At 47.5% G+C, this 71,367-nt stretch overlaps 2 protein-coding genes across 2 annotated transcripts in view; both read left to right on the forward strand.

Annotated features, from left to right (window-relative positions):
• Window positions 1–6,272: 6,272 nt before the first annotated feature.
• Window positions 6,273–37,568, forward strand: PDILT (protein disulfide isomerase like, testis expressed; the record flags this gene model as incomplete). The annotated part of the gene is made up of 11 exons (XM_081131702.1): window positions 6,273–6,480; window positions 10,939–11,145; window positions 16,924–17,057; window positions 17,938–18,075; window positions 20,711–20,821; window positions 20,902–21,027; window positions 27,544–27,741; window positions 32,263–32,383; window positions 34,462–34,640; window positions 35,993–36,082; window positions 37,317–37,568. Exons 1-11 carry the CDS (start codon window positions 6,276–6,278, stop codon window positions 37,566–37,568), a joined length of 1,761 nt encoding a protein of 586 aa, XP_080987828.1. The 5' UTR covers window positions 6,273–6,275.
• Window positions 37,569–61,356: 23,788 nt separating this feature from the next.
• LOC308554349 (pancreatic secretory granule membrane major glycoprotein GP2-like) overlaps window positions 61,357–71,367 on the forward strand; it is a 13,960-nt gene continuing 3,949 nt past the window's right edge. The window contains exons 1-7 of the mRNA XM_081131554.1: window positions 61,357–61,435; window positions 62,498–62,627; window positions 64,762–65,178; window positions 66,533–66,643; window positions 68,794–69,005; window positions 69,615–69,763; window positions 70,931–71,176. Of these exons, the coding sequence (XP_080987680.1) occupies window positions 62,534–62,627; window positions 64,762–65,178; window positions 66,533–66,643; window positions 68,794–69,005; window positions 69,615–69,763; window positions 70,931–71,176 (1,229 nt within the window). The 5' untranslated portion in view covers window positions 61,357–61,435; window positions 62,498–62,533. The remainder of the gene's footprint in view (window positions 61,436–62,497; window positions 62,628–64,761; window positions 65,179–66,532; window positions 66,644–68,793; window positions 69,006–69,614; window positions 69,764–70,930; window positions 71,177–71,367) is intronic.

A 71,367-nucleotide genomic window follows, 5' to 3' on the forward strand; every position in this document is an offset into this window, starting at 1 on the left:
AAACCCCTGCCCTAATCCCAGCAACTTGAATAGTTCACTTATTTGCTCCTTTCAGTCAAATGACAACTTCTGAATAAAGCTTTCCATTTGGTCACCCTACTTAAAATGTCCACATTCCTCCCTCACCTTATCACTTTCAAATCTTTCCTGACTTAGTTGTTTTTTTTTCTTAGCACTTATCAGTATCTGACATACTATACATTTTATCTCTTTATCACTGTGTTTCCCTGTTCTAGGCTATAGGCTCCATGAACACAAGCAATAGTGTCTATTTAGTTCACTTCTGAATTCCTAATACCTATAATGGTACTTAACATATATTAAGACCTTAAAAAATATTTGATGAACAAGCGAATGAATGAATGAGTAAATGGGCAAGAGTCATGACTAGAGATGGCAGATGTCTGCCTGAGGAGGGCTTTCCACACCAGCGGGGGCTTCATATCTGTCCTGTAAGACTCGGGCATTAGAAGCATCCCAAGCCTGAGTTCCCACTTGCCCAGGTGCACAGGAAACCTACACCCCCCTCTTGGGCCTCCCACAGCTCCTTCCCCACGAATTGTTCAGGAACCCCTGGGGAATACTCTGTGGAGGGAGATGGTGAGAGAGACCATCTTGTGGTTCTCAACCTGTCCACAGATGATGGCACCAGATGCTAGACCTTGGTATTTGAATCTGGCTAAGAAAGAATTCAGAGCCAAGACTCAAATACAAGGGAAGGTTTATTTAGAAAGTCACAGAGGTAGCCCTGGTTAGTGTGGCTCAGTTGCTTAGGCGTTGGCCCATGCACCAAAAGGTCACAGGTTCAGATCCCGGTCAGGGCATGTGCCTGGGTTTCAGGCTCAATCCCCAGTAGGGGGTGTGCAGGAGGCAGCCAATTGATATTTCTCTCTCACATCAATGTTTCTCTCTCTCTTTCGCTCCCTTCCTCTCTCTCTAAAAATCAATAAAAACATATATATATATATATTTTTTAGAAAGTCTCAGGGGTAGAAGAAGTGAGCCATTAAAGAAGTGAACTAGCTGGGCTGTGTGGACACAGGAAATGTTACAAAGGCAAAAGAAGGGCCCTTGAAGCTTAGGAGAAAGAGAAAGAAGAGAGCACTGGGTTCTTCATCTTGAGGGTTTTTATGTGCTTCTCTAAAGGCAGGGATTTTAGGGGAGGTCTCTGGGGAGAATCTCAATGAAATATTCATCAGCTTTTCCAGGTGTGTCCATTCAGGGTCGTGGTCTCCACTAATAGGTCGGTGCCAAGGCAGGGGGTCATTAGGCATTGCAGCTGGTCCTGACGCAGTCATGGCGTCACTTCGGCTGGCTTTGCTGCTTTCCTGGTCCTGGAGATGAGACACAACTGAGGCCTAAATGTCATCTCTAGTTTGATCAAAACTGTCTCTGTGGTCAACAGATCTGAGGCTTTGTTCCTAAGATTATTTGATTTGGGTCAGAACCTCACTGCCCTGAGGGCCCAATGGTTAAGGGAGTGGTCGTGCAAGGGCTTGTATGGGAGTCTATGGGGCTATTCTCTGGCCCCCTGTTCCTCATGTAAGGGGGTCTATCACAGACTAGTGACATGTCAGGGGAGAAAAGGTCAGGGGAGGGTGTGAGCCACATAACAGGTGATATAAAAGGTCAGGGAGTCTAAAGGAAAATATTAGAGGAGGAAAGGTCACCCTGAGGGCGAAGTCCCACCCTACAATACCTATGTTCCCAGTTTTTCTCATTGCTAGCCACCCAGGGCTTTCCACCCTAGTGACCTTCTGTCCCTGGCCTATTGTATCTACTCTGCTCATGTCTGTTTAACTGCCAACTATATCAAACCTACAGACTTTGCAATTGAATTACCTGGAAGGCTTAAGAGACACAACAACCAATGATAATACACAAATATTGTTTGGACCCCAATTCAAACAAACTTAAAGTTTATGAGTTAATCGGGGTAATTCACATACTGTCTGGATAGTTGCTGATATGAAGGAGTTATTGCTAATTTGTAAGTAAGATGATGGTATTGTGATTATGTTTTATCAAAAATTCTTATCTTTTAGAGATACATGATGAAATATTTATGGACACAGTGATATGCTTAGGACTGGCTTCAAAATGATCCAGGGCTGTGAGCATATGAGAATATAAATGAAATAAAATAAAGCACAAATTCTTTATCATATCCTCACAGCTACCCAGGGAGGCAGGGGCTATTCACCCAATCTGCAGCAGGGGATGTTAAGTCCTGATCATGTACTTTGTAAATTTGAAAATCTGTGAACACTTCGATGTCCAAGACCTAAGGTGTGAGTGTAAGATGTGGGCATGACGTCAGTGTGGAATGGTGACTTAGACCCTAGGTTAGCAAACTTTTCTTATAGAAGGCCAGATAAATATTTTTTCTTTGCTGGTCACAGAGGGTCTTTACTGCAGTTGCATACTCAACTTGTTACAGTAGAAGCAGCCATAGACAACAGTAAAGATTTGGGCAAGGCTGTGATTCAGTAACACTGTGTTTGCAAGAACAGGCAATGTGGACCAGATGGCTGACCCCAGGTTTAGCCAGAAGCATTGGGCTTAGAAATACCTGAGCCCAGGTGTTGCTTCTTCATCTACCAGCTGGGTGAGCTTTGATAGGTCTGCACCTTTGTAAAGTGGGCATCATAATTGTACCTACCACAAACAGGCCGTGAGGATTAGTGAGCTGGCAAGTGTAAAGCCCAACACTAGCTGAATGCATATGATTTACTTGTGACTATGGGCAGGCATGAAATTGGGTATTAGGCCCGCAGGTCAGCAAAAAGACCCAGGGCTGGGTTGCAGAGCAGAGAAGAGACAGAGGATAGGGCCCCTACAATATTGTGATTTATAAGAAATATATATATTTGGTCTTTCAGATGACCAAAATATATTTTTCAGATATATGTGGCCTTCATCCACAGTCCCTGGCTCACAGGTCCCCAAACCCTTGGAATTTCCTGAGCATCTTTTCTTAGGACATTTGGTCTCTCCTTCTCACTTCCTGAAATCCTTTCAGAGCCATAGAGGTGGGATGGGCTCATAACAAGCCCTTTCCACCACTAGGTTTATGTTAAGGAGGTGACTTGGAAAGCACCTAAGAATGAGGCTGGTTACCAGGGGAACTGACCATAAATACAATAGGGGGAATACAACTCCTTGACCTCCAGGGAGGGGAGAGGGGCTGAAGATTGAATCAATGACCAATGACCAATGATTTAATCAATTGTGCCTATGTAATGTAGCCTCCATAAACACCCAGAAAGACATGTTTGGAGAGCTTTCAGGTTGGGAGAACAGGCCACTTCCAAGTGTTGTCATGTAGGACCCCAAACTCCATGGAGGCAGAAGCTCCTTTGTTTGGGACCTTGCCCTGTGTATTTCTTCATATGGCTGTTAATTCATATCCTTTAATATCCTTTGTAATAAACCAGTAATCTAGTGAGTAAACAAGTTTCCTGAGTTCTGTGAGCTGCCCAAGCAAATTCATCAAATCCAAAGAGGGGTTGTAGGAACTGTTAGGGTTTAGCCAGTGACACAGCTGTGAAAGAATTCACAACTAAAAGAAGAGATGCAAAGAGGAAGTTTATTTTACTTTCCAAGAGAAAAAAGGGCCAAATATTGCTAGTCAATACAGGGCAGGGAACAAAGGGTGGCCTGCTCTTTTAAGCAGTGGCTGTTGCTAAGCAACAAGGAAGGGAGGGGATTCTGTTGGGTTGAGCAGATACTAGGGGGGTTGTCTTGAAAAGTTACAGTTTGTTTGCTTTCCATCAGGCAAATGTCCTGGGGAGGTGTCTTACCAGTATTTTCCCCAAACCTATAAAACATACTTAGAGCAGAAGTTATGGAGAGTTCAAAAGAGGCTTGTTTGAAGGGGAAGTGGGGGGTGGGGGGGACTTTCTTCTAACTGGAGACTCCTTGGTGTGAATTATCCCTGAGATGTAAAAACAGCAGGGAGGAGAGGGATGCTTATCTTTTCCCACAGTTTGAACAGAGGAGCTGTTTGAATAAAAAAGGAAAGCCTTTTTCTGTCCTTACAGGAACTTCTGACTTATAGGCAGTCAGTCAGAAGCACAGGTGACACCCTGGAGTTGGGATTGGCACCTGAAGTGGAGGAAGATCTTGTGGGACCTGGCTCTTAACCTGTGAAATCTGATGCTATCTCTGGGCAGACAGTGTAAGAACTGAGTTAAATTCTTGGATATCTTGCTGGGTGTCTGAGAATTGCTTGTTGGTGTGGGAACACACACACACACACACACACACACACACACACACACACACACACACACACGTTGAAATTGAGTTCAGGAAGCCAAAAGAGCCCCTTTTCAGGACCCAGAAGCATCAAAGCTCTAGCCACTCCTCCTGATCCTCCTGTTGGTGGACAGGCAAGCTGTTCCCTCTATCAACACATGTGCTTCCAAACCCAGAGTCTATAGCATATACCCTTAGAGCCATCCCTTTCTTTCTAAAAAGCCCATTCTCTCAGTCTGAGCCCTGGATCGCCTGGTACCTGCTGTGAGTTTCAAAGGCCTGTTTTGGAACCCAAATCAAAAGTCAATTCTACTCTGAGGCTTGCCATAGAGAGGTGATGGCATGGAAAGCACTAGAATGTGGAGCTGCAGGTTCTTATAACATTTAGCACTGAGAATTGGTAACAATTCACTATATATTGGGCCATAAAATTCCATTAGATTTTTTTTTAATTTATTTTTTGATATGTCTTTATTGATTTCAGAGAGAGGAAATGAGAGGGGAGAGAGAGAGACAGAAACATCAATGATGAGAGAGTCATTGATGGGCTGCAGCCCGCAACCCGGGCATGTGCCCTGACCAGGAATCAAACCCCGATAGCCTGGATCCCAGGTCGACATTCAACAGCTGAGCAACGCCCAGCAGGGCCATTAGATTTATTTTTATAAAAAATTCTCAGTTTGCCAAACACATTTCTCAGGTAAATCTCAAATATTCATTCACTCATTCATTCCACTCATTCATTTTCTTACCATAAACGCCAGGTGCTAGAAATACTGCAGTCAACAAAGAAGTTAAGATCCTCATCAATCTAACCTGAAGGGTTGACTGGACTATGTCTGCCCTACATCTTCTTATCTAAGACACTCCCGCGGCCTGTGTGCTGCACAGGAGAGCAGCTCTGCGCTTGAGCAGCTCGTGCAGCCTGACCCCCCTCTCCAAGTTGTTAGGAGATACATGCTATTAGGGAGAGAGGCAGCTTCTCACCAGGTCATCCTCCTCACAGTTAAGAATTGCCTCCACACCCCTGCAATAAAAAAGAGAGAGAGAGAAAGAGGAAAGGAAACCATGTTATAGATCTAATATGTACTTTTATGGGAAGATATCTAGGATATATTTCATACTATTGAATAATAAAATCATAACACCAAACAATATGCATACTGGATTCCATAGGCGTTTTCAACACCTATAACAGTGTCAATTTACTTCAGACTGTTAACCATAGCTTTCTCAAGGATGGGATTATGGGAGAGATTTTTATTTTCTATTTAATGTATTTTTATTGTATTTGTTGGCAGTTTTATAAATGTGTACTCTAGTCATGACTTTTTTTTTTTTTAATATGTCTTTATTGATTTCAGAGAGAGGAAAGGAGAAGGAGAGAGAGAGATAGAAATATCAATGATGAGAGAATCATTGATCGGCTAGCCCGCAACCCGGGCATGTGCCCTGACCGGGAGTCAAACCCCAGTCGCTTGGATCCTAGGTCGATGCTCAACCACTGAGCCATGCCCAGCCGGGTGATGACTTTTAAAAGACATAATTACACTAGAGGAAAAACCTGTTCAAAAATAAAATGGGGTACACTGTGAAGTAGTGAGCTTCCTGTGATAAGGAGCATTCAAGCAGGAGCTGGAGGAGCATGAAGCAGAGGCTGTGATGGGGGACTGGACCAGTTAGCTCTGAGATCCAGAGGTTCACCCTAGGACTCATCTATTAAAGGACTCGCTTAGTGTCTGGTGTGCCAGTGGGCTCAGCCGCTGGCATGTGGTTTGGCTTCTTGCTGCTCTGAGTGGGGCCCTGCATCTCTGAGCCACCCTTGCACAGTTTACTCAAGCCCTGAGGTTACCCTGCCAAGCTGCGGGCATTGCTAAGGAGAGAGTGGGCCATGCTCAGGCCACATTCTCCACGCAGGGGCTGGCGGGCAGGGAAGGACATGCGGAGGGGGTGACGGTGTGGCCCCCCCGTGCTGATAAGGGCTCCTATTTCTCCTCCTGCCCTGCAGGACAGCCATGGAGCTTCTCTGGAGGTCTTTGCTGCTGGTGGGCACTTGTGTCTCTGCAGTCCAGGGTTTTCCAGAGGACAGCACCATGGAGGACATTGACATCAACATGTCCCAGCCCTTGCACATCGCGGAGGAAGGCAACCTGATGGTGCTGACACCCGCTGGCCTCGCCCACATGCTCAGCCAGACCCGCTTCCTCATGGTGATTTTCCGTGAGTGCTCCCCACTCCTGGGGGGTGGGTGATGGATGGGGTGAGACCTGCCTCCTTGCTCCTGGAGGACAGAGGAGTTTTATACGTTTATATGAGAACACATATTATTAATATTTTAAAAAATAATGCGTATGTCACATCATTCCCAATTTCCAAATGAGAATACAAGTGCAGGGAGATTAAACAATTTGCATTTGAATTAACTTTCCTTCAGCCCATAATATTCTCCATTAATGAGGCAAAGAGAAAAGGGAAGGTCTTCCTGAGAAGGAGACAATTCAGCAAAGACCTGAGGGCAGGAAGGCAGCAACCCACGCAGATATCTGGAAGGAGGGCATTTCGGGCAGCAAAAACAAGTGCAAAGGCCCTGGGGCAGAAATGTGCCACAGTGGCTGAAGCTGAGCTGCTGAAGAGAAGGGTAGGAGGAAGTAAGGTTATAAGGATGAACAGCAGAACCTTCAGGGCCTTGAAAGCCATCGCAGTGGTCAGAGGAATTTGTTGGCTGGCCCCTGAGGAGCTAGAAAGGGTTGATGACCACCCTGAAGTCCTCACCACCTGTGAGCACCTTTGTACACTGTAAATGGCCTTATGGAATGGGGAAGAGGGTTATTTTTAAAATACTTTTCCATGCTTGGTCTGAAGCTTGGTCTAAAATAAGGTTTCCCATCCTTAGCAATATTGACATTTTTGCTGGATAATTCTTCGCTGTGTGTGTTGGGGTGGGGGTAGTGCCCTGTACATTGTGGCCAGTAGCATTCCAGCTGTGATGAGCAGAAATGTCTCCAGACATGGCCACATGTTCCCCGTTGAGAACCAGTCTAAAGAGAGGCAGGCTCCAGCTTCCTGTGTGGAGAGCTGATCTCCAATCCCCGCACTCACACCTCCCGCACCCATCAGCCCCTCCCTTGGCTCACATTGGCTGCTCAGAAAAGGGAACCCAGGGTTATCTACTAAAGACCCAGGCAAATGCGGATTCTAGGTCCATTACCCACGAACACGTCTACACACTATGCAGGCAGACAGAGAACCAGAGCCTATTCCCATTCACTGACCACGTGGTAGGCTGAAGCCTTGGGCTGGGTGACCTGCCTGGTCACCCTTGCCTTCCTTTACTCAGGAACCAGAGCATCTGCTGAATATCTAGACATCTCCATAGGACCCTCCCTTCCCAGAGAGACCCCTGTCAGAGCAAGGCCAAAGGTTGCCCACCTCTGTCCCCTTCATGGCTCATGTTTACTGAGCACTTCTGTGCCAGAGCTTTGCTTCCTATGTAGGATCAGCCTAAGGTGTAGGACCTATTAATTCCCCATTATATAGATAAAGAAACCGAGGCACAGCGATGTTTTAGAAAACATCTGACCTGGGCCTCAAGTACTGTAAATCGCCATAACTGTTTTACGAGCTAACATAAGGAATTCTCATTCAGTGAGTCCCCCATTTGTGCCAGACAATGACCTCAGTAGAACTCAAGGCCTGAGCAAGGCTGTGCCTGTAGGAGCGCTTGGCCTCCCAGCAAAGGGCTCCCTGAGCATCTGGGCACTGCTCTGCCCAAGCAGCAATGTCCATGGTCTCCACGCCCTGACCAGACTGGCATTTCCAGTTGACCAGTCCAGGACATAGCTCTGAGACCTGAGGGGTGTATCTCGCCCTGACGTCGTCGTCGTCATCATCATCATCATCATCATCATCATCATCCTTCTGGTTGCTCAGGTCAAAAACCCCGGAGTCCCCTTGATTCCTCTCTCACTCACATTCCACACCTAACCCATCAGTAAATCCAGTCGGCTCCTCCACAGTGCCTTTAGGCTCTGACCACTTCTCATCCCTCCATTGCTACTACCCCAGCTCAAGCCAAAACCGTCTCTCCCCTGGGTTATTACATTGCTTCCCGCTGGCCTCCCTGGACCCACTCTTTCCCCTTTGATTTAATCTCCACATAACATCCAGAAAAATCCAGTAAAAAAGTAAGTCAGGTCATATCTCACCCTGCCCCAAACCCTCCAGTATCTTCCACAACCCTCAGAGGAAAGGCCAAAGTCTGTTCAGTGGCCTGCAAGGCCCTACCTCAGGACCTTTGCACTTACGGTTCCTCTGCCTGGCACACTTCCCTTCAGATATCCATATAGCTTGCTCTTTCACCTCCTTCAGGCTTTATTAAAATGTCCCTTCTCAATGTGGCCTCCGTTAGCCTCCCTCCTTAAACTCAAACCCTTGACACCCTGCATCTCCAGCTCTGCCTCTTCTTTCTCCATGGCATTTAACAGCTAACAGAGAATATATCTTCCTTCTTTATTTTATTTTCTGCCTTCTCCAACGAGAGCAGAGATTTTTATCAGTTCATTGTTCAATCCCCAGGACCTAGGGCGGTGCCTGGCACAGGGCAGATCCTAAAATAGATTTGCTGGCTGGCTGGCTGGATAGAAGGATAGATGGGTAAATGCCCATTACTATTATTGGCAGGTCCTTTCCTTTAGCTCTCAGACCCCAGCACTCCAGCTGTCACAACCTCTTTCTCTCACTTTCATTTTGGGTGCTTGGGAGCACTGAGCTGTGTGTGGAACCTCGGAAAGCTCCACTGTTTGGACATTTAGTTATTCCATGTGCTTCTCTTGGCCTGAGCTTCTTGCCTTAGAAACTCAGGTTTGCAGGCTCCCAATCAACAGTCCTGAGCCGGGCACCACGGAATCTACGAGGAAGCAGGGGAGAGGCCCACAGGCTGGAGCAGCTGGCAGCGGGCCAGTGCCAGCTGGTAGTGATGGACCGGGGTATTGAAGGCAACCGTGGTCACAAAGCAGACAGCGGACAGGCATCAATCCAGGAGGGAGCGAAAAGTCCCACTTCCCATTCATTGATTGGGAGTTTAATAAAAACGATTGTTCACTTTCAGGTTCCGTTGCAGGAGCAGGTGTCCTGCCTGGCAGTGGGCACGTGCCAGCTGCCCGGGCCCAGCTTTCTGGGTTTTGCTTTACAAAAGACCTCTCTGTTGACCGTGAAACTTGTCTGTGGCAGTGGAGGTGATTTCCTGTTTCTCTAAGTGCTCCAGATGGACAAGAGTGTTTGAAAAAGATAAAGTGTTCTGGCTAAAAAAGGAGCCAGTGACCCCCTGCCCTGGCTCGGCCCGCCTTCCGCAGACCTCAGGTGGTGAGGGACCTGTGGGCTCACAGTGTTCTCAGGAAGAAGAAAGGCACCTGTGACTGCCTTTCAGTCCCCGTGCCTTAGGGCAGGAAGGCCTGCCTACTCCCAGGATGCCACCCGCTGGCTCCCTGGGGCTGTTTGTGGAGAGGGCTCCTGTCCCTCCCCCACCCCCTGCCCAGCAGTGTGGGGGCCTCGCAATGTGAGGGCCCGGAGTTTTTTAATTTAAATTTTTATTAAAGTGTAGTTGGCATACAATGTTATGTTAGTTTCAGGTGGACAACACAGAGATTCTGTATTTATGTCTCTTACCATGTGATCACCAGCCTAGTAACCATCTGTCACTGTACAAATCTTAATCCAGAGTGTGAGGTCTTTTTGACATCCCCTCCAAGGGGGTGGGCTCAGAGGGGGCCGGGGAGCTTCATAACCCCTCCCTATACCCCCCCCCACTCTTGGCCTTCCTTACTTGGGAGTCCCCTGTCATATTTTAAGCTGCTACAGGGCTCAGGGGTCCAGTTTGGCCTGTTAGCTCCAGGACTGTCCACCAGATGGTGCTCACGCTCTCCCATTCTGTCTCCCTGCTGCTCCCCTGTAATTTCGGACCATAGAAATTTTACAATAATAATAACAGTAGCTATTATATATGTATATTATAATGTATAATATATTTATATGTACACATTTATATACATTATATATTATATTTACATGTAATCATATATAATATTAATATGTTAATGTACAATAACAGTAGTGCTAAGGGTTAGGCGGGCCTGGTGGAGGTTAGAGAGCCAGCTGCATGGGTGCGGATCCTGGCTGTCTCTGCCACTTGCCCTTGGGCAAATAGGTCATTTTGTTGTTATCAGTTTCCTCATCTACACAATTGAGATAATAATACCTGCTCCATAGGGGTACTGGAAGGATTAAAAGGCTTACTCCATGTCAAGTGTAAAGTGCTTAGAAATATAAAGCTCTGTATAACTGATTGTTAAGTGACCCTTTGATTGTGACAACTCTAAAAGTAGACACTATGTTCCCTACTTTCCTAGGGGGAAAGTGGAGCTTAGAGAGAATATGTTGCCCAAAGCTGCATTGCTTCTAGCAATGCTGAAAACCTTCCCCCCCCCCCCCCCCCCAAAACTCTGGTATGTGTCTTCCAAACCGACCAATTTCAGGAACTGTGTGTCACATTTCTGAAAATTCACCCAGTATCAGCAGAGCACGAGAAAGGCCCATGAGCTAAGTAGCCAAACTAAGCCTCTTCCTTGGGACACAGGAGGGGGAGAGGCTCTAGCAAATTCTGCTTCCCACTGGCTCTTTCAGACAATCCATCCTCAAAGCAATCCAGGAACCTAGCTGAGGAGCTGGGCAAAGCCATGGAGATCGTGGGCAAAGGCAAGAATGGGGTCAGCTTTGGCAAAGTGGACATCACGGTTGAGAAGGAACTTCGTCAGGAGTTTGACATTCAGAAGGCCCCGGAGTTGAAGCTGTTTTTTGAGGGCAACAGGTTGGAGCCCATCAGCTGCAAAGGTAATGGTGCTTGCGTGTCAGTCAAGGTAACATTAGCTATGAAAACACATAAATGCCAGCATTTCAGTGGTTTAAAAAAATTAAGAATTTAGTTATTGCTCGTGTAAAACCCATTTGGCAACCAGAGAGTAGAGGTGGGGGATCTGTTTCTCACAGTCTTTCAAAGACCCAGGCTCCTTCCAGCTTGTGGCTCTGTCTTCCCTTAGGGTCTGCTGTTTCCTTTGTGTATTCTGCCAGCAACAGGGGCAAGGAGGCAGAGAACCGCCACTGGTTGTGTTCATGGCCCAGGCCTGGGAATGGCAAACATCACTTTTTAGTCTCTTTACATTAACCAAAACTCTGTTACATGACTCCACCAACAGGCTGAGAAGTACGTGTCCATAAGAAAAAGAACACAGATTTCTGTGACATGTAGCTACATCTCTCTACAGCTTGCATCTCAGCTAGTGGATCCTAGAAGCACCATGAGGTGCTTGGTTTATAAACCACCAGAGACCAGAGAGTGAATTCCTAACTTCATGTAACCGCCCGCCACCCCAATCTTCTACTCTAGAATAATTTTGGTCCCAGGCCAAGGAAGCACTGGCTGCCAAAAGGGAGAATGAGAGATGACAGAACAGGACAGGTTTGGGGCAGGGTGACCACCTGACTCTATTGCTTCTAATGATCCATTTCATTCATTAACTCAGTCATTCGCTTATTCAATGCTCTTTTATTGGGAACCTATCATGTGTCGAGCCCTATCTTGATGTTGAAAATGCATGAAGAATTATGTGCCTCAGTGGCACACGATAGGTCCTAATTTTAAAAAGTGTTAACTATATGAATGTGTAAACGCATGCATAATATGTAGATGAACGGAACAATGCTGACGAGTGCAGGGGAGCCCAGCACAGCCTGTTCTATGCCGGTAGAGTGTTCCCATTATACGTGTGTGAAATGATTGAATCTCAGGAAACTGAGATTGTCTGTTGCAGGGCCTGGTGTTCAGCAGGTCTGCAACAAACCTGCTTAAGTGTTGTTGCAAGAACCAGGAGACCCAGGGAGTGCCACCACCTGCAGGGGCTGCAGGATGCCTTGCAGTTCTCAGAACAGACACAAAGGGGCATGAGACACACAGGCCAGACTCGCAGAGGAAGGTGCAGCAGAGGAAGTGCCAGTTTCAGGACAGGTTATATAAAAGACCTGGCAAGTGCTGCGGGCTTGTGGGAGGTGGCCTGTGAATGGGGGGAGAAAAGAGATAGAGGGAGAGAGGGCAGGAGCAGTGAGAGAAGAGAGAGAAGGTTGTTCCTACAGATAGTGACGGAATGACAATCCTCAACAACAGTGACTCATTGATTGCAAGCAAAAACCCCTTATGGCACAAGAAATGAGAAGCCCCACGTTACTTTGTCGAAGTCCTGACTTCACTTAGAGGCAGCAAGGTGACAATATGGCAACTTCCATACTGTCTGAGCCTCTTTGTGGTGGAAGCCAGCTCCTGGTACCTCCTGTGACCAGCAGGAAACTTCATCATCGCCTCCCCCTGGCAGCCTCCCTTGACTGAGCAGGTTGGGCCAGGGTGCCTGCCCCTGTTGTGCGTCCCCCTCAAGCCCCCACTCCACAGAATTGTATCTGTTCCTCACTGTCTTCTCTACTGAGCTCACGAGGTCAGGGGCCAATTCAGGGAACTCTGGCTTTGAATTCTCACTATGTGCTTGAGACACAATCAGTTCGTGTCTAATTTTGATTCCCTTGTCTGTAAGATGAGGATGGTGAGAGGATGGACCTCCTGAGGTTACTGGGAAGATGACATAGATTTGCAAAGCACAAGCCATGACATGTATCTGGAGCACTCACTGTGCCCCAGACACTGTTCTTGTCCCTTCCCCCGTCACAAAAACCCAATGTAGGAGGTGCTTTTAAGCATGGAGAAACTGAGGCACAGAGAGGTAGAATGATTTTTTCAAGGTTCCATGGGACCCACAAACATTTTCTGTAAAGGGCCAGATGATAAATATATATTTAAAAATATATTTTTATTGGTTTTTAGAGAGAGATGGAGTGGGAGAGAGAGACAGAGAGACAGAGAGAGAAACATCCATCGGTTGCCTCCCACACACACCCTGACCAGGGATCAAATCTGCAACCTGGGTATGTGCCCTGACTCGGAATCGAACCCTTGATCTTTTGGTGCAGGAGACAACGCCCAACCAACTGAGCCACACTTTCCAGGACCAGATAGTAAATATTTTAAGCCTACTGACCAGACAATCTCTGTCAGAACTGCTTAACTCTGTTGATGCAATGGGCAAGCAGCCATACATAAGCAAATGGGTATGGCTGTGTGCCAATAAAACTTTATTTATAAAACCAGTTGGCAGACCAGATCTAGCCCACAGCTTACATTGTGCTACACTCTAAGCAAGTGGCAGATACGGTTATTATTATCAAACTATTAGCTTCCCGACCCTAGTGCAGGGCCTGGAACACTTAGGTTCTTAAAGTGTAGTTTTCGGTTTGAATGGGATGGCACTGCGAGGGCCTGCTGCAGGAGGCAGGCTTGGGGTGAGGACCCGGCCCCTATTATTGCTGGGTTTCCCATCTCCCTTCTTCCTCAGTGCTTCCCTCCAGCCAGGGAAAGAAGCAGTGGGATGCCAGGATGGAGCAGGGCCTGGATTTTAGCTATGAGAACTTGACCCAGCTTTTCAATTTCTCATTTCCTAAGCACGTTGAATAGTGGGTGCCAGCTCTGCCCACCTGACGGGCTCCTCGGAGCTAAAAAGGGCGAGACGGTTTGACTTCTATAAAAACCTCTGGAGGAGGCAGGTGGGGTTTCGTTCTTGTTGGGTCAAAGCCCCAGACCGCCTGTCTAGCTCCCAAGGATTGAAGGGGGAGACTTGGCCTTGGCTGCCTCCCTGGAGGGAGGGAGACTCAGGTTGCCTCCAGGGCCTCAATAAGGATGCACAGCCGGTGCCTGGGACTGTGCCTCAGAGCCACAGCCCCAGGATGTCATCGACACAGGTTCATACCTCAGTGGTCACTGTCCTCTGGCTCTGACCCAGGGGCCAGGGGAACTCCTGCACAGTGGGCAGGGCCTGATTTGCAGGCACTCAGGAAAGAACTATTTGCCAAGTTCAGAGCTACCTCAGTCCCTGGGGTCTAGAGGGGCAAGAGGAGCTCACGCCTCCCAGAGATCAGCTCCCTGCAAGCCAGCCAGCTAGTGAGTCATTCAGCTCACTCACTCACCCTCCGGTGACTCCCTGGCACCCAGTGTGAGCCGGGCGTGACAGGGGCTACTGAGCAAGTTAGCCAAATGTCAAAATTTTGGGAAGAGAGAGATACAATGAAGAAAATACGTCAGGTCGGAAAATAGAGAACGATGGCAGGGGGAGGGGTGAGAAAAGACCCATCTGAGACCTGAATAAGCCGGAGGAGGTGCCCAGCCAGCTGAGGGAAGGGCAGCCGGGGAGGGACTGGCAGATTCCAAGCCCAGGGTGTGTGTGTGCGTGTGCGTGTGTGCGTGTGTGTGTGTGTGTGTGTGTGTGTGTGTGTAGTGGGGGGGGAGCAGGGGCTGGAGTCCGGACAGTGGGAAGTGGTCAGAGAGACAGATCTGAGCACCCAAAAGTTACACCTGTTCAGAGGGGTTAGTTCTCCTTTCTTGTTGTTTTCATAAGTTTTAAACCCACTCCTTTCAGGACACTTAATTGGCTCAGGTAAAAGCCTATAAGAGAAAGTTTCTTTCCATGATAGGTGTCTGTTTTTTTCCCCCCCTGAAAAATGGCTCTGAACACCGTAAAGTTAGAAACTCAAGCTTGGGCCCGACCCGGGAGGCAGGCTGACTGCAGTGGGGTGGTGTCTGGTCTGAGGGTGTCAGGAAGCCTCGCCCACCCCCCTCTGGCCCCGGAGAGCACCACACCCTTTTCCCCTGAACTCCCACAGGCCCGACTCACTGTGGCCTTTTGAATGGCCTATTCTGTATCCACTGAGCTGAACACAGTGTCCCCTATGGCCAGAAATTCTCCCTCTGGGCATGTATCCGCCAGAGGCGCGGAGCCCAAACTGGAAACAGCCCAAATGCGCCCCAGCGGAGGGTGGATTTGCGAGCTGCGGGGCAGTCACACAGGGGACGCCCCGGCAGCTGTGTGAACGGAGCTGCAAGCACAGGCGACATGGATGAATCTCACACGCACGACGAAGCCAGACCTGAGAGCACAAACCGTGACCTGCACGGCTTTCAGGAGCAGGCCCACTGAAGCGCTGTCAGAAGTTAGGATAGAAGTTGCTCCTCGGTGGCGGCAGGGGCAGGGCAGGGCAGGGGCTGGGAGGGGGCATGCGGGCACTTTTGAGGGACTGGCAATGCTCCATTTCTTGATCTGGGGGGTAGTGACTCAGGTGTGTTCATTTTGTCACAATTAATCAAACTATTTATTATAATTTGTGCACCTTTCTGCATGTAAATATGCTTCATTACAAGCTTTTTAAAGGTCAAATGTTCTTAGGAAATATAAGCAAAGAACTGAAAATAGTCCTTTCCAGTTAATCTACCAACACAATGTGCGTTCACCAGGGCCCTTGAGCAATCTGTCCTGTCGCAGGGCCTTTGCACAGGCTGTTTGCTCTGCCTGAAAGCTTTTCTGTCTCCTTATTGCCTCCTGTGTAACTCCTACACATCCTTCAGTTTTCACCTCTTAAGTAATTTCCTCCAGGAAGCCCTCCTTGATTTCACAGCCTAGGTCATGTATCTTTGCTACTGGCTCACTGAACTTGGTTTTATATACTTATTTGGTTGTGCTTATACACTTGTTTGTATAATTACTATCTTTCCTTAACAGAATGGGAGCTGCAAACGATGGCATTGTGTCTGTTTCTGGCCACCGTTATAGTATATCCCCAAGAACTAACACAGCGTTCGATACCTTAGTAGGCACTCAATGTGTATTTATCAAATGTCTGAAGAGTAAAAGAATTAATGAGTGAGCGAGTGAATAAAGCCCTATACATGTAGCCCAAGGCTACTCATGACAAACATTGCTTTATCTCATAAACCCACTTAAAATGCTCCATTCTGTTCTGTAGCAGGCTTTCATACAACATTTGCGCCACCTGCCATCATGTGAAGCTGGCGATCCCAGCAAGCACACGTCCATCTGTAGCCTGGTGCACATTCGCACGTCATTCCACCTCCCCAGATACCGCACATATCTCACAATTTCAGAAGCCAAGGCTTTTGTGTGCTTGGCCCCTCCACACGACAACTGAGAAATGAAAGTCAGGACTGACAACCTTAGCACAAGTTTGTGTCTCAGCTGAGCAACTGGAGACACAGGGATATGGCGGAATTTTCCCAAGGTCACGGAGCTAGCTGGTCGTTTGATTTTATTTTATTTATTTATATTTAAAAATCTATCTTACTGTCACTTTGGTGGGCGAATGAGAAAAGAAGGCTGGACTTGCTTCCTCCTGAGTCTGATCCTCGGATTCGCTGGCGGGGTGGCCATTGGCAAGTTCAACTTCAATTTCCTGTCTTCGAGAAGGAGGGGAGTAATACTGTCTAGCCCTCAGGGCAGGGTTGTTGTGGATGGAATGCCTGGTCCTTGGTAAGTGCTCAGTCAAGTTTACCTGCTGTGTTAATGTTCTTGCCTTGGGGCTTGGTGGGGAGGAGAACTGACCGTGGCCTTCAAGGGGTGGGACCCCAAGATGAGAAGCTTCCACACGTTAAACTTGGGAAGGACAGGCCTTGCTACACAGTTCAAGAGAAAACTTCTGTGGGATCAATTTCCCTGTCTCTCTCTCCAGGAGTGGTTGAATCTGCTGCCTTGGTCGTCTGGCTGAGAAGACAAATTAGCGACAAAGCATTTTTGTTCACTGACACCCAGCAGGTGGTCGAGTTTGTGAAAGCCAGGCCCTTGGTGATTATAGGCTTCTTCCAGGTACTGAGTTCAAGAGGCAGGAGGTGGCTTTTCAACTGGTGAGGAGTCCCGTGTCAGGGAGGGGACTGAGGGAGGAGAGGTCCTATACTTGGGTTAATTCCATACCTACTCTTCATTTCCCAATGAGCTGTTTTTTTGGGGGAGAACAGGTTTAAAATGAAGGGGGGGAAAAGTAAGCTGAATGCAGTAGGAGAAGCTAATTAGAGAAAAAGACAGGAGTGGAGAGAGGAGACTGAATTGGTTTTGATAGTATAACTGATCATTCTGGGGTCTACTTAAAATAGCACTGAATAATCAATAATTTGCAAATTGATTTTCCTTTTGGAGAACGGGTTTCTTGTACATCTTAACTCATTCCCTACAACTTTGATGACTCCTCCACTTCTGCCAGTGAAGTCAAAATTTTGGTGTTAAATTTATACCTGGAGAGAGAATGTACCTCTTTCTCTCTCATCCCACTTTTTGACAGTGTTTTTGGCCCCAATTTTCTTTTAAGCTAAAGAATGAAGGCTGAAGCCACAGCCATATCTTGATACCAAATTTATATTTGATACTACATGTGGTCAAATCAATTGCCTCTCCTGAAAGCAATTAAGGAATAAATGTAAAAAGCCCCCAACCCACTCTCATACTTGGAAAAGGTCAAGTTTATCAACTCTCTCCATTCATCTCTGTGGATTTGCCTGTTTTGGCTTTAGCCAGAGCCATAAAAGTATTCTGAGTATGAAACAGCCATAAGATGGGATTTTGGGTATTGAAGCAAAACCCCAGAAGTTGGAAAGGTAAGGAGACAAGTTGGTCAGCCCTTGCACCTTGACCTTAAATGAGCCAGGCATTTTGCTTTCTACCCAAACCTTACCAAACATCCTTCCCCAAACAGGACTTAGAGGAAGAAGTGGCCGAGCTGTTCTACACCACGATCAGAGACTTCCCAGAGCTAACGTTTGGAGTGATAGCGATCAGCAATGCCGTGGGGCGTTTTCACGTCACCCTCGACAGTGTTCTGGTGTTCCATAAGGTAGGCCTTCGATCCTATTGCTAGTGAGGGGGTCCCTAGTTCAAAATCAGGGACTGTGCATGTATGGATGGGCTTTGGGTGCAAATTCTGGTTCTGCCACATGTGAGCTAAGTGGCATTGGACAAGTCGGTGTTTGCAAAGTCAGCTTCCTGGTGTTTCTCTGGCCTTTCTAGCCCTTCTCCTACAAGCTCATCCGCTTTTCTTTAACCAGTAAGTGCCATTAAGTCTCAATCTTCTGCCCTGTGTTTGCTTCTGGCCCATGCTCCCCCACCCACCCTCTATCAGCAGTTATTATCCAGACACCCAGTGGCTTATGAGTCTCCATCTCCTGCCAGACTTCTCTCACCTCCAGACCTTTATACCCATCACCAGGTGTCTGAGCCTGGCCAAGTCTTAATCTCCCCTCCAAATCCTCTTTCGGGGTTTTCTCTCCCAAAGACTGGAACCACCATCTCTTCCTTCTCCCATCTGAGCAAAGCCAGAAGAGCCAGGCATCATTCTAACACCTCCCTCTTCTCCGCCCCTCATGGCCAACTTGTCACTCCAACCCTAGTGATTTTAAATCCAAAATATCCCTTGCACCTATCCACTTGTCTATAATGCTTCCCTCCCAGACCAAGCGACCGTCGTAGCCCACAGCCTAACGGAACAGCCTAAGGCAATGTCCACCCAGCTGATCTGCCACATTCCCCTTTCTCCTCTCATGAGCAATCTTTCCAAAATTCAAATCTATTGGTCACTTTCCTCTTTCTCACTGAAAGCCTGTTGGTGAGTTCCTATTGTTAATCCTATTATTATAGAATAAAAATTCAAGTCCTTAACGAGACGGACAAGGCCTTCCGAAGCCTAGCCTCTGTGACACACCTTCCTGCGTGCTCTGGGGTTTAGATCTGAACTATCCAATACGGCAGCTGCTCATCACTTGTGACTATTTAAATTAAAATTTTAGTTCCTCGGTCAAACTGGCTTCATGTGGACGGTCGCTACTTTATTGGGCAGCATAGATTCACAGAGCATTTCCATCGTCACACAAAGTTCTATCGTGGTCTCGTTCCTGGACCATGCCTTACTCCCTCCTCACACAAAGCCAGGTTCTTACAATAACCATGTTACTTACAGGTATGGCTCAGAGAGGTTAGGTTACTTGCCCAAGGCCACAGAGGAGACAGGTAGTGATACCCAGATCTGCTTGACTCTTACAGAAGACTGTGAGCCCACTGCATTTTCACATGTGCCCACGCAAATCAATGAAGGGCTTTTATTTGAAGAATAAAATAATTTCATTAGTGTTTCTGAATGGGACAACACAGAGTCCAGAAATAGATACAAATACATATGGGAATTTACTATATGATATTTTAGATTAATAGGGAAAAATGTACATTATTCAATGACTAGTGTTGAAAGAATTGGATAGCCATTGAAAGCAAAACACTAAAGCTAAATTCATACACCACTCCTTTCACAAGACCTTGGAAGGGCCAGAAGATGCCACGGGGGTCTGCTTTGTAGTGTTGGAGTGGGAAAGCTCTTTATAAAGCATGACAGAAACTCCGAAACAAGGAAAAGAAATATTGATAAATCTGGACCACATAAAAATTTAAAAGTTCTGCAGAATAACCCAAAAGCCAAGTAGCAAACTTGGAAAATGCATTTGGGAGAGATTTGGTCTATTTTAATGGTTAAGGACATGGACACTGGGGTCAGACTGCCTGGGTTGAAATCTAGGCTCCACCTCTTACTAGTTTAGAAAACTTAGGCAGGTCACTTCACTTTTCTGTGCCTCATTTCCCTCAACTGTAGAGTAGGAGAAATAATAGTATGTAGCTCCATGAGATGTTTTGAGGATTAAATGAGTTGGGGCATATAACATGTTTAGAATGGCAGCTGGTACAACATGAGATCTCAATAAGTCTAGTCAGCATTATTGGACTATTTTTATGACCAGAAAAGACTTTGGACTTTATCCAGAAGACAGCAGGGTCTACGAAGTATTTAAGCAAGAGAATGACATGATCAGATTTGCATTCTAACAACAGCGCTCTGGCTGAAGTGTGGGGGATGGCTTGAAGGAAAGCAAGGGGAGGAATTAGAAGACCACTCGGACATTTTTTCAAGAGTCCAGGAAAGAGGTGTGGACTAGGATGTGGGCTTGGTGGAGATGGAGAGAAGGAGATTAAAGATGAAGAAATTAGGAGATAACTAATTCTTTCTCCTTCCCCCACACAGACTTTGATCTTGGGCTACAGAGAATAATAGCACCCCCTCTGTGGACCCAGGTCCTTCTGAGAAGACATCATCAGGCAGGATTAGACATGTAAAAATCAGGGAAAACACACCGAGGAACCTGGGGGGACTCTTAAGACCATGATGTAGGCTTGGCCCTTGGAAGGGAGGAAGGAAGGAAGGAAGGAAGGAAGGAAGGAAGGAAGGAAGGAAGGAAGGAAGGAAGGAAGGAAGGACCCACAGGACAATCCGCCGGGCTGTTCACATTTATGAAGTGCCTAGATTATTGGATTACATTGTACCATGGTGTTTTCTTTTTATCCAAGGGGAAAATTGTGCTGTTTATATTTAGTAAGTGTCTGCATCATGGAAGCCACTGCCCTCCAATGCTTTTCTTCTTTTGTCCAAGGGAAAAATGGTGAACCGCCAGGAGCTTATTAACGACAATACCAACAAACGTATCCTCCATCAACTCATAAAACAGCATCTTACAGGTTTTGTTATTGAATACAACACTGAGGTCAGTGAGCGAAGCTCCCCGAGGAGAAGGGTGGCTGGGGCCCCTGCGCGTGGGATGACCTGTGTTCCTTGTCGTTTCAGAATAAGGATCTGATTTATGAACTGAACATCCTGAATCACATGCTGCTTTTTGCCTCCAAGAGCTCCAAGTCGTTCAGTATGATAATGCAGCATTATAAACTGGCGTTGAAGGAGTTCCAAAACAAGGTCTGTGGAGGCACCCTTCTTCTTCGGGGTTCCCCGATGGAGATCCTAGACTTGTAGACCCATTTGGTTGCCCTACTGATTATAAATTAAGCTAGGCACAATTTGCATGTTCATTTACATATAACTTGACTGATTTGCATTTCAATGCTGTGTATTAGTTACTATTTAATTTTCTATTCTAATTTTTTCCTATTGTTGACATTATTACAATTATTCCCTTTTTCACCCCCCTTCGCCCCTTCTACCCAGACTCTGCCCTCCCCTCCCCCTGGCTGTGAGCACATTGTCGCCTGTGCCCATGGAGAATGCATATCTGTTCTTTGGGTATTCTCTCTACCTTCTTTCATCCCATCTGGGCAGCCCCCTGAGACATGCAGGCGTTCCATGTATCCATGACTCTGATTCTATTTTGTTCATCTGTTTATTATGTTCATGACATTCCACAAATAAGTGAGATCATATGGTATTTGTCTTTCTCTGAGTGGCTTATTTTGAGCATTATAATTTCCAGTCTGTCCATGCTGTCACAAAAGGTAAGAGTTCCATCCTTTTTACAGCTGCGTGGTATTCCACTGCGTAAATGTACCACAGCTTTTTTATCCACTCACCTACTGATGGCCACTTGGACTGTTTCCAGATCTTATCTATTGTAAATAATGCTGCTATGAACATCAGGGTGCATATATTCTTCCTAATTGGTGCTTCAGGTTTCTTAGGATATATTCCTAGAAGTGGGATCACTGGGTCACGAGGCAGCTCCATTTTTAATTTTTGAGGAACCTCCATACTGTTTTCCACAGTGGCTGCACCAGTCTGCATTCCCACCAGCAGTGTACTAGGGGTCCCCTTTCCCCACACCCTTGCCAGCACTTATTTGTTGATTTGCTGATGGCAGCCATTCTGGCAGGTGTGAGGTGATACCTCATTGTGGTTTTAATTTGCATCTCTCTGTTGGTTAGTGATGTTCAGCACATTTTCATATCTCTCTTGGCCATCTGTATGTCTTCTTTGGAGAAGGGTCTATTCAGGTCTTTTGCCCATTTTTTAATTGGATTCTTTGTCTTCCTGGTGTTAAGTTGTATAACTTTTTATATATTTTTGAAATTAACCCTTATCAGATGATCATTGGCAAATATGTTCTCCCATACAGTCGGTTCCATTTTCCTTTTGCTGATGGTTTCTTTTGCTGTGCAAAAACTTTTTACTTTGATGTAGTCCCATTTGTTTATTTTCTCCTTTGTTTCCCTTGCCCCAGGAGACATATCAGCAAAAATATCGCTACAAGAGATGTCTGAGATTTTACTGATAGGATTTTTATGGTTTCATGTCTTACATTTAAGTCTTTTATCCATTTTGAGTTTATTTTTGTGTATAGTGTAAGTTGGTGGTCTAGTTTCATTTTTTTGCACGTACCTTTCCAATTTTCCCAACACCATTTATTGAAGAGACTGTCTTTACTCCATTTTATGCTCTTCCTCCTATGTCTAATATTAATTGACCATAGAGGTGTGGGTTGATTTCTTGGCTCTTTGTTCTGTTCCATTGACCTATATGCCTGTTCCTAAGCGAGTACCAGGCTGTTTTGATGACAGTGGCCTTATAGTATAGTTTGATATCTGTATTGTGATCCCTCCAACTTTGTTTTTTTCTCTCGCAAGATTGCTGTGGCTATTTGGGGTCTTTTTTGGCTCCATATACATTTTTAGAATATTTCTTCTAGATCTGTAAAATATGCCACTAGGATAGATTGCTTTGGGTAGCTTGGACATTTTGATGATGTTAATTCTTCCAATCCATGAACATGGTATATTCTTCCACTTGTTTATATCTTCCTCTATCTATTTTTTCAATGTCCTGTACTTTTCTGAGTACAGGTCTTTGACTTCCTTGGTGAAGTTTATTCCTAAGTATTAACTTTTTTGTTGCAATAGTAAATGGGATTGTTTTCTTAATTTCTCTTTCTGATAGCTCATTATTGGTGTATAAAAATGCCATCAATTTCTGGATACTGGTTTTGTATCCTGCTACTTTGCCAAATTCATTTATTAGATCTAGTAGGTTTTCTATATATAATGTCATGTCATCTTTGAATAATGACAGTTTTACTTCCTTCTTTCCAATTTGGATGTCTTTTATTATTTTCTGATAGGTGAGGCTAGAGCTTCCAGTACTATGCTGAATAAGAGTGCTGAAAGCAGACACCCTGTCTTGTTCCTAATTTTTAGGAGAAGGCTTTTTAGTTTTTCCCTGTTGAGTATGGTGTTGGCTGTGGGTTTGTCATATATGGCCTTTATTACGTTGAGGTATTACTCACACTTTCCTGAGAGTTTTTATCACACATAGGAGCTAGGTTTTGTCAAATATTTTTTCTGTGTCTATTAATCTGATGATGTGATTTTTACCCTTCATTTTGTATATGTGATGTATCACATTTATTGATTTGAGAATATTGTACCAGCCTTGCATCCCTGGAATAAATCCCACTTGATCATGTTACTTGATCTTTTTAATGTATTGCTGAATCCCATTTGCTACTATTTTGTTGAGGATTTTAGCATCTATGTTCATCAGAGAGATTGGCCTATAATTTTCTTTCTTTGTAGTGCATCTGGTTTTGGAATTAGGCTAATGCTGGCCTCATAAGAAAATCTTGGGAGTCTTCTCTTTTTTAAAAAATTTTATTTGGTTAATTCTCACCTGAGGATATTTTTTCCATTGATTTTTAGAGAGAGTAGAAAGAAGGGGAATGGGGAGAGAGACAGAGAGAGAGAGAGAGAGAGAGGGAGAGAGAGAGAGAGGAGTGCAGGACACATCGAGCCTCCTGCATGAGCCCCGGTCAAAGCTGGGGATCGAAGCCCACAACCCAGGTATATGCCCTTGACTGAGAATCAAACCTGTGATCCTTCAGTGTCTAGACTGATGCTCTAACCACTGAGCCATGCTGGCCAGGGTGCTCCTCTTTAATTTCTTGGAATAGTTTGAGGAGGATAGGTGTTAGTTCTTCTTTGATGTTTGGTAAAACTCACCTGTGAAGCCATCTGGTCCAGGACTTTTGTTTGCTGGGAGTTTTTTGATTACTGCTTAAATTTCATTAGTTGTCATTGGTATATTCAGGTTTTCTGATACTTCTTCGTTGAGTTTTGGAAAATTGTATGTTTCTAGGAATTTGTCCATTTCGCCCAGGTTGTCCCATTTGTTAGCATGTAGTTCTTCATCCTATTTTCTTATAATTCTTTGTATTTCTGTGGCCTCAGTTGTTATTTCATCTTTCTTTTCTTAAAAAAATTTTTTTTCATTTTACTTTTTCCATCACATTTATCTTCTCTTTTTTTTTTTTAAGTATATCTTTGATTTCAGAGAGAGAAAAGGAGAGGGGAGAGAGAAATAGAAACATCAATGATGAGAGAGTCATTGATCAAGCCCGCAACCCGGGCATGTGCCCTGACCGGGAATTGAACCCTGGTTACCTGGATCCTGGGTCGACGCTCAACCGCTGAGCCACGCCCGGCCGGGCCATCACATTTGTCTTCTCTATGCCCTATTCTACCTCCACCTCCAGCCCCCGCAATCACCACGCTGTATCCATGTCCATGAGTTGTCTTTTTTTGTCTTTTTTGTTCAATCCGTCCACCCCCTTCCCCAACACTCCTTGCCCACTCCACCAGAGCTGTCTGCCTCCTTTCTATGAGTCTGTCTCTATTTTACTTGTTAGTTGTTTGTTCATTAAATTCCACATATGAGTGAGATCATGTGGTACTTATCTTTCTCTGATTGGCTTATTTCACTTAGCATAATGTTCTCCAGGTTCATTCAAGTGGTTGTAAAGGGTAAAATTTCCTTCCTTTTTTCAGCTGCATAGTATTCCATTGTGTAAATGTACCTCAGCTTTTTATCCACTCATCTACTGGGCTGCTTCCAGATCTTGGCTATTGTAAATAATGCTGCTATGAACATGGGGGTGCATATATTCTTTTGAATTAGTGTTTCTGGTTTCCTTGGATAAATTCCCAGAAGTGGGATCACTGGGTCAAATGGCAGTTCCATTTTTAATTTTTTGAGGAATCTCCATACTGTTTTCCATAGTCCGTAGTCCCACCAACAGTGCATTTCATCTCTTTCATTTCTGATTTTATTTATTTGGGTCCCCTCTCTCTTTGTTTTTTGATGAGTCTGGTTAAAGATTTATCAATCTTGTTTCACTTTTTGAAGAACCAGCTTTTGATTTCATTGATCTTTCGTATTGTTTATTTTTAGTCTCTATGTCATTTATTTCTGCTCTGATCTTTATTATTTTCTTCATTTACTTAGGCTGGGCTTTTCCTGTTCTTTCTCTAATTCTTTAAGCTGTAGGGTTAGAATGTTTACTTGAGGTTTTTCTTGCTTCTTGAGGTAGCTTCATAGGCCTGTAGTGCTAGGAATGTCCCTCACAGGGCTGCTTTCTCTGTGTCCCATAGATTTGGGGTTTGGGGCTGTTGTGTGTTCATTTTCACTTATTTCCAGGAAATTTTTTATTTCTTCCTTGATCTCCTTGGTAACCCACTCACAGTTTAATAACATGCTACTAGTCCCCATGTGTCTCTTCCTTTCTTGTCAACCCTCTGCTTCTTCTCTCATCTTTGATAAGTTCCACTGGTATTTCATGGACACGCCCCTCTAAGCATGGGAACTGCTGTGTGGGGGCAAGACCAGCCCTGTCTGAGGTCAGGGACTGTGAAGGCCTGGAGTGTGAAGCAGCACAGTGTCTGGTAGGTAATTAAATTTCTAGGCTTTAGCATCACACAGACTTGAGTTCAAATTCTGTTCCTCTGAGAAGTGGGTTTTGTTTTAGGTGAGATTCTTAACCTCTCAGCCTCTCACGTGTAACATGGAGCTTTGTGGTAAGAATTAGAGGTACTTTATAAAGCAACGAGCAAATGTACAATAAACAGTGCTTATTACTGTGGACATTATTGTCATTAGAAACCGATCTGTTTTTCCTAAGCACTATACCTACAATTCTGCAGTTACCACCACCTGGACCATAGGGCCTATTTTTCTCTTTATTTTTGCAAGAAGTGCATTAATGGCAATTTTTTTCTTTTGAAGAAAATGACTGAAATTTAAATAAAACGGTGAAAAACTTTGTAATCCAAAATAAATGGAGTAAAGCCTCTAGGTCACAAAACTATTTAGTTGTACATGCTTCTTTCCACCTTATTATTGCCCAGGAGTAATGCTCTAAGCAAAGCAATACTGCTTGTAACTATATTTCCTGGTTTATATCATTTTAAACTTTAAGATTTTTTTGATGTAATTAAATTGATCACAATCTGATTGCTTTCCCTCTGGATTTATTAATTTGTTTAACCATTTGTTGTCTGGCTTCTCTACTAGAACATAAGCTCCATGCCTAGTAGGCCTTCCATGAATACTTGTTGAATGAGTGAAGTTGTGTATTTCCTTGATAGAAAAATAATTTAAAATAATAAGTTGACATGTCTTGAGCATTTTCTACCTCCAGTCACTGAACTCAGCCTTTACAGACATTGTCCTGTTTAATTTGCATAGCAACCCTGAAAGGTGGGAGCTGTTATAATCACTTCACAGAAAACAAAACTGAGGCACAGCAAGGGGGGTTACTGTTTTGCCCAAGGACGAAGGATGAAAGCTCAGGACCTTCTGGCCCCCACGTGTGTGGATGGTGATAGGAGGCTGATGACGGTTGCCTGTGGGTGCCCTAGGGTGCAGGGCTGCACCTGCCTGAGGAAGGGAGGCTTTATTGTCTTTCAGTGGGCTCCACAGACTCTGCAGTGTGCGTGCCCTCCCGCAGCCGCCCACAGTTTCTCTTCCTCGGTAAGGGATTTGTTAACGTAAGAAACATTCAAAGCTGTGAAGAATTTTTGCGAGTTTATTTGAGCCAAACTGTGGACGCATCCCGGGAAGCAGAATTTCAAAGGACTTGAGAGAATGCTCCGGAGAAGGGCAGTTTTGCACCTTGTTTTAAACATTACAATCAAAAGAGGAGGCCCAGTTGGGTTACCTGAAATCCATCGGTGATAGACTAAGGAGGCGGGGGAAAGCAAAGCGGGGAACCTCTGGGACTGGATAAAAGTAAAATGAGAGACACAGGTTTCTTTTACTTAGGGGGTGCAGGATAGTTAACAGTCAGCAATTAATATAACAGTGATTAGGAGGTTGTTTGTGGTCCGGTTTGTGGTTTTTAGGGCCTGGAAAAAGGGGAAATTACTTTGTTTTTTTGCAAAGGCATGTTAATTAGATAACCAACAGGCCTAGTTAAGGCAAAGATTGACCTTTGTTAGGGAAAAATACTGCCTCAGGACAAGACTACCCGCCCGAAGCTGCTTTTGGTTGAACTACGTTTTAGTTTCCCAGCATCCTTTGTGGTTACCGCAGGCCGCCCGGAGCCTGTCGGGTTTAGTGCGCGGCCCCTTCTCGCAGCTTCCTCGCCCAGCTTCAGTTCTTTACCTCTCCCCGGCCCGGGGTCCAGAGAGACTCAGGTGTCGCTTGATCCGGCAGATCCTCTTCATCCTGGTGGATGCCGACGAGCCGAGGAACGGGCGCATCTTCAAATACTTCCACATCACAGGGGTCGACATCCCCGCCGTCCAGATCCTGAACTTAAGTTCTGACGCGAGGTACAAAATGCCTTTCGAGAACATTACCCTCCAGAACCTCAAGAAATTTGGGCACAGCTTCCTGAACAGAAAGGCCAAGGTAAGTTTGTCCTTGAGCAGGGTTTACCCCGAACCTCAGGGTCACTTATCTTTTCTTATTCTGCTGGTTGGCTCATCTGATTGACGCTGAAGAAAGGTCAAGCTCAAGGTTCCATGTGGGGACATATCCCCATGTCCCCCACCTCCAACCTATTCAACTTTTGATCCGTCCTGACCCTGTAAAACTCCACCATTAATTCTTTATACTTAGAGTAAAGGTATTTCCTTGGCAGAAATTACCAATTTGAAATGCAGGCACCCCCAGGCCCGATACCCTCTTTTCAGATTCTCATGTGAAAGATTTACTTGGCTGAAGGGTAGATGGTTGCTGTGCGGCTGGAGATGGGCTGAAATGTATTAAGTAATCAGGATTCAACCTCAAAGGCTTCAGGGGCCTTTTCTTTGGAGAGCTGGAAGGGAGGCTATTTTGCTAGAAGGGAGGAGAGGCTGCCAACGGGTGGCATGGTCACCTGCTGCCGCTCAGCACTTGCCACATACTCCACCGCCCTGCCCATTTAGGTGACCGCATTTTTTATTTTCTAAATGGGGACACTTTTGAGGGTACTGGGGACATTCTTTAAAAGTATTGTTGGACAGCAGGAATAAATTGGGATTCTCCAGGCCAACCCTTTGCTCTGGGGGCTTCTTTCCGTCCTCGACCTTCTGTCTATATCCCCACAGATAAAAATACTTCCCCTGCAGTCTTCCCCAGCGAACGCTGTTTTTCTCCTATGCACGTTGTCACAGGCCAAGCGGTGAGACTGGTGTCCCCCATGTGACTTCTCCTATCTTCGAGACGCCCCCTCCCCCAGGTCCTTTGGGTCCCGTGCCTTTGGACTTAATCTGCTCCTGCCCCCTGTAGCTCTTGTTCTCTGATCATCTCCCTTTCACTCTCTGAGGACTTAAGCTCCTCATTGCAGATTTGCCCTGCACCCGACTCTGCCCTCATTTCCGGGGATTTCAGTATCTAAAACCCTGGGGTCTCTCCTCCCATAATTGTTGTGTCCATGCCAAGGAAGCCACATGTTCTATGGCTACACTCTAGAGATGGCAGGCCCCCCTCTGAAAGCCTGGTTCAAGCTTCCCATCCTCTTAGTTCCCTTCGCTAAGACCCGCATGGCTGCAATCCCTTGCCTTTTCCATGGTTGCCACTCTCCTGATCTCATTTTGTTGTGGGTGGCAGGAAACGGCACTGGGTGTTAGTCTGGTGGGGGTCACACCAGACCTGTGTTCAGCAACCTCAGTACTTGGGTTCTGGCTAGGAAAGAATTCAGAGCCAAGACCCAAACTATAAGAGAACATTTATTTAGTAAAATTACAGAGGTGGAAGAAATAATTCCTAGAAGAAATGGGCTTAGGGAACAAGTTATAGAGGCAATGGAAGGGCCCTAGGAGCTTGGGAGTGAGGAAGCTGATGGTAACGTGCCTGGGGCCCAGGAGAGGAAGCAGAAGGAAAGGGAAAGGCACAGGCATGCTCCCAGGAGGGAGAGCCCTGGGTCCTCTGTCCTCCTGGTTTTATGTTAGGGGAGGTCCCAGGGAAAGAGCTCATAATATTCAGCTGCTATCCAGGTGGTCCTTTCAGGGCTGTGGTCTCCACTGATTGATTAGTTGGCACCAGGGCGGTGGGGCGGGGCGGGGCTGGGGGGGGGGTCATTATCCAATGCAGCTGGGCCTGAGGTCAGCCATGGCTGGTTTTGCTGCTTTTCTGGGCCTGGAGCTGGAATACTACTGAGGCCTAGATGTTATCTCTAGGGAGGAAAGGTCAGGGATCCAAAGACATGACCATTGATCCGCTAGGGGAGGAAAAGCCACCCTGGGGGTGAGGTCCCGCCCTACCTTTGCTAGGCATCCAGGGCTTTCCACCCTGAAGACCTTTCGTACCTGGCCCATCGTCCGTGCTCTGCTCTTGTCGGTCTAAATGCCTATCACAATTTCACAATCTCTTCAGTGCCTTCCTTTGTGAACTTGGACTCCATTCTGATGATGATTCTCTAACTCTTTCATGCCCTCCACCTTCTACCTCTTCCACACCCTGTAGCATTTACCAGGCAAAATCACAACCTTGGTTGAAGCCGCTTAAGTTTCCTACTGCTTCCAGGCCAGTGCTGCAGAAAAGAACATCACCGTGAGGCAGGCTCTGACCAGCTCCTCTCATAGACACCACAGAGGTGTTACCGGACAGCTCCCTGAGTCAATGGGAGAGGGCCATTCCCAATCTCGGTTCTTGTCTTCTCATATAAATGATTTTATGCGAGAGACCTTGATTGCATTATGATAAAATGAATTTATTAAAACATTTAAGCAAGTGAATGAAAAAATTAAAGCATACACATTTATCAACGAAACAAGGCTAGCAAATCTATCCATCTGGCTTATGAAGCACAGACGTGCTTTCAGCTAATCTGAAGAGCAAGTGGGATGGGGGTTTCTGCCTTATATACCCGCTTGTCTATAAGTTTTAAAAAATCCCTCTGCCAGATATCCTGGTGCAGGTTAACTCTTTGTTATGGTTTTCCCACAATTTATGAGAAGTACCTGGTAAGTTTGTCTTGACAAACCGAAGACCACTGACCTCTGTTTAAACAGTAGGTACTCTTTCCCTTCTTCCCTGCTGTTTTAACAGCTTCAGGACGATTCACACTAAGCGGTTTCTCTGATTAGTTTGAATTAAGATTCCTCCTCTCCTGCATTCTTTTGTGAGGAGAGGTTTTAGCCCTTTGTTCTCAAGATAAGGTCCCTCTACAAGCAGCCTGAAAAGCTTTTGGGCTTTGTTTAATTTTCCTGCCTCAGTTTCCCGATTTCTCCTGCCCTGAAACTTTCCTAGCCTCTTACTATCCTATAACAGAACCCCAAACCAAACCTCCCATGGGCCCTTAGAACTGTCCTGACATCTCTGTATAAATTTCTCTTAGTATGTTGATTCTCTTAATCTCCGACCTTATTTCTCCTCATATCCACTTCTCACTTTCAGTCTCTACTGAGCACTCTACTCATATCATTAAGAAAATAGAAAGTTTTACATAGGGTCCCCTCATTTTCCGTGATCACATCTACAAACGTACTTGGAGCTCTGCCCGTTCTCTCTCTTCCCTCCAGTTACATCTTGGGAGGTGTCAAGGCCAACAGGTCCTCTTGTGTTCTTGGACACCCTTCCTCTGATCTGTGGGATATGCCTGATCTGGCCCATTGTTAATTCTTCATCATTTTCACCATTTCCCATCTTCCATGCCCAGTCCCCACACCATTTATGCTCTTTTGGGAAGATTCTTCAAGTCCTTTCCACAGGCTGGAGTTGGGGATCAGGGAGGGCATTTAGGAGATGAGGCTGTTGAGTTGGGCAAAGGCCAGATAGCATGGACTTGTAAGCATATTAAGGATTTTATATCCTAAGAGAAGTGGAAAGCCAAACTTGCATGGTGAAAATGGAACTCTGCTGGTAGGAGAATATAGGTGTAGCGAGGATTAGGAGGAGATGTGAGAGAACACTGGGGGCTATTACAGTGATTTCAGTGGGAGATGAAGGCTACCTGGACTAGGGTGGTAGCCATGCAAACAAAGAGAAGGGTGTGGATTCAAGACATATTCAGAAAGCAATGTTTGTAGAGAAAAAAGGTATGTTCTGAGATTGACACCACTGCCTTCAAAGAGAAGCAAGAGCTGGGTTGGTTCTTTCATTCAATCACCCACAAACTATTTATTGAGGTCCTACTATGTACCCAGCAGCGGACACTCAGTGATGAAGGAAGAAATGTCTCCTGTGATATTCTGGCTAGTGTGGTAGAGACACATTAATCAAATAACCAGAAATATAAATATAAATAAAGTTGAGTACTGATACAAGGAACAGTACCAAGTGTTATGAGAATGTGTGGTAGCAAGAGCTGAGCTAGCCTTGGGGAGAGTCCGGGAACTTTTCCCTTGAAGTCATTCTGAAGGATAAATCCGAGTTAACTAGTTAGAGAAGGGAGCAGAGGAGTAAGGCCTGGGGGGCTCTCCAGGCAGAGCAGCAAAGCCAAGGCCTGAGGTGTGGGAGGACCGCTAGCCCTTTGGGTAAATGGAAGACCAATATGTCTGAAGAAAGCAAAGAAGAAGGGTGATGAGCTTGGAGGGGCTGGCAGAAACTGAAGTATGATAACATAGGCCATGTAAATTATCTTGGTTTCAATTCTTGGTATAATTGGGAACAGCTAATATTTTTGGGGGGAGACAAACTCTTAAGATCTTAAAGACATGAGCTTAACTCTCATCTAAGAATTCTAAGAATCATGTATTTGAAATGTTAGACTCCATCCCTGTTTGGAGCCTGGCCTCCTCCTTGGCCTTCTGACCCCCATTTGCCCTGGACCATCTAGCTTGACATCAAGGTCATGATGGGCCTCAGCATCACACATTCTTCCCCAAGGGTCTTGTAAGGATAAGAGCAAGTGTCCCATTGTTTCCATTCAGGGCAGGAGGGTTGGGGGAGAAGATGAGACTGCCAACCCTTTTCTGGAGGCTATTGACCTCTCAAATTGTTTCCTAGAAACACCAATCCAGTGAAGAGCTCCCAATATATTGGGACCAGGGGCCGGTTAAGCAGCTTGTTGGCAAGAACTTCAATCCCGTCGTCTTTGACAAGGAAAAGGACGTTTTTGTGATGTTTTGTAAGTATCTCCACAGAGGCCACAGAAAGCAATGACCCTGTTGTTACTTTTTAAATGTTGTTCCTTAATTCTTGGGCACCAAAATCTATCTAAGCACTATGCCAGGATGGTCTTCAGGCATCCAAAGAGTTTGGATCAAGATGCTATCAGCTAACAAAGCAACTGTGTCCCCACATTAAATTCTTGGAAGGTGTGGCATACCTTCCACATACCCCAGGCCTGTGGCTTTGAATGAGGAGAGTGCTGATGGCCGACAGTGACTGCAGGCCACAGTCTACCAGGCCTCCTATGGAGCCATTCTACACAGGATTGCATTTACTCCTCGCAGCGTGCTTTTGAAAGTAGCTGCTATTATTGCTGCCACTTTACAGATGACTAAACAGGGAGGTGAGGGACTTTTCCAAAGTCAGGCAGCTAGTAAGTGCTGGGACTGGGGCTGGAAGCTAGATAGCCTGACCCAGTGCCGACGCTGGTGACTGCTGCACCCAGCGGCAGTTCTGGTTTCGTGTAACTGAATGGTCGTATTGAACCTGCCTGAGTTGGTGTGCCCGATCTGCGGGCCCAAATCATACACATAAAGGACTTAGCAGAGCATCTGGCTTATTGTAAGCACTTGATAAGTAACAGCTCTTATTCCTTTTGTTATAATTATTTCCCATGCTCATCTAAGGACGATTGCCCTTTCCTCACTGTCCCATTTTCATGTCACATCCAAGGCTAGGGACCTTCTCGCCCACTCTGAGACACAGAGAAGGGCGACACTGAAGTTACTCCATACGTTCTGTTATTCAACAGACGGAGTTTCCATTAATTGAGCACTTACAGTGAGCCAGGCATGACTTTGCCATTTACACACTTGCTGTCATTTCCTTCTCAAAATAAGCCTCTTAGGGAGGTTCAGTGGATTCCTCCATGATACAGATCAGGGAACCCAGCCTCAGAGAAGTTAATCGCCTTCCCCCAGGTCACTTCCTAGAGGGTGAGACAAGGGCTGGGTGGCATCATGAAGGCCTTTTAAAATCTCATTGAAATGGACTCTTATCCACAGTGAAGTGTTTAAGGTCTGTGTGGCTGAATAACCATGATCTGCTGCCTTTAAAAGGCTGGGGCAGCCTTTCTGAACTTACCTGACACCTGGAGTTATGAGAATGGCCATTTGGTTCTGGTAAAAGGCAAAAGCAGCCTCATTTTCTTGGAAGCAGGGCTGTTAGAACGGTTCCCCGGGGACTGTAGTCATTATGTTCCTTCCTGTTCCAACCCAGGGCCCAGTGGGCTCCGGGGGAACTGCAGGGGTGCTGCTGGGAGAGCAGATGGTCCCCGACGCTCCTGGCTTGTCAATGGAGGGATGCTCATCCAAATGTAGGGTGTCTGGGCCATTGAGGCCACTCTACACACAGAGGAAAGAACTTAAATGGACTGAGAGAAGGCAAGGTCTGATTGCCCCTGTCTCAAAGCTGGCCCCCGGTTTCTCTCCAGAGGGCTAGGTGCTTGGGCCAGACTCAAAGCTCAATGAATTAACTTCGTGAGGAAGCCGGTGCCCCTCTTCAGGGGTAGATGCACTCATCAGAGCCTGTTCACTCTCTGGGTGTCTCCTCCACTGGACTGGAAGGCAGTGAGGTCTAATGGTCACAAATCAAAGCAGCCTGTCTGTAAATCACACTCCGGCTTAATTAACTGAGTGACCTTGGGCTAGGAAAACTTCAGGGCTTACACACACACACACACACGCACACGCACACATTTTCTGGCAGAACATGAGGACTCATCATAAATATTTTTCTTGGTTTTCTTCTTCAACGGGAGTGGAAAGCTATGTTAGAGGAAACAAAGAGCAGAAGAAAATCTCCCAACACGGTGAAGGTATTGGTGCTTGGGTGGAAGGGACATAACCCTTCTAATGTTTTTAATCATGATCAGGTGGTACATTTGAGATGTAAAATGACCTTCCATACTATTGAAATAAAGGGGGGATACAAATTTTAAAGCAGCAGAACCATGGATGGAACACAGAGCCAGTGCTCACGGGGAGCTTTCGGAATCTTCACCCGTATGACCTAAGCCACGGCCCTCTCTTGCAGATGCCCCATGGTGCTCCAAGTGCAGGGCGCTGTTCCCCGTGTTGGAGGAGTTGGGCATAAAGTATCAAAACCACTCCACAGTCATCATCGCCAAGATCGACATCACAGCAAATGACATTCAGTTGACACCCCTGGACCGGTACCCCTTCTTCAGGCTCTTCCCCACCGACTCGCAACAAGTGAGGGGCTCCTGGGTCTCTCGTAACTGGAAATCTGCTTATGTTATTACGAATGCAGTTTCTCCCTATTTCAGTTCTGCCTCCTACCAAGCCAGCTCCAGGCTCAGCTCCAGGCCCTATTATACTCTCCGGTTCAAAGGGTGTTTACCGTTGGCTTCCACAATAGTCCTAAGGCTCACTGGCACTGGGTCCAGCTGAAGTTTGCTGCTCATCTCTGACCCAGTCACTGTGGCTAAGTGGATGTGGGTGTTTGGATGGGTCAGGCCCAGGTTCCATGGTCCCCTCTGGTACCCAGACTAGGTGGGGGATATTGCCATGTGAATATTGGGGGTGGGTGCTACTGGAAGGAGGAAGAATGCGCGACAGAAAAACAATTGATGTCTTGGGTATTATAGTCAGCAAACGACATCATTGCTCAAGGAGAGCACTCTCTATGCTGCCTGGCCTAGTGGGGCAGGTGTCAATAAAAGAATGACAAGCCAAGGTCCCTGCTCCCCAGAACAGTGTGGCTAAGTGTGGGGGAGAAGTCATGACCTGGGTCCATCTCCAAGTGCAATTGAAATTGGAGAGGACAGATTCTGGAGGGCAGATGGGGCTGGAAGTCTTTATGGGGACATGGGATTTTGAAGAACGGTAAGGATTTAAATCAGGTTAGGAGAGGGGTGTGAATTAGAGGTGGGAAGTATAAGAAGGGTGGCCATAGCCCCGTGAAGGACATGCCATGCTCCTGGTGCAGAAGATGCATGTGGGGGAGTCTTGGAAAACAAGGCTGGATCGAGGGGGTTGGTCTGTCACAGATCTTTTGTTATCTGACAAGTGGTTCAGACCAGTGGGCAGTGAGCAGTTTCCCAATCTTCTTAAAGACTGGAAAAGAAAGGGAAATAGTGATGGCTGAGCCACGAACATGTACCATATGCTTTGTAAAATAATAACTATTTTTATTATTCTTGTAATAATAACAGTAACAGCAAATACACATATAGTGCTCACTGCGAGGGAGGCATTGTTCTAAATGCTTTTCATGCAGTAACTCGTTAAGTCCTTCTAGCAGCTCTGTCAGATAGGTACTGTTAAGATCTTCATATTCCGGGCAAGGAAACTGAGTAAGAAACAGGTTAAGCATCCAGACCACCCCCCAAGTGATGAAGCCAGGGTTTCAGCCTGACAGCGTGGCCCCGTGGTCCGTGCCCTGGTTTTCATCTTTCTCTTGGAGCCATGATGATGGAGGCTCAGAGGTTAAGGAACCTGCCCATTGGACCCAGGTTGTTAGGAACCTGAGCCTGGATTCGTCCGTGTCAGGCCCCGAGTGTTTTGCAGGAGGCACCACCCTGACCGCGCGCTCTCCTCCCCAGGCGGTGCTCTACCAGGGCGAACGCACCATGCAGGGCTTCGCCGGCTTCCTGGAGCGTCAGGTCAAGGCCAGGCCTGAGGAGGAAGATGAGGTAAGCAGGGCAGCGCTGCCCCGGACTCTCCTGTCTCCCACACAATCAAGGACCCAGCGGACTAGGGAAGTGGGTGCCAAGAGCCCCATAATCTTGCGCCCTCTGGAGATAGTAGAGGGTGAGCAACCCTCCGGTTTGGGTGACTGACTTCAATGGCACTGACTGCAAGGAGGCAGGAATGGCAGACTTCAGAGACCCTGGGAAGGGCAAAGGCTCTGAGGTCGCGCTCAGCTCCCAAGGCTGCTTCCCCGAGTCTACTGTCTACTGACTAGGTGACCAGATGTCTTGGTGGGATCCTGCTCTCTGACGACGTCCTTCTGATCAGTGGGCCGACAGTCCCCATTCTCTCCTACTCCCATTCATGCTTCATTGATGCCGTCTCCTGAAAGGTGCCATTTCCATTAGTTAGGATCCTTTCCTCTGCAATGCCAGGAACACTACTCTTTGGCTTAAACAACAATGGGAATTTATCCCGCATAACTGGCAGAACATCAGACATAGATGGATCCAGAAGCTCAAACTTGTTTTGTGTCTCCCCATCTCTCTTTTTTTCTTTAAGTATGTTTTTATTGATTTTTAGAGAGAGAGGAAGAGGGAATAGAGAGATAGAAACACCAATGAGAGAGAAATATCATCGACATCATCGATCGGCTGCTTCCTGCACGCCCCCCACTGGGGATCCAGCCCCCAACCTGGGCATGAGTCCTGACTGGGAATTAAACCAGTGACCTCTTGGTTCCTGGGTTGACACTCAACCTCTGAGCCACACTAGTTGGACTCCCCCATCTCTGTTTTCTTTGATGTTGACTTCATTTCCAAGCAGTCACTTCCACGTAGGGAGTCAAAGATTGCCCCACAGCTCTAAACTAACACCCTTCCAGCTTAGAAAGCCCCTACTTCTTAGTAGCCCTAGCAAATGTCCTGAACAGGGATCTCATTAGCAAGGCCTGGGTCACAAATCCAGTCCCGGAGCTAGGCATGGGGCAGAGGGGACTTAGAGTGGAGGAAGGGTGGTTCCCCAAAGGTCCTCTTACTGGAGGGGCAAAACCACAGTTGGGCACTTCCCCACCCAAGCCCAATGGACCTTTGTATCCATTGGGGTTGTCCAGGTGACTCTCTCTGGATGATTCCAGGGAAAGAGGGTTTGACAATCACCATCACAACTCTCACATACTTCTTGCCTCTTTAGCTCTTTACCCTCCGTCTTCCTTTCCTTCCTCCTTTTCTTGGACAGCTAATGTCTGTTGAGCAAAAAGAAGTGATAGAAGAGGAGGTGCCAGCTAAGGAAGAGTTACCTGAGCAGAAGTCGCCTAAGCTGGAGAATGTGACCAAGCTGGAAGAGCCAGCTGGGCAGAAGTTGCCTAAGCTGGAGAATGTGACCAAGCTGGAAGAGCCAGCTGGGCAGAAGGCAACAGCTGAGGAGAAGGCTCAGCCAGAGGGACCACCAGGACAAGAGAGGAAACCAAGAGTGAAGGAAGAGCTGTAGCGCTTCCAATGTGAGGAGGGAAGGTGCCATTTCCAGGTCCTGGCATCATTTCTTGAGTAGATTTACTCCAATAGAATTATATTTCATTGTGGTGGGGGTGTGTGTGGAGGCTGGATAATAAAATAAAAGCCTCTGAATGTCTTCTGCTCTGTTTTCCCTGTTCCCTGTTTCTCCTGGTTGGCGCTGCCTTAGAAGAGCCATGTGGCCTGGACTTCAGAGGGGCTGCGAGGGAAGCCATGGTAGCAACACGAATGAGTATCGCAACGTGCTGAGCATTATCTAGTTCTCACATCACTGGGAGCCAGGTTCCATTATGCTCATTTCACAGATGAGAAAACTGAGAAGAGGCTAAGCAACCAGCCAGGATCACACAGAAAGCCCTTGAGATGCGGTCCCAGGCAGTCTCACAAACTGCGTTTAACCACTGTGCGCACACCACCCCCACCAGGTGGGGGTCCCCAGAGTTTGGCTAAAACTTTCAAATGAGGTGAACTGATTTGTTTACATTGCATTCTGGCGTCGTAAGAGAGAGATCCAACCCCAAGCCTGTCTTCACTCTTCCACATTTCAATAAGTGACCCAATCTCTTAAGCAGCAATGCTCTGGCATAATCCTCAAATTCCTTTTTACCTTTTACTACGGTAAAAGGGACTTGACCAATCCGTGTAACTTGGCCCCACCCACTTCCCTGTCTCCACCCGCCGGCTGGCTGCTGTAGTCTAACTGGTTGCTCTACTGCTACTGTACACCGCCCCAGGCCCTCCAAAATCCATACTATAAAGCTGCTGAAGTGATCTTTTAAAAAAGCCACAGCCCTGAAGGCTCACAACTCTGCCTTGTTTTAAACCTCCAATAGCATTTTACTGCTTTTATAATAAAATCTAGTCTGCTTACCAGGCCTTCAAGGCCCAGAAAGTCCTGGTTCCGCAGATCCCCGCCCTCTCCCCTCATTTTCTAGGCTCCAGCCTTGTCTTTAAACATCTCAGACCCTTTCTCTTCATGGTATTTCTTCTGCCTAAACGCACACGCAGTACACACTCCTCCCCGGATCGTCATGCAGCTGTGTCCTTTATTTTTCCTGTTTGCCCTTTATTGAAGGGTCCCACATCCTCATGGGACCCCAGCCAAACCCGAAACCAGACAGGTCCTCCATTTATAGCAGGAGGCCTGGGAGGGGCGGGGAATGGCTTATGGCCTGGACACCACCTCCCTGGAAACAACCACCACAGACAGACAAGGGCTGGGGAAGAGAACTTGCCTCTCTGTTCTCTCCCTGTTGCCCCCACTTGAAAAGAAAGTCAAACACAGGCTGCCCAGCACCCCAGCCCCCACCCCACCCATAGCAGCGTTTGTGGGACTCCCCTCTGCGAAGGGGGGCCCCAGGCAGCTTCCCATTGCTCTTCCTTCACTTTGGTTTGCTCCTGGCAACTCCGTGTCCTCTTCTGTCCTCCAGCCTCCAGCCCCTCACTCTCCCATCACTCCCACGTCATCTAGCACCTGCTCGAACCTTCTCATCTCTAGGGTCTCCCTGCCCCAGGGCTCCTGGGGAAGCAGCATCTCAGGCATCTTCTCTCCTCCCAGCAAGGGGCCCGGCCAGGCCCTCTCTGCCCAGGATGTGGGACTCACAGGGCTGCCCCACTCTCCTTGAGGTCAGGGGCTGAGCGCTGCCGTCTCGTTCTCTGGGGGAGTAGTGTAGGGCTGGGTATGGTTGGGGCTGCTGGGGATAACAGTTGTGCTTTTCAGGCTGGAAGTACTGGGCTTCAGGCTGCCCAGAATCCCCTCCTTGGGATCGGCCCCCTCCATCCAGGGAGTTCCTGCAAGGATGGTGGGACCTTCGGGGACTTGGGGGCCTGTGGGCAGGGGCAGGGGTGGCCAGTGGGGGAGTAACCTCCTCAGGGGGTTGGGGTGGAGCTGGGGCCCCATCCGTGGCCAGGACTCCCGGTGCTGGAGGTTGTTCTTGAAGGGGAATCGAGGCTTACAGTCACGAGGGGGCACAAAGCGGACTGGGGGCCTGAGCAGCCCTCCACCCCGGCCCCCAGAGCCCTGCAGCTCTTGCAGCCACAGCTGCTCCTGCTTGAGCCAGCAAAGGCGACCACCATGAAAGGCAGGGTCCTCCTCCATCAGCTGTGACACCTGCTCCCAGCTTGACGGGTGGCGAAGGAGACCGGGCTGAGGGCACCTGGTCCTTGGGGGCTTCCTCCTCTACTACCTCGGACCCTGGGGGCATGGCCCAGGTGCCCTCATTGGCTTCTTCACTCTCATCCTCATGATCCTGGGTCAGGGGATGACCCTCTCCATGCGGAGCATGCGACCCCTCAGGGCCTGCAGCGCTCGGTCCTTGCTGCTCTCCTGCAGCTTCACCTCCTGCACAGGGGCCCCGGATGGAGCGCTCCCAGGCCCGCAGAGAGCCCCAGCTCTGGGGGTTCAAGAGGTCTCGTCCCTGCTCCCAGTAGATCTCATATAGCTTCCCTCCGCAGAACAGGAGAGCTCAGCGCCCTGGGTCTTACTAACAGGAGAGCAGTGCTCGCAGAGCGGGGCACAGCACCCCCGCCCCCGCTCCTGCCGCCCCGTCGCGGCGTGGGGCCTCCCAGCCCGCCGGCCCGTAGGCGAAGGCGCACGCTGTGGCCTTGGAGGCGTGGAGCAGCATCTCTTCTCCAACGTGCCCTTATCCCTGTTGCTGAGATGCAAACGGGGGTCCTCAGGCAAAGTGCGTGACTGGTAGGAGAAGTCGAAGGCGGAGCTTTTGGGGCCATCCTTGCTCTGTTGGGGACTGATGATGGGGGTGCTGCCCTGCATGCTCACCACGCTCTTGGCATCCTGGCTACTCTCACGGGCACTGAGGGGCCCAACCCTCACTGCCACTTCCACCGAGGCACCAGTCATGGCCTCAGGTACGTCCACCCCCCTCAGCTGTCATCCTGGCCCAGGCCAGGGGCCGTATCAGTTCTGGCTGCCACCGGCCCTCGCAGGGGGAGCCCCATCCTACACTTGGGGCCTGGCCACGCCAGCTGGGCTGTGGGGGAACCTTCACTGCGGCAGGGCCCCCGGGGTGCTCGGCACAGCGCAGACACACAAACTCCAGGAAGGGGGAGACCAGAGCGGGGGAGGCCTGGGGCCGTTAGGGCCGCCCCGCCCCTCGCTGGCCCCCGGGGGACTCACGCCCTGCGGGCACAGCAGTAGCAGCACCAGCCAGCTGTCGTTTTCTCCTTCAAATCTCAGCCCGAATGTCACCACCTTAAAGAGGCCTTCCTAGATTCCAGTATGTGGGCGCATCTGATGAGTTTGCTGTGCTCTCGCCTGCTGCCCAGTGGAGGGGAGCCCGGAGAGCAGACTGCATTCCCTCCCCCTGCGTTCCCCAGCCTGGAGCTCTGCTCGGACACAGGGGACACTCAGTCAGTACTCACGGAGCAAAAGAGTTCCATGGCAGGCAGCAGAGACGCGGTTCAGTCACCCCCAAAGGGGCAGGTGCTGACGGTTGTCCCCAGACCCAAATTAGATTCTGTATTAGTTTCCTATTATTGCTCTGACATGTTACCACAAATTTAGTGGCTCACAACACAGATTTATTCTCTCACAGCTCTGGAGGCCAGAAATCAGCTATCGGTTTCACTGGGCTGGTCATGGTGTCCTCAGGGCTGGCCCCTCTGGCAAGGTCTTCGATGTGCTGCTTCTAGCTGCTGGCGGCTGCCTGCCTGCCTTGGCTCACAGTTTCCTCCTCGAGTGGCTCTGACCTCTGGGTTTCATCCTCACACCTCGGACTTCCTCTGACTAATCCCTCCCTCTTCTTCCCTTAAGCACTATTGCGACTGCGTCGGGCCTGCCCGGAGAACCTCTTCATCTCAATATCCTGAACTCAATCTAACCCATGAAGTCCCCTTTTCTATGTAACATTCACAGGTTTTGGGAATTGGGCCACAGACATATTTGGGGGGTATTATTCAGCTGACCACAGACTCACGCTGCTCGTTTGTGATAAGGACCTTCTCTTGGGAAAAGGGGGGGCGTGTGTTATTTTAGGAACCAAGGTCTCCACAAACCATCTGGGCCTCTCCACTTCCACCTGTGATGTAGGGCAAAGGCTGGCTGTGCTTCCAGGCGTCCAAGGCCAGCTCCCACCCCACCCCTACCCTCACCCCAAACCTGGCCTGCTCACATCCAGACCAAGCAGGGAACAGCCTGGGGGCCTGGAACTCTGTCCCGATGGGGCAGGTGTCAGTATTCAGGACATGAAACAAGGCTCACCTGCTCAGCCTTAAGGCCTTGCAGCTTCTGGTTGAAGGAAGGGTCCACAGGGGCTGCTAGGACAAAATCACACAGCAGAGTCCTTGACTGGTCACAAGCTAGAGAATGTGTGTGCTGCCTGCAAGCCCTCAGGGGTGACCGGGCCTCAGGAAGGGGAGGGCACAGGTTGGGCTCAACAGAATAGGTGGGTGGGCCAGGTGATGCCCCTCTGTTGGGCGGGCCCTCTCCCCTGGCTCACTTTCTGCCTCCTCCCAACACACACTACTCTCACAAAACTCCTTTGTGTTCTGTTTGATCAACTTTTCAAAAAACTTCGCTCTCTCAAGACCTAAAACCACTTATTCCTGAAAGTCTCTTTAAGGCCAAGCATAGAGTGTTCTTTACCGCAACGACTGCAATACATCATAGGGGTGAATACAAGTGACGTTTGAGCGTTAGTATGGATTTAGCACTAGCTAGCTGTGCAAACTTGGGAGACTGCCTCAGCCTCTCTGAACCAATCTTCTCTGTCCCTGTGTTTCTTGGTATGAGACAACAGATGTAAAAGCACTTGGCACACTGTCTGACCCAAGAGGGCACTCAGTGACAGCTGTCAAGATTGTGAAGATCAAGTCTCCTATCCATGTTTAAAAGGTGAAGGAAGGCCTGGCCGGTGTTGCTCAGTGGTTGAGCATCAACCAAGGCTCCAGGAGATCCTGGTTTGATTCCTGGTCAGGGCACATGCCTGGGTTGTGGGCCAGATCCCCTAGAGGGGCTTGCAGGAGGCAGCTGATCAATGACTCTCTCATCATTGATGTTTCTATCTCTCTCTCCCCCTCTCTCTCCCTCTCTCTGAAATCAATAAAGACATATTTAAAAAAATAAAAGGTGAAGGAAGAGTGTTCCAAGGAAATAGGAGCTGCTGAGAAATATTTTTTGAGCACTTCTCTAGAAGTGAGTAGAGGGGGAAATATTGATTGAATTTGGCAACAGGGCCATCTTCAGTGACATTGGTGAGCAACGTCAACTGAGCTTCAGTTCAGAGAGCAAATCAGTGTGAATCAAAGTGATCAGTGTGCAGATGAATCTTTAAGTTTGACTATGAAAAGGTAGAAAATTGGGCGGTGGCTGGAGGGGGTGGGGTCCAGAAAAGGTTGAGTGAGGGTGAGAAAGGAGAGCTCTCGGGGCACAGGACAAAGCGCGTGGCCTCCATCTGACGGCACAGGAAACGCGGGCGATGAGGCCACAGGCAGGCAGACGGAGGCACAGCTTCGTGGCTCCTGTGAAGTATGCCATGGTGCCATTGAATGTGCAGTGAGTGTTGTTTGAAAATACAGATTGTATTATTATTTAGGGATGGCAAGGCCAACAGGAGACGGCTGCCACTGAAAAGAGGGTTTACTGTGCTCGCCCATCCCATGAGGAGGGCAGGCCCCATGCCAGGGGGGGGCACATGGCGAAGCACCAGGATGAGGGAAGACTCAGAGGGAGAGGAGGAGACGTGGGCAAGAGCCTTTCTTGTGGCTTCGCTGGAAACGGGGTGAGGCAGGGTAAGCATGCTTAAGTTTGGCTAATTTGAATGTCAGTAGCTCTGCCACAGGGGACTTTTCCCTAGTTGTCTGGTGTCTGGCCCCTGGGTGATTAAGGCGGGAGAATAGTAACCCTGAGTGTGACAGTCCCGTGTTGGAGCTGGGGGTGGAGGGCTTTGGGTTGGCTGGTTTGCACATGAAAACACCCTCTCAGGCCAGTTCTTTGCTGTCTCTGGGAATCAGCTGGCCCTCAGAAGGACGGTGCCTCCCGAGTCAGCAAAGCCCCAAGATGTGAAAGCATCTAATACAGAAACTAGAAAAATGTGGTTATTAGGTTTGTGGATAGTCTCCAGCCATACTCCTCATTTCCTGCCCAAGGCCTTTGCCAGACAACTTCAGGAGCCTCCTGGAGCCTCCGCCTGGAATCCTTCCAGGCCCCAGGCTTGGGTGCAGACAGGGTCTCCTGGGCACCAACTGGAAATGGCATCCAGGATGGAGAGAAGGGGCATTGAAAACTTCCCTGCCCCCTCCCTCCCCCCCTCCCCCCTCCTTCCCTCCCTCCTCCCCTCCCCCCTCCCCTTCCACTCTCTCCCCTCCCTCCCCCCTCCCCTTCCCTCTTCCCTCCCTCCCCCCCTCCCCCCTCCCTCCTTCATCCCTCCCTCCCTTCCTTCCTTCTTTCTTTTTTCTAACCCTCACCTGAGGATATTTTTTCCATTGCTTTTCAGAGAGAGTAAAAGGGAGAGAGAGAGAGAGAAACATGGGTGTGAGAGGGACACGTGGACTGGCTGCCTCCCGCCCACCCCTGACCGGCCTGGGACGGAGCCGCAGCGAGGGCCGTGCCCTTGGCGAGAATCGACCCGGGACCCTTCAGTCCGCAGGCCGGCGCTCCAGCCACACAGCTCAGGAAAGAAGGGTAAGCCATAAACAATTAAAGAGATAAGAACTTTCCTTTCCGTAGACGAATCACAAAAGTAAGCACTGAGATGTTTCGGGTTTATCATTTTGTCAAAGACGAGAGAAAGTTAAAAATGCCCAGGCTTCGTGCGCACCGCGGTGGGATTGGAAACTCATATTTACAGATCTCTGCGGGGTGCTTTGGGGAGAGGTCTCAAAATTCTTAAAACTTGGTGCCTCTTTGACCCAGAAGTTTTCCTCCTACAAAATCATCCTGAGCCGACTGCGCAGAGGCTGCAGGTCCCCGGAGAGGAAGCGCAGGGGCTCAGCACTCAGCCCAAGTCCACACACATTTGCCTTGCTCAACATGATTGCCACTGAGGTTGGCCTGCCCTCTCCCTGGGACTGGGACTGGGACTGGGACTGGGACTGGGACTGGGACTGGGACTGGGACTGGGACTGGGACTGGGACACGAGGAAGCCAGATTTCATTTCTACCCCTGTGCCTGACGCCAGCAGAGCAGCACTGGCGCTGAGTTCCACGGATAGGGTCACTAGGGCCTGTCTGTCCTGGCTTCATCTTCAAGGGTTAAGAAAGGAGCCTCCTGGCAGGCAATAAATGGCTGATCAGGATTCAGATGGACTGACTCCAAAGTCAACTTGATCCTGAAGTGATCCACCTGCCAAGGGACTGTCCCTCACAAGACCTCAGATTTCTTGTTTCATAGAGTGAGCCTGGTCCCACGATGTCTGAATTACTTTCTGCCTCTGACCTTCAACCATTCTCAGCTCCTGTCTTGCTCACGTCTGGACCCCTGAGGATGGGGAATGCTTCAGAAGGGTGACTTCTCCAGGACAAGGAACCCTAGTGGTCACAGGCACATGTCCCAGTGGGGGCAGCGAACACCCCTTTTCTCCTGGAGCAGCCTAGCTTCAGATACTGGTCTCTGTCTGCTTGGGTCCCCCTTGCTCCTGTCAACCAAGAAAAGCTCGGCGCCTTAGCTCCGCTTTCCCAGTGAATTCCTAATGAAGGAATCTCTGGAGGCCAACAGGTGCGGAACAGAAGCCTTGTATTTGCAGGCACAAGTGTGACCCCCTGGTGTCAATCATTTGGGGTCTCTGCCTATTAGAAATAACAACAACAGCCTAGAAAAGGAAAACACTATGCCAAAAGGGGAAAATATTCCACCCTCCCCCCAAAGAAAACAATCACAAGAAACAGAACTAGAGAGTAATTGGAGGAGAGGGCCAGCCAGGGCCAGATGTATATACAGGAGCACACACTTGTAAACAGATTGATTCCACCTCTCTGGCTTCAGGTAAGGCTACCTGCAGGCCTCTCTTCTCCCAGCCACTTCTCCCCCACCTAGACTTCTGCTGGCTCCCACAGTGTCTGAGAAAGGGGGGAGAGAAAATGAAGAGACTGGGCACTTGAGTCAGACCTAGATTAAGTCATTACTCTGCTGACAATTGGCTTCATGATTCTTGGTAAGTCAATCACCCTTCCTTTGAGCCTATGCTTTCCTAATAACAATGTCTATTTTTTCACATGTTCAACAAATATAAATTAAGTGCCTACTATGCACCAGGCACTGGGGGTGATACAGCAGGGCATTCCTAATGTGCCGGGCCCTGCTTTGCATGTATCATTTTAATTAATTCCTGTGACAACATGTACTCAGTTATTACCCACCATAGTGTTTTCCAAACTATAGTTCAGACCATTAGCAAGTCATAAAATCGTTTGTAGATTATATCCATAATCTTCTTTTAATTAAATACAATAGAATATGTCAGCAAGCAATGCACACAGTGATGATAAGAACTGCTTTATAAAACTTTTATTCCGCGTGCGTGCGTGCAGATGCTTGCACATGTACAAGCAGATGCTCTGGGTCGTGGTATGAAACACTTTTCCTACAGTGGGTGATGGTCTCAGAGGCTTGGAAAACACTGCTCTAGAATGCAAGTCTTTCGAAGACTTCTTCAGGCTGAGGCTGGCACACCATGGGCACTCGATTTGTGGAAGCGATGGTCCCTGTTTCATAAATGAGGAAACTGAGTCCCAGGGAGTTGAAATACCTTGCCCAGTGTCGCAATGCTAGGTCTTGGTTGCAGGCTCCAAGTCCCACACATATAACCACCAAGCTACCCAATTTTGCTGCTGTAAAAATTGGGGTAATAGTAGTACCCATGTAAGTGCTACTAAAGGAGCACCCTGGAAACATAAAAATGCATCGTGAAGGTTAATCACCTCTTATCTTAACAATACGTGAGCTGCATGAGATCAGGGACCTCATGTTTCTCTCGGTGTGTTGCTCCCTGCTTGGCACATAGTAGCTACTCGATAAATGTGTGTTGAATGAATAACTGGACCTGGGCATGTTGATGGTTTCCCAGCAGGAGATCAGGGCTGGCTGTTAAACCCCAAAGCTGCCTCAGGTAGGGTGGCAAATTCCAAACAGCGCCCCAGCTTGCTGCTTCCTGTTTCAGAGGAGAGACTCGGTTCTTTCAAATGCACCAAGACTGGGGAGAGCCGAGGCTGGGAAGGGGGTGAGAGGACGGGTGGCACCCAGAGAGGAAAACCCCGCCAAACCCCCCAATTTTTGTAGCTCATGTACACGGCATCTCCTGGAGTTGTGCTGTGCGCAGCTAAAGCACCCTTTGGCTCTGGAGAGAGCCGGTGGAGCGAGCGTTTGCGTATCTCATCTGTCCATGGGACTTCGGGAGTCAGGCAAGGAAACCCCCAGGGGCTGACTTGTCCTTGCCTTTGGGCGGGTCCGCCCTGAACCAGAAGGAGCTGTGAAGCAAGACCCGAAAGGATGGGGCGGCTCTGAGCTCTGAGCTGAAAGCAGAAGGTGGTGCTCCCCTGGGTGGTCATCATGACTGCAGCCACTGACACCTTGAGCTGAAAGCAGAAGGTGGTGCTCCCCTGGGTGGTCATCATGACTGCAGCCACTGACACCTTGGGAGCAAGTAAGTGGTGTGTGTGTGTGTGTGTGTGTAGGGGGCGATGCCACCCTTAGCTCAATCAGTCTCCATCCCTCTCGTGTCACACTTGGGATTCACATAACCTTTATTCTAAATGTGTTTTTTGCACTTTATTGTACACAAGGCTCACCCAGGAGTAGTAGGGACTGAGACTCTGCATCCCTGACAAGCTCCCAGGTGATGCTGATGCTGTGGTCCTTGGACCACACGTGGAGAGACGAAAGCCCAGAACACCACTAAGACCCTTGGCATTTTACTGGAAGGCCAGGAACATGCTCAACCACACATGAGATTTGAACACACCCAGGTGGCTCCCAAATACCTCGCCTTTTACACTTACGAGTGTCATTCCATCAAGTAGGTAGGTAGGTAGATAGATAGATTGATAGATAATGGATAGATGATGGCTATAGATACAGATCTGCAATTGTGATAAGTGACATCAAAAAAATACATTAGGAACTCTGAGCTCTTAGGGGAACCAGGCCCAAGCTGGAGGACTGGGGAAGAATGAAGCTGAGCTTAGGACATTGAGGAGAGATTAACTAAGAGGGGTCAGGGAAAGGGGGAGGGGCAGGGAATCTCTGGCAGAGGGCATAGCATGGGCAAAGGGCCTGTGGTGGGGAGCCCAGCCTGCTGGAAGACTTGAGAGAAGGTCCTGTGGACCAGAAGGAGCAGGAGTGGGGGGTGAGCTGAGACAGGTAAGCCCAGACCATGTGAGGCCTTGTATGTCTTGCTAAAATTTTGTACATTTCTTCTGAAAGTAGCTGGGAGCCCCTGAAAAGTCCAGGGACATGATCAGATTGGGTTTCAATAAGACCACTCTGGCTGCAAGGAAAAAGCAAGTGGAAGGGGCACCTCTCAGGCTTCTTGCCACCGCATGCCTTCTCCTCCCACTGAGCTTCTCTCTTCTGTCCAGGCGTCCAGGCCTCAGTCTCCAGGGCTGCTTCCAGCAGCTCGGGTAAGTCCAGGTCCTCTTTAGAGGGCCCTGCACCAGGACCTTCCTCTGCAGCTTCATCTGTGAGCCCAGGGTGTGCTGGAGTGGCAGCCTGCTGGGCCTCAGCTCTGACCAGGCCCCTGCACCTGTGGAAACACCTGGACCTGGGGTTGCCCATTCGCACATATACCCGTGCTGCCCCACGACGGTGCATACGTGCATACAGCACAGGCATGCAAGAACATACATCCTGCAGACATGTTTGCACAGACACACGAGGTCACATGCATGCCTTCCTATCTGTACACTCAGATGCACTGACAGCTGGAGTTGCACGCATGCATGAGACACACATATCTGCTGCTGACCTGCTCCCAACAGACGTGCGTACATTCTAGATCTACACGTGGGGTGGATTTCATGGCTCATCTCTCAAACAGCCTTTAAGAGTCATTTAACAAGTGACAGACACATACCAAACACCATGCTTAGTTCTGGGATGGGCATAACAGACCAACAGGAAAGCCTGTTTCTCGGCTTCTCTGCTCCTCTGGCCACAAAGGCCAGGCGTCCTGCCATTCTCGTGGGCCTTGATTTTCACAGCCATTGAGCTGTCTGATGATCTGGATGAAAAGTGAATCAGTGTCACTGTTGCCCTCCTTGGTCCTGGCACCTAGATCCGAGGGGGTAGTTACACCGACCAAGTATTTGCCCTGAGTTAGTTCAGCCCAGTACCAGCGAGCTTGGCGCTGGAGAGTCGAGGTGCTCTTGAGAGGCCTGTCCCCTGTGAATACCCCACGGTCGCCAGGATAGTGGAGTAGGTTGCGCACTGCACAAGAGTACTCTTTGAGGGGACACTAAGCCTAGCACAGAGGAAAGGCTGTCTTCTTCAAATTGACCCACCTGGGAGGGTACTTTTTTCTATTTTTCAACCCAGAGTGGCATTTTTTCTAATCAGCTCTTAGGACACATAAAGAGAAATTTTTCTTTTGAAGGATCAACCCAGAGAAGGTGTCCTTTCCTAGCTGGCCAGTCTAAGAGAGGCAAATTAGTTTTCACGGAACACATCATGCCACCAGCAGCCCTATAGCCACCTTCCTTTCAGGGCTCCTGAAGGTCTGGCTGCTTCTGTTTCTGTTGGCTACCTTGACCCTGACATCTCAGTGACTGGCAGCTGAAAACCCTGTGCTCAGTGGCTACCAAGTCATCTCCTGCTGGCTGGGGGGAGGGGGGTGATGCAGAAAGCGGGCTCACACTTCACTCAGCCTGCTCTAATTTTCTCCCCTTTAACCCTTGCTACCAAAAAACATCCTGTGTCTTTAAATGCTGCCTTCTCTCAAAATGGGACTTATGCCCGGCCGGGCATGGCTCACTGGTTGAGCATCGACCTAGGATCCAGGAGATCGGAGTTCGATTCCAGGCCAGGGCACATGCCCGGGTTGTGGGCTCGATCCCCAGTTGGAGGCGTGCAGGAGGCAGCCGATCAGTGACTCTCTCATCATTGATGTTTCTCTCTCTCTCTCCCCCTCCTTTCCTCTCTCTGAAATCAATAAAGATATGTTTAAAAAAAAAATGGGACTTGTGATGTGTCTGCCCATGAGGCCCCTGTCTCCTTAAAGAGTGTGGCAAAATAATAATTTTAAAAAAGGTCATTTATTCACTCAACATGTGTTTATCGAGCACTTACTCTATGTTGGCATTGCTAGTGGTGCTGAGGACCCCATGGTGAAGGAAAACAAACTCCATCCCTGCCCTCATGGAGTTCATAGTGTGGTCAACTCTGGCTTTGCTGTGTGACCTTAGGTAAAATACAATGTCTCTGAGCTTCATCCATCCATTTATTCATCCATCCATCCATTACTTAGGAAATATTTGCTGAGCACCTACTATGTGCTAGCTGCTGGGGATAGAGCATGAGCAAATCTGACACATTCCCTGCCCTTCTGGAGCTCAAAGTCTGGCAGGGAAAGGAGGAGTTGAACAAGCGCATCAGGCATTGCAGAAATGGAAGGACAACAGGGGCAGCTGCTTCTGTGATGGGGGTAATAATGATGCCCCACAGAGTTCACTCAGTTTCCCAGAAACATTTATTTGAGCACCCAGGATGTGCCAGGCACTATGCTTGGTGCTGGTGAAACACTGGTGAATCAGACAGACACAGTTCTTGCCTTCAGGGATCTCACAGACCTTAGACGTGGTGTACCTGGCATATCCGAGGGGTCCCCTCCCTCCATTGCACTTCTCCTTCCCCATTCCAGAAGATGTAGACCTGTTTCCAGAGCCCCAGCAGCAGCAGTGGGGAGCAGACCCTTTACCCCCATAAGGAGGGAATGCTTTGCGAGGGGTCCTCCTGGAATCTCCTTGGAGGCACAACCAGAAACCTAGGGGCTGCTGGGTGCAGGAGACCCAGACATCCCAAAGGTCTTTGACTTCTTTGCCAAGTGGGCCAAAGGAAGCCGATGCTGATGGGAAATGTCTGCCCTGACACCAGCTGCTTCCCTGGACTCCAGTTGTGGCTTTTCAGAAAGACTAAGGTCCTGACGCATTCTTAGAGCCTTCTGATCCCAGGGAAAGCCACACATGTGTATCAACAAATGGGGCCTGCAGGGACAGCATATCTTGAGTTAGGGACCTCTTATCACATGCAAACATGCACTTGAATCCCCATGCTTGCTGCCTTTACTTGAAAGCTTTACGTAGGACCCCGGTGCTCAGCCAGCCTGTTTGTGATCAGTCCGTGGCCAGTTGTGCCTGCCTGGACCACGTGCAGATTCATTATACTCTGCCTCAGGTACAAGAGGACATAAGGAAAAATAAAAACAAGGGCCAAAGGCAAGAGCCAGGAAAAAGAAAGAACATCAGGATTTATTCTTTTATCCCTCTATTCTTTTCCTTTCCTTTATTTTTTCCTGTTTAAGTTATTCAGCTCAACAGTTAATAAATATTTTGAGCATAAATTCAAGGCCAGACTTTTATAGGCAACAAGGAAACAGCAAGTAATAAAAACACAGCTCTTGCTGGTGAGGGGCTTATTTTTTAAAGGGGGATACACTGAAACAATAACTATGTAATATGTCGGGTGGTGATAAACACCTTGGGGAATAAAAACTAAGGGTAATAGGATGGCAGGGTGTTATCTTACATAGGATGGATGGGAAAGTTCTCTCTGATAAGCAGAGGCTGAGAGAAGTAAGATAATGAAACAGGAAGAACACCACAGGCAGTGGGAAGAGCAAGTGCAAAGTCCCTGAGGCAGGATCTTGTGTCTTTCCACCAAGGTTTGACTAAGACTTGGGGCATTACTCACAGGAGAGGGTCTGAAGCATGCATATTGTGATTTTGTCAATTTGTTTACTCAACAAGTACTAGGTACTGGTTAAAACTGCAAAGATAGAATCCCTGTCCACGAAGATCTTATAGCCTTCAGAGAGACAGATAAATAAGCAGCAAGTGAATGTGACTGAAATCAGCTCAGAGAGATATAGGAGCAGAAAAGAGAAACCCAGCAAGCCTGTGGAACTTAGGAAAGGCTTCCTGGAAGAGGCAAACCTAAGTGATAAGTAGTAGGAGGCTGGGTGTAGAGTGATCCAGGTAGAAGGAATATGCAAAGGTTTGGAGGTAAGAAAGAGGCCGGAGAACCACAGATTGACTGGAGCATAGGATGTGTGGGGGAGAAGCCGTAGATAAGGTAGGAGCTGTGGACAGGTCAGGTTTCAGGAAGCACAGGATGTTAGGAGTGGAATGATACTAAGGGATGATACTGTGGCATTTGGCTGCAGGGGAAACAACAATAGAAATCAAAGGCGGCAAGAATGAAAGCAGTGAAACCCATTAGTCAGCTGTTAAATCACCCTTGTAACAGATATTGGGGGCCTGAATTAAATTCAGTGAAGTGGGGATTAAAAAAGGAAGGACAGATTCAAGAAATATTTGAAAAGTTGGGTGGCAAGATTTGGTGATTTTTGAAAATGTGAGGCTGAGAGAGAAAGAAAGGAGCCAGGTTTCCAGTTTAGGGGACCAGGTGACCAGGTTTCCTTTCCTGCCTATAAAAGCAGTGGTGCCATTGATTAAGATAGATGATGCAGACATCAGAGGAATGGCAGCGTGAGAGATCCCCTTGAAGTTTCAATAATTTGAACAGGTATCACTCAACAAAGGATTCCCTGCTCAACACACAAACAAGCCTGAGAGTTCTGCACATTGAAACATCTAAAGGTGGGCAAGTGAGAGCAAAAGGGAGAGGCAAGAAGGAAGAAGAGCTAAGACAAGCCATGGACATAGCCCTGTAGTCAGGAGCTCACAGCAGGGCTCAGCCCAGAGAGAGGAGGAATCCAGTTGTGGCTGGTGCTCCCTTCAGCCTGGAGGAGCAAAGAGATTTGGCGGGCTTCCTCCGGGAGCAAGTAGTATGAGCTACAGCTGAACCCAGAGATCTGGGAAGAACATAGCACAGAGGCACAGCTGGTTGTCAGGCGGTTGGCATTCCAGGCAGAGAAACAAAGCCATGGAGCCCGGCCACCCTATAGCTTTCCAGAGCTCCCCTCCTTTTTCCCTTGAAGTCAGGTTGTAGAGTACATTATTTGCAAACCCAAGAACAGGTACTACATAATCACTTTCTTCTCTGAGCAAAGGCTGCACTTTGTGACTGGTTGTGGGGTCAGGGCATAGGGGGAACCCCACAGAAGTCTGAGGTTACCACTACTGGGAAGGCTAAACAACAAAGAAGCAGGCAGGTTTCCCCAGCCCACTCCACCTCCACGCATCACAGCTACACTGGCAGCAGGCAACATCTGTCTGCAGAGGACAGCACTGGAATTTCACAGAGCTAAAAACTTGTGATTAAGCGCAACCTACTGGAAAATAAGAGAAATACCTCTTTGCATTAATCTGCTAGGGATGTGTCACTCATACATAGACTTCTACACATAGAAGGAACCAATCAAATACCATGAATAACCAAGGTAACAAGGCAGCTCAGAAAGAAAGTTTTAAAATCTTCAGAAAACAAACTTAAAGACATGGAAATATGTGACATAGATGACAGAGAATTCAAGATTGGGGTTCTGAAAATACTGAACGAGATGCAAGAAAATACAGACAGGCAGTTAACTGCTCTCAGAAAACAAATCAGTGGACAAAATGAGCACTTTACCAAAGAGATTGAAACTCTAAAAAAAAACAAAACAGAAATTCTGGAGATGAAGAACTCAGTAAAAGAGATCAAGGATGAACAAGCAAAATAGAGTGGAGCAGATAAAGGGAAGGATTAGTGATATCCAAGATAGAAACACAGAAAAAAATCATAAAGAAAAAGAGACAGACTTGAACGTAAAACATACGAAAAAACTCATGAGAACTATCTGACTCCATTAGAACAATATAATAATAATAGGCATCCTAGAAGAAGAAGAGAGGGAAAAGAAAAATGGAGAGCTCATTCAAACATAGTTGATGAGAACTACCCAAAGCTATGGCAAGAACTAGATCTGTGAATCCAAGGAGCACACGGAACACCTAGTTACCTCAATCCAAAGAAGCTTTCTCCAAGGCACACTGTATTAAAAGGGTCAAAAATTAATGACAAAGAAAGAATTCACAAGGCAGCCAGGGAAAAGAAGAAAGTAACCTATAAAGGAAAGGACATTAGGTTGTCATGGGACTTCTCAGCAGAAACTCTACAAGACAGAAGAGAGTGGAACCAAATATTCAAACTACTGAAAAAGATAAATTATCAGCCAAGAATAATATATTCAGCAAAGTTATTCTTTAAATATTAAGGTGAAATAAAAACTTTTCCAGACATACAGAAGCTGAGGGAATTCATCACCAGAAGTCCTCCATTGCAGGAAATATTCAAGGCAATTATTCTACCCGAAACAAAAAACAAAAGGTCACAAAACTACTTGTAAGATCACCAACAAACTAACAGCATAAACAGGGATAATTTGTGACAACACAAACATAAAAAGGGAGGGGAAGAAGTATGAATTGGCAAAGGAGTATGGAAATCAGATGCATTCAAAAGAAAAAGGATTACTGTGTATATGAAACTTTCTTTGTCATAAACCTAAAGGTAACCAAGCACAAAAAAACCCCAAATTGAGACACATAGCTTAAAAAAAGAGGAAAGAAGTATGGAACACCACCAAACAAAAACAACAGGCAAAAACACAGGAAAGGAACCAGTGGAGGCACAGAGCTACCAGAAAACAAAAGATAAAATGGCTGTAGGAAATCCTCATACATCAATAATTATCCTAAATGTAAATAGTCTGAATTCACCAATAAAGAGGCACAGAGTAGAAGACTGGATCAAAAAACAAAACCCAATCATGTGCTGCCTACAAGACACATCTAAGCTGCAAAAACAAAGTTAGACTCAAGTGAAAGGGTGGAAAATGATTCTCTGAGCAAATAACATCCACAGAAAAGCAGGTGTAGCCATACTTATATCTGACAAAAATGATTTCAAGATAACAAAGGTAACAACAGACAAAGATTAACATTTTATAATGAAAAAGAGGATGCAACTTCAAGAAAACATTACACTTCTTAATATATATGCACCCAACCAGGGAGCACCGAAATATATAAAGCAACTACTCACAGAACTAAAGGGAGAAACTGACAAAAACACAATCAGAATTAGGGACCTTAATACTCCATTGACAGCTCTAGGTGGATCAACCACACAGAAAATCAAAGAAATATCGGCCTTAAATGACACACTAGACCAAATGGACATAATTGATATTTATAGAGCCTTTCATCCCAGAACATCAGGTTATACATTCTTCCCCAGTGCACATGGAACATTCTCAAGGATAGACCATATATTGGGTGACAGAACTAGCCTCAACAAATTCAAGAAGATCGAAATCATACCCAGCATATTCTCTGACCACAATGCTTTGAAATTAGAAATCAACTGCAAAAAGAAAGTAAAGAAACCCACAAATACATGGAGATTAAACAACATACTACTAAAAATTGACTGGGCCAAAGATGAAATAAAAGGTGGTATCAAAAGATATGTAAAGACAAATGAGAATGACAATACAACATATGAAACCTTCTGAGCTGCAGCAAAAGCAGTAAGAAGAGTGAAGTTTATATCATTACAAGCCTATCTCAAGAAATAAGAGAAATCCCAAGTAAACTACCTAACATCACATCTTGAAGAACTAGAAGAAGAACAAAAGCAACCCAAAGTCAGCAGAAGAAAGGAAATCATAAAAACCAGAGCAAGATTGAATGAAATAGAGAACAAAAAGACTATACAAATATTAATACAACAAAAAGTTTGTTCTTTGAAAAGATTAATAAAATTGACAAATCCCTGGCTAGACTCACTAAGGAAAAAAAGAAAAGACCCATATAAACAAAATCAGAAATGAGAGAGGAGAAGTCACCACAGACATCACAGATATACAAGAATCATACTAGAATATTATGAAAGAATATATGCCACCAAATTCAATAACCTAGAAGAAATGGATAAGCCCCTAGAAATATATAACCTTCCTAGACTGAATGATGAAGAATTGGAAAATCTAAATAGATTGATAAACAGTGAAGAAATTTAAACAGCAATATAAAAATCCCCTAAAATAAAAGTTCAGGATGATATGGCTTTACTAGTGAATTCTACCAAATGTTTAAAGATTTGATACCTGTCCTTCTCAAACTCTTCTAAAAACTGAAGAAGAGGCATTACTTCCTAACACATTTATGAGGCCAACATAACCCTGATACTCAAACTTGGCAAGGACAGCACAAAAAAAGAAAACTACAGACCAATATCTCTGATGAATTCAGATGCAAAAATCCTAAACAAAATCCTAGCAAATCAAATACAACAATATATTAAAATAATAATACATCACTATCAAGTAGGGTTTATTCCAGGGGTACAAGGATGGTTCAACATATGTAAATCAATCAATGTGATACACCACATTAATAAAAGAAAGAATAAAAATCATATGATCTTGTCAATAGATGCAGAGAAAGCGTTTGATGAGCTACAACATCCATTTATTATTAAAACACTCAGTAAAATGGGTATAGAAGGAAAGTACCTCAACATAATAAAGGCCATGTATGATAAACCCTCAATAAAATTGGAATAGAAGGAAAGTACCTCAACATAATAAAGGCCATGTATGACAAACCCTCAGCCAATGTCATACTCAATGGTGGAAAACTGAAAACTTTCCCTCTAAAATCAGGAACAAAATAAGGATGCCCATTCTCACCACTCTTATTCAACTGGAAGTCCCAGCCTGAGCAATCAGGCAAGAGAAAGAAATGAAAAGGCATCCAAATAAGGAAGGAAGAAGTAAAACTGTTACGTTTTGCAGGTGACATGATTCTGTATATAGAAAACCCTAAAGACTCCACCAAAAAACTATTGGAAACAATGAACAAACACAGTAAAGTTGTAGGATACGAAATCAATGTACAAAAATTTACTTCTTTTCTATATACTAACAATGAAACTTCAGAAATAAAAATTAAAAAGCACCCCAATTCCTTTTGCAATTGCAACCGAAAGAATAAAATACCTAGGAATAAACTTAACAAAGAGTGTGAAGGACCTATACACAGAAAACTGCTAAGCATTACTAAAAGAGATTGAAAAAGACACAATGAAATGGAAAGATTATCCACGTTCATGGACTGGAAGGATCAACATAGTTAAAATAGCTATATGGCCCAAAGCAATATACAGATTCAATGCAATCCCCAATCAAAATCCCAATGTCAGTTTTTGTTGTCATTCATCCTCACCTGAGGATATTTTTTCCATTGATTTTTCAGAGCGAGTGGAAGGGAGGGAGGGTGAGGGAGAGAGAGAAACATCGATGTGACAGAGCCACATCACTGCTTGCCTCCAGGACACCCCCAGACAGGGGGCCGGGAGGGAACCTGCCACCGAGGTACATGCCCTTGACCAGAAATGGAACTCGTGGGGCACAGGTCAACAGTCTAACCACTGAGCCACACTGGCCAGTGCCATTTTGTAAAGAAATAGAACAAAAAAAATCATCAGATTTGTATGGAACCACAAAAGACTGAATAGCCAAAGCAATCCTGAAAGAAAAGAAAAAAGAAGGAGGTATCAAGCTACCTGACTTCAAATTATACTACAGAGCTATGATAATCAGAACAGCATGGTATTGGCAGAAAAACAGACACGCAGACCAATGGAACAGAATTGAGAGCCCAGAAATAAAACCACATGTATATAGGCAAATAATTTTTTACAAAGAAGCCAAAAACACACAATGGAGAAAAGAAAGCCTCTTCAGTAAATGGTGAAGGGAACATTGGAAAGCAACATGTGAAAGAATGAAACTAGATTACAGCTCTTCCCCAGGTACAAAAATTAATTCAAAACCGATCAAAGACCTAAATATAAGATCTGAAACAATAAATTACATAGAAGGAAACGTAGGTACTAAACTTAGGGACCTTGATTGTATAGAACATTTTATGAATTTGATCCCAAGGCAAGGGAAGTAAAGGCAAAAATAAATGAGTGGGACTATATCAAACTAGAAAGCTTCTGCACAGCAAAAGAAACCAGCAACAAAACAAAAAGGTAACCAACCAAATACAAGATGATAAAGGGTTAATCTCCAAAAATATATGAAGAACTCAGACAACTCAACACCAAACAAACAATCCAATATAAAATGAGGAGAAGACCTGAACAGACACCTCTCCCAAGAAGACATACAAATGGCCAACAGATATATGAAAAGATGCTCAACTTCACTAGCTATCAGGGAAAGGCAAATCACAACTACAATGAGATACCACCTCCCACAGGTTAGACTGGCTATTATCAACAAGCGTTGGAGAGGCTGTGGAGAAAAGGGAACCCTCATTCACTGCTGGTGGGAACGTAGACTGGTCCAGCCACTATGGCAAACAGTCTGGCGATTCCTCAAAAAATTAAAAATAGAGTTACCATATGACCCAGCAACCTCTCTCCTGGGTATCTACCTAAAAAACTAGAAAACGTGTGTTCACAAAGATATATGCACCCCTATGTTCACTGCAGCATTATTCACGGTGGCCAAGACATGGAGACAACCACACTGTCCCGCGATAGAGGGCTGGATACAGAAGACGTGGGACATGCACACAATGGAACACTACTCAGCCATAAGAAAAGATGAAATACTCCCATTTGCGACAACATGGATGGACCTTGAGAATATTATGCGAAGCGAAATAAGTCAGAAAAAGCCAAGAATCATATAATTTCACTCATATGTGGGATATAAAACTGAAACTCATAGACACAGACAACAGTCTGGTGGTTACCAGAGGGAAGGGGGTCGGGGTAGTAAAGGGACCAAATAAATGGGGATGAGAAAGGTGATTTGACTTTCGGTGGTGGGCACACAATACAAAATACAGTCCATGTGTCCTAGAAATGTACACTTGAAACCTATATGATCCTATTAACCAATGTCACCCCAATAAATTTAACTTAAAAAAATCGATAACCCAACCAGGAGGGAGAGATTTGGGGGCATTGATGAGTTCACATTTGGACGTTCTGAGTTCAAGATGCCTCTAGCATCTAAGCCCAAGCAGAGAGGCCCAGCAGGCAACTGAGCAGGTGGCCCGGGAGTTCAAGGGAGCAGTCAGGGATGGAGCTACAGACCTGGAATTCGCCAGCCTGTGGACGGTACCAGAAACCATGAGGTGCCCGGACACCTCCCAGGGAGAGTATGTGGAGTGATAGGAAATGGGACCTGCCGTTATTCCCAGACAGCCGGAGGGAAAGGGTAGGGCTAAGGACAGGGGAGGTGTCTACAAAAGGGCAGAGGAGAGTCAGGAAAGGCAGAGCCCCGGAGGGAGCAGCAAGACAGGGCAGTGACGGGGCTGTGGATTTGCCCATGAGGTGACCTGAGCAGGGCAGCTTTAGCCTGATGATTCAGACTGGAATGGAGATGTCAGAAGCAGGATGTAGGAACTGACTGTGAAAAAGAAGGACCATCACCTCGTCGGCCGTCGGGGCGGAAGCGGAGGGCGGAGGTGGCTGTTTATGTTTGTAGGGGAAGGAGACACAAAGTTGAGTAAAGTCGCTGTGGTGGCCTAAATTCTCTTGAAGGAGGAGACCGGCTGCCTCCTGAGAAGGGAGGGGCAGGGGAGTGAGTGGTAGTGATGTCCAGAGAGAGTGTTTAAAAGAATGGAGAAGATTGAGAGTGACCACTGGGGAGAAAAGGGTTAGTACCTGTCCAAAATGAATGGGTCAGTGGGCTGTTTCGTGGGCCCAGGCGAATTTCAGAATCCTGCATTTGCAGCTGGTTCAAGTTCCACATTTAGGGGATTTTTCTCCAAATGCACTAGTTGTAGAGAAGGTGGCTCGTATCACCTTTTCTTTGTCCAGGTTGAGGTTTTGCTAGAAGGTGTTACCGATGCCAGGATCCCTGTGCTCCCCTCCTTCCCTGCCTTGGCTCTTTGAAGAGTCTAGCGTATCACAGAAGAGCCAGTGGCCATTCGTTCTGCAAAAGCTTTGACTCTTTTATCAGCTCCCTGCTATCTCCCATGCCGCGAAAGCCAGGTCCCGGCCTGGAGTTGAAACGCCCAGGTCCGCTCAGTTTCATACTCCCTGTCTCTGGGGCAGCCCACGTAACAGAAGAGATTGGACGGGAGGCTCTCCTGATTTTTTTTTGCCCGGGCCTTGTCTATCCACAGCTCCCTGTCTCCAAGTTGGCCCTCCCCAGGCTCCTGATTGTTGAATATCTGACGTTGGGTAAAGTCTATGGGCCCAAACTGGGAAGCACCCCCTTTGTTACTTATCCCCTCGCTCTGACTGGCGCCACGCTGAATGGCACCAGCCGGAATTAGGTAGGAACACAGGGTACAACTGGAAATCCATTGTGCAAACAAGTGCCTGTTTGATTTCGCTCCACTTTCCTTTCGATAGTAAGCTTCCTTTTGATTCGTGTTTGGTGTCTGCTTCATTGGTTGATTGTGAGAATTAAATGTGAGAAAAGACTCAGCAGTGCCCAGTGTGTCCAGCATTCAGGACATACGGTCGTCCCCCCTTACCCATGCTTTTGCTCTCCAAGGTTTCCGTTACCTGTGGCCAACCACAGGCCAAAAATATTAAATGGAAAATTCCAGTAAAAAACAAGTCATAAGTTTTGCACCATTCTGAGGAATGTCAGGAAATCTCACACCACCCAGGACACGAACCATCCCCCTGGCCGGCGCCTCCACACCGTATACACCACCTGCCTCTTGGTCACTTAGTAGCCGCTTCTGCTATCAAATCGATGCCGCAGAATCACAGTGCTTGTGCTCAAGCAATTCCTATTTTACTCAACAGTGGCCCCAAAGCACAGGAGTAGTGACACTGGCAAGTCAGATGTGACAGAGAAGCTGTAAAGCGCTTCCTGTAAGTGAAAAGGTGAGAATTCTTGACTTAATAAGGAAAGAAAAAAACTGTATGCTGAGGTTGCTCAGATCTATGCTAAGACCGAATTTTCTACCTGTGAACTTGTGGGGAAGAGAAAAGAAATTTGTGCTAGTTTGGCTGTCACACCTCAAACTGGAAAAGTTACAGCCACACGGCGTGACAAATGCTTAGCTAGGATCGAAAAGGCATTCAGTCTGTGGAAAGAAGGCCTGACGGCGACATATGGCCAGCAGGCCGACAGTGGCCTAACGCTGGGTCCCAGCGGCCACATCACTCGCTCAGTTCCTGTCCTCGGCAGGTGTCGTGTCCTCTCCCATCATCACGGCAAGGCCGAGTGCGGTGCAGCTCGTCATTGCGTGTGTGAGGGTCAGAGGGCACGGACACATCACTTTTATTGCAGTGAGTTGTCATAACTGTCCCATTTTATTACCAGTTATTGTTGATCTCTTACTGGGCCGCATTTGTAAATTAAACTTTATCACGTGTGGTGTGCATATAGGGTTCGGTACTCTCCGTGTTTCCAGGAACCCACTGGGGGTCTTGGAACGAGTCCCCTGCAGATAAGGGGGTGACTGTATTGCTGTCGCTGATAAGAATGCAGTCGCGTGGCGAGGCTGCTGGAAGCGTTTACATTAGGGAGGGTGACTGGAAAAGGGCCTTTCTTTCATCACCTCTTGTGGTAAATCGATTACCTTACCTACAGCCAACAAGCCTGGGATTAACTCCAGGCATCCCTCAGCACCAATGGTGGAGAGCCACATGGGTGGAACACGGCAATAAAAGGACAGTGCACAGCAGGCCTGCGTTTCCACTGCAGGCCGAGAGGGACGCTCTGTGTTCTCACCCCAGGGTAAGTCCTGCTTCAAGCCTCACCGGGCTTTCTCCAGGCCCTGGGCCCACTGGACTTGCTGGGGTCCTTTGTTTCTGGAAGCTTTCAGAACCTAGCAAGGAGTTTGGACCCTGGCCCTTGTCCAGCGCTCCAGATTTCACTCTGGTACAGGTCCTGGGTGTTCTCTCATGACATTTTCAGGATACTTCTTCCAGAAATAGGGCGGTATCTTTAACTGATGTCTTCCAGAGCTGTAAGAAGATCTGCACATTCGAGGAAAGGGTTTTCCAGAACAGAACGTGCTATTAATTTGAGTGACGGGAGGCTCTTCAAAGCAATTTGTTTCTACTTAGCTCCCCATTTATTTAGACATTCATTTCTCAAACCTTTATTGAGCACCCCTTGTATGCCAGACACTGTGCTAGGAACAAGTAATGGGCTCCATCTGACGTGGTCCCACCTTCACAGAGATCGACACTCACAGAGGACATGTCTCTTAGCACAGTGCCTGGCACACAGAACCAAGAAAGGGCAACCTTTGTAGGTATTTACAGCACCACAACCCTCCCCTCCACCCAATTTCCAAGGTCTTTTACGTCTACCTGAGTAGGCGTCGACCTGAGACCTTCTAGGACTTTCTGCAGTGCCAGCTGGCTCTAAGCCTGCCTTGGCTTTTCTTGCTGTTCCCTTCATCCTCTTGGCAGGTCTCCTCCTATTTCCCCATCTCCTTTCTGCAAGTCACACCCGCTTTCGAACAATACAGCCCTTCATGAAGGAGATCACCTGTCCATTTCTTTGGCCTTAAGCAAACTATTTAACTTCCTGCACAGCGCTGCACACAGGAGGGGCTCAGTAAACATTTCTGTGATCAGCATTCTCTGAGTCTCAGTTTCGTCATCTGTAAAGTGGAAGCGATGATAATACCTTCCTTGGAGGATGGCTCAGAGCTTTCAATGAGCTCAGATAGGCAAGGCACTTAGGACAGGTCATGGTATTGCACTGATGTGAGTTCCCTCTTTACCTTGCACCCAGAAGAATGGCCTCTGTCACTCTGACCACACCTGGGTCTTTCCCTTCCCCTAGCTGCGTGGAGAGTCTGCATACTGCTGAGCAACCTGCATGTCTCGGTTCATGGAGAGGATGGTGGGCTCTTGCGTCCTGTGGCTGGCCTCCGCCTCCTGCATTCTGACCCTGGTTTCTGCAGAGCAGCAAGGTGAGTGCTCTGCTCACCTGGCATCTCAGATGCCCTGCAATACCTGGGGAGTGAGCGGGGAAGTGCAGAGAAGGCTGTTCTGGGTCAGTGAGAGGAGCAGGGAAATTGGAAGTTAGAAGTCAAAGGAACAAGAAGAGAGAAGCCAGAATCAAGTAATTATCCCTCCAGGAGCCAAATCAGAAACTCTCCAGCAAGGAGAGTGGGCGCCAGTGAACCAACTTCCCGTGGCCAGGTATGGGGAGATCAGAGAGCCTGGGTTTATGAGGACACTGTGCCCTGGACCTGTTGCCCGTCTGTGAAACGAGAGGGCTACATTTAGCTCCGGTTTGTTGAACAGCACGAGTGCCCGAATGGTGAACTAAGTGTGGTTCTTCAAAAAAATCTATGGATTGTGCATCTTAGACGCTTGTAGGAATGGTCTCAGGGTCAACGCTGGGGTGAAACATTCTGTACGTGTCACCTGTGGAGGGGGCTGAGGGGGAGGAGAGGGAGGGGCTCAGTTCCCGGCCTCCCTTGGGAAAATCCAGTGTGCAGGCAATAATCCAAGAGCAACAAGTGCAGACTCCTTTCCTTAAAACAAGCACATACTTATTTCCAAGCAAAGCTTAGAAATCTCTTCCCCAAACTTCCTCTAACGTGTGTCATAAGCATGTGATCGTGTTTGCACACTTAGTTCACCATTCGGGCACTCGCGCTGTTCAACAAACCGGAGCTAAAGAGGAGAGCTAGCTTGAATGTCCACTAGGAGCCAGGTGCCGTGCTGGCGTCTTATACCTGCTCTCTCACAGCCTTTTAGGGCTTTGTTCCCCCAATGGGGCACACCTCCCCAGGTGACCGTGGGGGTGCACTGCAAACTCTGAAAGAAGTCTTGGTGGCTCTTATTTTTCATATATATTAAAGAAATATAACTGGTACATCATTCCTATGGAATTATAGATATTATTCCTTGGGATGAAATGAATTTATAAAGAAAATCACAGAAAAAAACCCCACATATGAAGTAAAGAATAGGACAGGCCGACACAGGTGTGACAAACATCAGGATCCCAGGTGAGCGGGAATGAGTGAAGCCTGAGAACAGCTAGCTCCCAGGTGTTGTTTTGCAAATGGGTCTCGGGAGTTGAACCACCTGCCTGCCAAGGTCGTCCAGCCAACAGGTGTGGAGCTGGATTTAAACCCAGACTGACTAGTCTGTGGTCTCCCCACCTTCACTCTGTCTCTTTACCCTCACAACCCCTGAATCTGGTAAAAACCAGGAGGTCAGTAATCAGAAATGGTCCTGTTAGAGCAGCGGTTCAGAACCGGGGTAAGTTTGTCTCCAGGGGGCATTTGGTAATGTCTGGAGGCAGCTGGGAGAGGGCGCTGCTGGCCTGCTCGGCACCCTGCAATGCACATGCTATTCAGTCCCAAACACCGGTAGTGTGAGGCCAGAAATCTTGTGTTAGATCGGTATCTGCTGACAATGGAAAAATCTCTGTGATACATTAAGAAAAAATGTAAGGGGAAAAAAAGCTGTACAGCATTAAACCCATTAAAAAACTATATTTTAAACATGCATATAAAGGGTCTAAAGCAAAATTATGGCTACTTCTGAGGGTGGGATGAGCTTATGACACCTTTCACTGCTGCCTTATCTACTTTAAGGGCATTTGAGTCACTTCCAATGAGTCTGTATTACACATACGATGAGAAAAATATTGGTCAGACAGGACCACAGCGGGGACTGGACAGGGGACCACTGCTCAGCTCTAGCGGGGCCACCAAGCTCAACGCGCGGGGTGGACATCTGATGTTCCTTTTTTATTAAATATTTTTAATATTGAAATTATGGCAAGTGTCCCCCTTTGCCCACCTGTACCCACCCGCACCTCCCCTCCCTTGGCCTTCTCAAGGCCCCTGAGCCAGGGCGGCGGGCTGCATATATGCTCTTCACCTAATCCCTCCCCCTTCGCCTATAAAATACTGAAAAATGGCCTCATCATTATTCTGACCCCAAGGTGTTGCAGGCCGATGCTTAATGAATGGCTATGTGTCTCCTTAGGGGTCTTAGCACATCTGAGACAGAGTGTCTGGGGAGGAAGGTGCTGCAGGCTCCGGGGGGCTCAGTAAACCCAAGCTCACTGTCGCCCTCCAGGTTCCTATGGGCTGGATCTGCTGTGCGGAGCCCCCGGCTCCCCAGAGCACCCCCTCTGTTTTGACCCCTGCCAGAATTACACCAGCCTGGATGACCCCTCTCGAAGCACAGAGAACACAGTAAAAGGCCAGCTGTGTGACAAGGACCTGCGCGGCTGGTTCCGCTTCATGGGGGAAGGAGGAGTGAGGATGCCAGAGGCCTGCGTCCCAGCGCAGAGATGCCAGACGGACTCCCCCATGTGGCTGAAGGAGGCCCATCCGGTCCTTGGGGACGGCCCCGTTAACCGCACTGCTTGTGCCCACTGGTCTGGCAACTGCTGCTACTGGTCCTCTAAGGTCCAGGTGCAGGCCTGCCCTGGGGGCTACTACGTGTACAAGCTAGACGGCACCCCTCTGTGTAACCTGAGGTATTGCACAGGTGAGTGGCAGAGACCTTGGGGGCAGCTGCAGGGCAGGGGTGCCCAGTGACATGCCCAGGAGCCAGGGTAAGCGGAGCTGGGCAGGAGGAGACCAAGCAGAACAGCCTCCACGCAGTCCTTGCTGTGACTGCCCAGCCGAAACCCGCCCACCGGTTCCCAGCTCCTCAACATCGCACGTGAGACCAGAAATTCCCGGTTCCAGAGGGAAGTCGCGTGATCTATGCAGGTTTCCCCGACATCCAAAAGCAGAAAGTCCCTATGAAACCTTTCGTAAGCTGAAATGAGGTCACGCAAAGAAGCAGTTAACCATTAACGTACATGGGGACACTTTGGAGCATTCCCAGACCCCCAAATAGCCTACCAAACACGCTTAATTATTGTCCAGTTTTACGCTAAGCACAACACACAAGCTCTCCCAGGCTTTCCAGGTGCCTTAAGGCACATCTTGCTAACAGGTTCACAAAGGAAGTGGAGATGAAACCCAGATGCCACAGACACAGTTGGCAACTCTGACTGCTGGGTGCCGAGAGGCGGCGCGGGGTCCTGGGGAGGGAGCTGAGTGCCCCCCCCCCCCCCCCGCCCCGGCTGCGCTGCTTCCTTGATGGCTGCTGCAAAGCCAACGCTGACCGCTGTTTTTGACTTTGCAAAAGAAATCGGATTTATTTCTATAAGGGAAAACCGGTACAAATGAAGGTCTTTTGAAAAAGTAACACCAGGCGAACTTTCCCAGTGCAGGGGATACCTGCCTATGTCCATGCGTGTAGCATACTATTAAGAATCCGGGCTCATTTGGGGATAGGTTCCATTTTGGCACTTTAATTGACTTCTCCGAGCTTCATTTTCTGATCTGAAAAAAATGGGTAATGGCAAAAATAACAACTAACTCATAGTGCTTATAATGTCCTTGCCCCAATCCTAAGCACTTTAGTAACTCATTTAACCGGCTCATCAACCTCATGAGGTAAATATTACATAATGATCCAGATGATGGGTCTGGGGCACAGAGAGGTTAAGCAACACTCCCAATATCACAGAGCTGGAACTTGAACCCAGTACTCTCCTACCATGCTACCCTGTCTCATACTGTTACCAAGAGAATCGAATGAGCTAACACAGGGAAAGTGCTCCAAGCGGTGTCTCCCATGCCATAAGCCTTAAGATGGCAGCTTCAGGGTTTTCACCTGGTTGGATTGGGACTCAGGAAATTCACGGTTGAGGCTCATCTCCTCCACTAAGAATTGCATGGTCTTGGGTAGGGCTTCTGTGCCCTGGTAGGGAGACGAGGTTGGCTCTGAGGGCCTCGGGGCCTCCCGGCTCTGCACCCTGATTTCCCGCCTCCATGCCCACTCCTAGACCCGTCCACCGTGGAGAACAAGTGTGAGAAGACCTGCCGCCCGGAGGAGGAGTGCACCTTTGTCAACGGCAACTGGGGCTGTTTCTGCAGACGGGATCTCAACAGCTCTGGTGAGCGAGTCAGTGGCCAGGGCAGCAGGGACCGTGCTGGGCGGGAGCTGGCCTGAGCAGGCCCAGAGGGAAGGAGGGAGCTGCAGGGGTTCAAGACTGGGGTGGACCAGAGTCAGTGGGGATGGAACCAAGGTCAGGGAATGGGAGTTCTCACAGCTAGTGGGCTTGCGAGGGCGGGAGGGCAGGGATGCGACAATTTCCAGGCCACAGGAAGCAGCTCTGCAAGGGGTGAGCTTGACCCACAAGGGACAAAAGGGACTGAAGATGAGAACTCTGCAAGTGTGAGAGCTGGGGTAAAATATCTGCGGAGCCTACACATGAGGAACGGGGGCAGACGCCTGTGCTTGGGTTTGCTCTGAAGTAACTCTGGGGTCCTGGGACAACTCACCTACTCTCCCTGAGCCTTCATGTCCTCATCTGTAAAATAGGGATAGGATATTAATAAAAATCCTCACTATACAGGGCTATTGTGAGAATTAAATCAGAGTAGTCTAAATGGGCAAGCTCTGGAGGTGATGAGCTTCTTATCTCAGGAGGTAAGCAAGCAGAAGCAGATGACCCATGGGAAGGGATGCCTTACACAAGCCCGAATCCCTCCTAGGACCCTAATGAGGGCCTCTGACTCTTTTTAAAAAATACGTGTTCGCTTGGGTTTTTTTGTGTGTGTTTTTTTTCATTGATTTCAGAGAGAGGAAGAGAGAGGGCGAGAGAGAAACATCAATGATGAGTCATTGATTGGCTGCCTCCTGCACACCTTCTACTGGGGATCGAGCCCGCAACCTGGGCACGTGGAGGGCCTCTGACTCTTGCCCTCGGCACAAGCATGCCTTCCTCTGAGCACACTCCCCGCCCCTATGGAAGAGTGTTCTGGAGACTCTCTCTACTCACTGGGTGGATGAGACCCCAGAGGGTCAGAGTGGTTTCCTGGGGTTTGGGCCATCACAGCGTCAGATGATGGGCCTTGCGGACACCCTCCCTGTACCTGGATGGGTTTCGAGGGCATCCCTAGCAGGTCTTGGCTGACTGGGTGAACAGGTGGCCCCTCATGTCTTTGTCAGTGGCTATTCAGTGGGTTTCTATCGCCTCCAGACACAATCCTTCCATGGCCTGGCTTTTGCTTGCCTCTCCATTTCCCACAGCTCCCCCTCCCATTCTTAGTTCCTATATTTCTGAACTCTGTGTCTCTATAAACACGCCATTGTCTCTCCCATGGCCACACTTAGCCTCTGCTGTTCCTTTGCCCTGCGATGCCCTCACTTGCTTTATTTACCTGCAAAACTCCTGCCCGTATCAAGCTCAAGCCGTCCACGTGTCCTTCTCTGGATGACCTGGAGACTTAGCTAAGCCTTCTTGTGCGTTCCCTCCGCACCTGTTCGTACTTTCACCTGCTGCTTCGTAATAAGTGGTTGGTATGTTGGTTTTACAGAAGACCAACGAATCCTCAGGGACTGGGCCCATATTTTCTTTATTTTTGTGTTAAGTGTGCCCAGCACATGGAGAAGGTGGTTAGTGAATGTATGTTGAATCAATGCATTCATAAACACAATGGAAATTGTATTTCTCTTAACTTACCATCTCTTTCCTCTACTAGAATGTTAGCTCCTTCAGGGTGTGAATTTTGTCAGTTTTGATAATCAATGTATCTCCATGCCTAGAACAGTACATGACAGATAGTAGAGTCTCAAGAAGTATTTGTTGAATAAATGTTGGATGAACAAATGAGCAGACAGATGAGTGACTGACTGACTGACGGACTGAATGAATGAATGAATGAATGCAGTGGCTCTGAACCAGGTCAGATGTGCTGGCTTCACAAAATCAAGAAGTGTGAGTAGCATGTATCTAGCTTTGATTCTAGTCTGGAAGGTGGGATAGTCCTGCTTCTCCAGAGACCCTAACCCTCAAGGGGACCTGGACATGGAAACCCTTCCCACACCTGCACATAGGATGCTTGACAACCTCAGACCAGGGGCTTCTTTGCCAACCTGGCCTACTATAAGCCTGAGCTTGAATCCCACCTGGTCCGGGGCCCCTTCTAGTCTACCTGCCTCTTGGTGGGCATGGTGGCTTTTCCAAAGGCAGGGAGTGTGGGCTGTGCCCACTGCTTCCAGACCCTTATCCACTCCGCATCTCCCTTCTCGACTTTCCAGATATCCACAGTTTGCAGCCTCAGCTGAACTGTGGGGCAAGAGAGATCAAAGTGTCACTGGACAGGTGTCGCCTGCAAGGTCTGGGATTTGGGGATGAGGTCAGTGCCTACCTGCTGGACAAGAACTGTAACAGCAGCATGAAAAGAGAGGAGGAGAACTGGATTTCTGTGACCAGCCTTGCTCAGGCTAATGCCTGCAAGAACATTGTGGAGGTGAGCGGCGTTCACACCACTGCTGCTGGCGGGGGGGGGGGGGGGGGGGGGGGGCATGGGCCGGTGGGGACCATCTCAGTAGCTGTGAGACCTTAGGCAAGTTATTTAGCCTCTCTGGGTGTCTAGAGGCATGTGAGATTATACATGTTGGTCCATATAAAGAGCTTAGAACAGGTCTAATGCTTGAGCTCAATAAATGCAAACAATGATTATGCTTTTTAAAAAAATTGATTTCAGAGAGAGAGAAAAGGAGAGGGAGAGAGATTGAAACATCAATGATGAGAGAGTCATTGATCTGCTGCTTCCTGCACACCCCCTCCTGGTGCATTAAAATATGCTTTATTTTAATGAGGGGTGATATGGGAGGGGTCAACAGAGCAGCAAGGATGGTGGTTCCTAACTTTCTTCCAGGCAATACGTTTTTTATCTGGAGCCCTCACTCCCCCTCCCATCAAGCATCAGTGGCCCTGGGGGAGGAGGCCCACTTGCCACCTTGAGATCAGAACACAGGGTGGCAGCCCTGACCGTGGAGTCAGACAGACCTGAGTCCAGGCCCACCTACACACACGTCCACATAAACACATATGTGGTCTTATTTTTATGCCAAAGAGAAATGAAACCCATGTCATCTACAAAAACATCCTCTCCTTGGCCAATGAGTTCATCATCAGAGACACCAAACTCAACATCAACTTCGAGTGCGCCTACCCTCTGGACATGAAAGTCAGCCTCGACGCTGCTCTGCACCCCATAGTAAGGTACGGCACTGACCCTTGCCCTTGACCCCTCGCCCTGACATTGGTGACGCTCACTTTGCGCACAGCTTATGGTGGCTTCCACAGGAGGCTCCGTGCCTCCCTCAGGAGCTTCCATTCTTCCAATCGCTCATTCTATAAAATTTGTCCATCATATATTAATGCTCAATGCACAAGGCAGACACAGAATATTTTGTGGGTATTAAAGATCATTATTATGAAACAACGTGGCAACATGAAACAATGTTAATTAAATGAGCTAAGGAATAAAAACATATGACCATTTTATTTATCTTGAGAAAGAAAAGCGTTAAACAACTAATTACATCAATGCAAATGAGATGAATGCAATATTGGAGAAACATGGGGTGCTGTGGGATCAGGAAGCAAGGGTCCCTGGCTTAATTGTGGGGGGTAAGGGGATGGTGGGAGCAGGACGGCTTCCCTTCAGATGTGGGATTTAAGGTGGATCAGCTTTGATTAGATAAATGTTCACCAGAAATAAAACCAAATAGCAATTTGGGTGGGGTCCCATTCAGGCAGGGGTTTTGTCTACTGCCCCCCCGTACGATGTGGCAGGAAGGAGCCCCTGTTGAATGAGCTCCTCAGCGCTCTTAGACTTGCCAGGGGGCTTTCTGAGGGTGTCAGAGATCCAGGGTGCCCTTCCCATCCCCCATTAGCTCCTGGCTTATAGAATGGCAGGATTATAAGGATTACACATTTTCTAGTATCATGGTTCTAGGCTGTATTATGTTGAGGCCCAAGGTTCATAAAAAATAAAAATTAAAAGCATTCATCTTGTTAAAATTGGCATATTACTGAAGATTGTGGGGTAGACGGAGAGATCTACTAAACATTATGACCCCACAGACTTGGCCCCAAGCCCTGCTCTGCAGGGGAGAAGACAGAGGTCTGCCTTTGGGGTGAAGGAAACACGTGTGATCTGTGAGGCAGGAGGACTGCTGGGAAGCCTGGAGACAGGCTCATCTATTTGTCAAGTTTAGTGCCTAGAAATAGTAAATGCTGATTTAAATGAATGGTCAAAGAGTGTCTTTAGGGATCAAAGATGTGCTCTTGCCTTCATAATCTTACACCAAGTGGGGCTTGGTTTAGTCTGTTCTTATGGGTCGAAGCCTGATGTTTCCACTGCTGTGGTTTTCCTTGTCTCAGCTCCGTGAACCTCAGCCTGGCTGGGGATGGGGAGTTCACGGTCAGGATGGCCCTCTTCCAGGACCAGAACTACACACGGCCTTTCGAAGGGGACTCTGTTAAGCTGCCCGTCGAGTCTATGCTCTATGTGGGCGCCTTCTTGGAGAAAGGGGACAAGTCCCAGTTTAACCTGCTGCTGAAGAACTGCTATGCCACGCCCACTGCAGACAGGACTGACCCTGTGAAATATTTCATCATCAAAAACAGGTATCAGACACCTTGGGCTTAGTTTTTGGCCTAAACAAAGTGTTGGGGGAAAATGATCGCCTTGGCCCTGCCTGGGGATTGTGAAGTTGGCTTATCTCTTCTGGAAAGTAATTTGATGTTACATTTCATGAGTGGGCCCTATGACCCAGGGGTATTGCTCCTGAAATTGCAGCCTAAAGCATTAGTTCAAA

Source organism: Miniopterus schreibersii, assembly GCF_964146895.1.
Source record: "Miniopterus schreibersii genome assembly, chromosome: 3".
Classification (NCBI taxonomy): domain Eukaryota; kingdom Metazoa; phylum Chordata; class Mammalia; order Chiroptera; family Miniopteridae; genus Miniopterus; species Miniopterus schreibersii.